This window comes from Centroberyx gerrardi, chromosome 19 (genome assembly GCF_048128805.1).
Source record: "Centroberyx gerrardi isolate f3 chromosome 19, fCenGer3.hap1.cur.20231027, whole genome shotgun sequence".
Classification (NCBI taxonomy): domain Eukaryota; kingdom Metazoa; phylum Chordata; class Actinopteri; order Beryciformes; family Berycidae; genus Centroberyx; species Centroberyx gerrardi.
The window spans coordinates 19485432-19556102 of NC_136015.1; the positions used below are offsets into that span (position 1 = coordinate 19485432).

Consider the following 70671-nt stretch of genomic DNA (forward strand, 5'->3'; position numbering starts at 1 on the left):
CTCTCTTACTACAAAGTCAAACCAAAACTGATTTATTATGTATTTCCCTTGACGGAACATTATGGCTGCTGATTAGCATATACTGGCGGGTGGGAGGTCTGGAACACACACACACACACACACACACACACACACACACATACACACACAAACAAATGCAGACACACACAGATGCACACAGGCATATACACACAAATAACGCATATAGGTGCATATTGCATGTATGCTGTTTATATCCGCTACTTAAAACACATGATATGTAATGTATGCACACAAAACAACGTGAATTATATATGAAGAGTGACACGTACGGCCTGCTCTTTGCTGTGTGTCTTACGATGCACCGTGCTTGAGGTCCTGTCATCCTGTTACTGTGGGAACTCGGTATACGCTGTAAGTTGTCAACTGCTTCTGCACAAATTCTTGTACATCTGTTGTTCTTGGCGAATAAAGTGTTTCTGATTCTCATGACTCTCGCCACACAAACATACCAGCAGCACGTCTCCAACACATGTAAACCTGCTGCTACCACCACCGCCCACACACACACACACACACACACACACACAGAGACACACACACACACACACAAAGTCTGTCTTCTGTCTCCAGCGGCAATTTCCAAGCTGTCTGTCAGAGCAGAGGAACCTTGAGAGAGTAATGGAGGGAGAGAGCGCCTTGAATCTGTGACTGGCAATGGACTTACACACATGAATAGATGACTAGGCCGCGTGTGTGTGTGTGTGTGTGTGTGTGTGTGTGTGTGTGTGTGTGTGTGTGTGTGTGTGTGTGTGTGTGGCCACGGGTCTGTCTGAGCGGCAGTTGCGGGCAGATATCCTGTAGAGAGAGTGTAAACAGCACTCTCGCTCTGAACGTTCACTGTTGCACTGAAGTTTGTTACGTGTTGTAAATGTCAGAGCGATTTTTCATCTGCGCTGAAAATGAATTCTACCGGCCGGGCTGTATGGCAATAAAAGTGAACTTAAACTCTAGATTCCCCCCCCACCCCCCCATCACACATGAGCAGACACAACAACAACAACAAAAAACTGAAAAAAAAAAAAAAGAGATTAGAGATCAAAACTCATTTCACAGCAATAAATAAGTGAGAAAACTCCTACACCTGGCATATCTGAGGAGCAAAAGCACCCCCGAAAACAATACCGTTGCTCTTGATTGCCCGTTATCTACAACGCATTGCCGCAACTTGTTGCTCATGTTGCTCAGAGGTCTGTTTCATATTCAGTGACTGTATTGTCAGCGGTGTATGACAAGGCTGCATGAGGAATGAAGGAGTGGAAACGCAGCAGAGAGAATTTTAACCAATCTGAAATGTATTCCTTTCACCGCATTCCCTGTTTCCTCCCTCTCTTAATTAAATCAATTTCTCTCTTCTCTCTTTCTCTTCGCTTCTCTTTCTTTCCCATCTCTCTCTCTCTCTCTTTTTCTCTCGATCTCTCTCACCCTCTCCCTGCCCTGTGTGACTCCCTGGCTGCAGTTGATTGATGATGAGAGAAATCTCCCAAGGACAGGCGCCTTGTTAAAGACAGGCCAGCGTATTCTGTCCAGGGGGGAGGAGGTGGAGGAGGTGGAGGGGTGAGTTGGAGGGGGGGGGGGGATTACAAAGACAGGAGAACCCCCAAAACGCCCCTGCTCCCCTTTTCCTATCCCTTCTCCCTTCATTTTTCCACACCTCATCTTCCCCTTCTTCTTCTTCTTCTCTCTCCTTTTTCCCTGCTTCTCTTCCACTCCCTCCTCTTACTCCTGCGTCCTGCTCTTCTATATTTTCTTCACCTTCTTTTTCCCCCCTCCTCGTCTTCTTCGTGCTCCTCCTCCTCCTCCTCCTCCTCCTCCTCAGGCTCTTTTTTAGCATCTGCATTGAGGGAGAGCCCTGTCACCAGAGGAACTGCAGGGGGTGGTGACGGCTGTCAGGTGAAGCCGGGTGGGAGAGGAATAGGTGGAGGAGAGGGAGGAGGAAAAAGGGGGCTCCGCGGCGTCAGTTGAGCCCCCTCTGAGGCCCCTCTAGGGGGGCCCGGGGTGTTTTGGACAGGGGGCCATCCCAGAGAGAGACAGGCTGCGGTCTGATTAATGACAGGGAAGCCGCCGTATTCATCACTGCCCCACATCGGCCCTGAGAGAAACGTTGTTTGTTGCCAAGGTTGGTGGGTTTGCAGCCTCCAGATATGTTTTTCTCCTGTTGTAATTTTCCAACAATTAATTTTAAAGCATGATTGATGAGGCAAGCAGATTTAGAATAAATGAAGGTAAATATTTGTTAAATTAAGTATAAGAATGAATTAGATTAAGGAAGAATTAGTTATTTACATCAATGATCCGGCGAGAGACAAAAGGAAAAAAGACTGAAATGAACAGCTGGGGTTGGAAGGAGGAGGATGAAAAGTGAAGAGGGAAGGAACGACGGAAGCAAGGAAGCGTGGAAATAAACACGGTCGGAAGCGAGGAAGACGGGAAGAATCGGAGAGGCAAGAAGAGGTCGTTCCTGTCGACACTTTGTTGGAAACATATCGCCGGATTTACAAACATCTCTTTATCCAAACATAATCCTGGGATTCTCCAAAAACGTTACACTTGCAGGATGAAAAAACGGATACTTGAAAATGCAATTGCCAACCAGCCGATAAGCACCTGAACAAATTGTGATAAATTGATGCCTTCAGTGGTAAAAGCGGAGAGCTCATTGTGAAATCCACGAGCTGCTAGCAAATGTAAATTAATGTAAATAGCTTTGTTTTAATTTACAAGCAGAACTTATTGAGTCTCTGAGTGCCTGATTAAACCTACAGCATACAGTATACATGGTCATGCAAGGCAGATCATTACTTTGATGTCCTCACACACACACAAATACACACACACACACACACACACACAGTAAGGTTTCTGAAGATGGACTGAGAGCATGGTAGTCAGCTCACATCTCGCTCGTTGCAGGAGTCGGAAACTGATCGAAATGAAAATCTCTTTGATTAGAGCAGAGACACTCTCCCCCTCTCGGTCATATCTCAGATGTTTCAGTGTGAGAGCGTCTTCACCAAATGGGGTCAAGACCAGTTAGGAGTCTTTTAATCCCAAACTAACACACACACACACACACACAGAGCCGGAGTCAGAGCATAAGGCAAACTCACGTCCACACACACACAAAAACAGACTAATAGAGACATCAAAGGCAGATTGCGTTTAATGAAGCGTGCTTCCTGGCCTTGAAACTGGGGCTGAGCAGATTTCAGCCCAGTTTCCTCTCTTCTACTGCTGTCGCCTCTGTCTATTCACTAACTTCTTCTCCTGTTTTCTCTTCCTCTTCCTCTCCTCTCCCTCTCCTCTGTCTTCTTCTCCTCTCCCTCTTCCTCTCCTCTTCCTCTCCACTCCTCTCTTCCTCTTCTTCGTCCTCTCCTCTCCCCTCTTCTCCTCTCCCTCTTCCTCTCCTCTTCCTCTCCACTCCTCTCTTCCTCTTCTTCTTCCTCTCCTCTCTTCCTCTCCTATCCTCTTCCTCTTCTTCCACTCCTCTCCTCTCCCCTCTTCCTCTTCCTTTCCTCACCTCTCCTCTCCTCTCCTAACCTCTCCTCTCCTCTCCTTGCCTCTCCTCACCTCGCTTCTCCTCTCCTCGCCTCTCCTCTCCTAACCTCTCCTCTCCTCTCCTAACCTCTCCTCTCTTCCTCTCCTCTCCTCTCCTCTCCTAACCTCTCCTCTCCTAACCTCTCCTCTCTTCCTCTCCTCTCCTCTCCTCTCCTCACCTCTCCTCTCCTCTCTTCCCCTCCTCTCCTCTCCTCTCTTTTGGCCGACCGCAGACTCATCCAACATTTATGACTGTCTGGAACATAGGCTCTGAGCCCGAAACAGAAGGTCACACATTCTTATGCTTACACCAATACTAATGTCTAACACAGCTTATCTAGTATCTGACTGGGAGATTCCCGGGTGTGTGTTTCTATTTCCAGTGGACATCGGTACACTGATGCTTCCGGCGGCATCGCTCTGCTTACAACTTGGACTTTAGCTGGAACAAATTCCGCCTGGAGTCCAAGACAAATTTCCCCGCAGGGACATCAACATAATCTAGTCCATCTTCCCTCCTGCGTGCATGTAAATCAGAAACTCCTTGTCTGCCTTGTATCACTAATGCAGGATAACGCGCGGTCTCGAGGGCGAAGCAACAGTGCGGCGGCGGTGCGATAAGCTTGTAAAAAGTGGGACCTCTACGACGGCTACATCTGTACAGATAAACACACTTAGCTTTTTATTTATTCAGTGGCTCAGCTTGTACCGGGTGATGTTTTCCAGCAACGCCCTGCTTCACATTCACACAGTTACAAACTTTTACACCGGTGGCAGTTGTTGAGAGCATTTTTTCAGTCACTTTCTCCATCCGGATTTTTTTTCCCCCAGACAGTCTTGAGATTCGCATGAGCAGCCTTCCAGGCACAAGCCACTTCTCCACCCTCCAGGCTTTGACCGCCCCACTTGCATCTCTCTCTCCCTCTCAATAGCGATGTTGCTTTACATCTGGCACACAACAACATTTCTACTACATCTTGACTGTACATGTGACCAGGGGCGGCTAAAGTTTCTAAGGCTCATTGCAACGCTCATTAGAAAGTTCACAGTTTTTTTTACAAACTTCACTGCCTGGAAAGGAGTGACTTGGCTATGAAAAGCAATCAGAATAGGAATAGAGCTTTGCATTTCAGTGGTTAGAGGGTAAAATCAAATTACAGTGGAATCACTTATATACACTGCATATGCTGTAGGACCAACTATGGGATGTAGACTTTGGTTTTAAGCAGAATAACAATTCAGAATTGCCTTTGTGAGGCTAAATCTAAAAAAAAAAAAATCAGCAAAGGACTTAGATAAATGCCAGAGGGTTAAAACTGGGAAATGACTTTTAAAAGAATATGAAGCTCTGAAGAACCACTGTGAGCGATAATGAAAAGAAAAAAAAAAAAAAGAAAAAAAAAGCTTCATGAGCATTAATTTGTGTGAGAGAAGGGATGGAGGCAATTCAGAGAACCAATGCAGCAGTGTGGAAAAGATTGAAGTAAATGACTACAATGGGCGATTTTTACAACGGCCATTTTATGGGACCTCACAGTCTTTTTATGCGGTACAGAGCCATAATAGACAGCCATTGAAGTCCTGAGCGAGCGGCTGGCGGAGCAGAAATGGGTTTTAAGGAGATTCCACCAGTTCATATTTCAGATTCTTTGCTTTCACGCTTTTACTCTGCCCATTACTTTCAATCATCCGCGTTAATAATGAAATAGGTGGTTTTCTTTTGTTGCTAATCTATCTTATTTGCTATTCAGCCACTTAAGGCCATTTCACCAGAACTCATATTAGAATACTGGGCCCAATGGGCATTAATATTGGATGAAGTGGGAATATTATAATGCGAGTTCCCCCACTGGAGGCAAACCACTCTCGGTGCCTTTCTCCTGGGCTCTGCGGCAATATGTATGGAGGAATATTAATTACTGTCAAAGCATTATGGTTATTATTACACTTTCTCATTATGCGGCTTCCGGGGGCAATCTGTGGTCTGATGCTAAACAGGTACAAGCCACTTAAGAAGAGGAGGAGAAGGAGGGATAGGGGAAAAAAGAGAGGCATTGCTTTTTATGGTGACCAGTAATTCTGCCTTTCTCTCTCTCTGTAGCTCCCTTCGTCTGTCTCTCTCTCTTTCCCTGCATGTCTCTCTCTCTCTTCCTCTCTCTCTACCCCTCTCTCCCACTTTATCCCTTTTACCTCCTCTCTCCCTCTCTCCTTTTCTTTCCATCTCTTTCCCTCTTTATCCATCTCTCTCTCTCTCTCTCTCTCTCTGCATGTCTCTTTTTCTCTCTCTCTACGTCTCTCTTTCTCTCTCTCTTGCTCTCTCTCTCCCTTTCTCCTCTTTACCTCCTCGCTCCCTCTCTCTTTCCCATTTTCTCTCTCCCTCTCGCTCTCGCTCCCCCCTTCTCCCACTTTCTCCCCTTTACCTCATCTCTCCCTCTCTCCTTTTCATTCCATCTCTTTCCCTCTTTCTCCCTGTCTCTCTCTCTCTCGCTCTGCATGTCTCTCTTTCTGTCTCTCTCTCTTTCCCCTCCTCTTTCTCCTCTTTACCTCCTCGCTCCCTCTCTCTTTCCCATTTTCTCTCTCCCTCTCGCTCTCTCCCCCTTCTCCCACTTTCTCCCCTTTACCTCATCTCTCCCTCTCTCCTTTTCATTCCATCTCTTTCCCTCTTTCTCCCTGTCTCTCTCTCTCTCGCTCTGCATGTCCCTCTTTCTGTCTCTCTCTTTCCCCTCCTCTTTCTCCTCGCTCCCTCTCTCTTTCATTCCCACTTCTCTCCCACTTTCACCTCCTCTTTCTCCCCATCTCTCTCCCATTTTTTCTCTCTCCCTCCCCCCTCATCTCTCCCTCTATTCTCCCCTTCTTTACCTGCTCTCTTTCCTCCCCCCTTCTCTGTCATCTCCCCCTCTTCATCTCTCTCACTCTCACCCTTGGTGTGTGTCTCTCTCTCTCTCTCACTCTCTCTCTCTCTCTCCCTCCCTCCCTCTCTCCCTCCCTCCCTCCACAGGCACAGAGGATCAGGGGGCTTTAGCTGATAAATACCTCGGACCAAGGGCTCACCAGCCACCGATTCCTGCCACTTTACTGTGTCACTTTGTGGCCGAGGCCTCATTAAAAAGGCATTAGCCTCCTCTTGGTCCCATGATGGAGGCCGTGTCTGGCTCAGTCGCTGCCGCAGGGATCTATTTAAAAGTGGCGTCAGCACCGGATAAGGAAGAGAGAGATAGGGGGAGAGAGAGGAAAAGAGAGAGAGAGAGAGAGAGGGAAAGAGAGAGAGAGAGAGAGAGAGAGAGAGAGAGAGAGACAGAGATGTGAATGTGAATCGAAAGGGAAAGAGAAGATTCGGTCGTAGTGGGTGAGAGAGAGAGAGGGAAAGAGAGAGAGAAAGAGAGAGAGAGACAGGGAGAAGGAGAGAGGCATCAATCCCATGTCCGAGGAGTGAGGTCCGGGAGTCCAAGGAGGCGAAGGAGGAGCAGGAGGCAGAGATAACTAGCTAGAGCGAAGCCCGCTTACATGTCCCCGGTGAGTTCAGGTGCTTCCAGAATTTAATTGATACCGGGCCAATTAAAGCCACTCGGTTAACCTTGGGGGGGTCAGGAGAGGTGGAGCCAGGGGTCGGGAAGAGGATGAGGAGGTGCCGGGGGACGAGGAGGCGGTGAGGGGAGAGGTGAGCGGTGGAGAGAGAGTAAGCGTTTGCCGCGGATCATTAGTAAATAAGTAGTCTGGAGGTGAAGACAGAGAGAGGAGGAAACGTGGGGGAGGGGGGGAGGGAGGCAGGAAGGAGAGAGGAGGACGGGGTTGACTTATGAGAGAGAGGCTGCAGGGGAGGGAGGGGGGGGGGGGGGGGGGACTACAGCTATGTTTCCATCCAACTGTCAAGCAACTTTCACGGCAACTTTTGAAGTGTCGCAAAAAATAAAATGCGAATTAGTTGAAGCTAACAAACAGGCTTCCTGAATGTAAAAACAAAAACACTTCCACAAGGAAAATAGAAAGAATCTTCATTGGGTATGTTGTTATTGCTCTTTAGTGTCAGCTAATGGTGGCCATGTTTCATGTTTCATGCTTTCACCCAAATATGTAATGATGCCTTTGTCATTATTTATTCGACAGATGCGTTTCCGTCGCTATTTATCGCATCATTTCTTAATCGACAAACATTTTCCGCTTCTAGCCAGTTTTGGGGAAATTGTATGGAATTTTGCTCTTTCCATTCAGCTTTTCGAATTCAATACATCCTAATTTGCAAAAAACTTGGATACATACTTGGATGGAAAAGTAGCTTATGACAGCGGAGAGACAAAAAAGGAGAGAGAGAGAGAAGTCAAGAAACACAAAGCCAAACAAAGTATGAATAACCCAAGGAAGGATAGAAAGCGGGAGAGCGTTCTGAGAGATGAACTGCTGGCGAGGAGGAAAAACATGACACATCGAACAGGGAAATAAGTAGATGTGCGGCAGACTGCAGGTGAGACAGAGAGAGAGAGAGAGACGGACAAGCCGCCCCCTCATTTATCAACACCACAGATTCCGGCGCAAACTGCCCTCTGCCTCCATCTGCCCGTGATGGAAGGATGTGAAATAAACGAGCGGATAGCTGTCACCGCCACCGCCTGCGTGTCTGCCCGGGCGCTGACAGGTTGAAGAAGTGGATGGCATATGTGTGCAGGCAGGGTCAGCTCAATGAAAGAGGACAGGGTCAGGCGGGCCGAGCAGTAGTAGTACCTCAGGTGGGAGGGGGGGATGGATTAGCTCGTACGGATTTGTGGGTAAAACAGAGGCAGACAGGAGGTTGTTCGGAGGAAACGCGAGGCGCAGGTGAGGATTTTGTCTAGTAGGAGGTTCAGAGGGAAGAGAAGGTATAGGGGGAAGATCTTGCACCGATGCAGATGAAAAGCACGAGGTCAGACAGGCAGGCAGGACTCAGGTGGAAGGCGGCGGATTAGCTAATGTGGATTTTCTCTAGTACAATAGTTACAGACAGGCAGTGGGTTATTTCAGAGAGAATAAAGGCTTTACTCAGGCGCAGAAAGAGATCTCTCTCTAGCGCTGAAGGAGAAAGTCTGAAGCGAGGAGGACCGGGTCAGACGAGCAGGCGGGGGAAGACTCTGACACTCACAGTCAGACGGGCGAGCGGCGCGCTGTGGATAATTCACAAGACAGATAGACAGGCGGGCAGCAAAGTGGAGGGGGGGGATGATGTAACACTGCAGTCAGACAGGCAGGCAGGCAGACGGACAGAGAGATGAAGGGCCTTCACTTTGTAATGATGCAAATCGATATAGCAGACAGACAGACAGAAGCTGCTTAGGTAAATTGTATTTTTTTCTGTCTTTTTTTTTCCCCCTCAGGGCCTGTCTGCTCTGTTCGGCAGTTTGCTTCACTTGTATTTGCTTTGGTTTGTATTATCTTGTTTTTGTATTTTTGGTCACTGAATGGTTCGTCATATGGATTTGCTTCTTATTGTTTTTTTTTCCCGCAGCGGTATCAAGAGGCTGAGACACTTTCACTCCTCTGTATCTTTCCGGACAAACTTTCAAACTTCATCACAGCACCAGCCTTGGGAAAATAACTTTCTGCAAATCGTGTCTATTGTTTATTGAGCAGTATGTACGTGATAAAGGAAGTAAAAAGTTCTATTATTGTGAAAAATTAACTGTAACTATGAATCTTCACACCTTAGCTGCAAATTTTCACACAACTCCCACAATCCTTCTTGTATTCAGAAGGAACTACAGCATCTACTTCCAACACTATTGCTTATCGACCAATAGGTAGGCCTTTTTCATTGCAATTGACAACTCTGTCTGACATGGATTATAGTTGACATTTGGACTTGTACAATGTATTTTCAAATCACTTTTAGCCAGCTAGCCGTATGACTCTTCAAAAACAAGTCAGACAGCAAGACACAGCCCATGTTCTTATAATATCAAAGAACAGGAGTGGTGATCCAGGACCAATTTTAAGCCTCTTCAGTTTGTATGGTAATGTGATAGCTGACTAGTGATCCTACATCAGTTCTTCTGAGCCTTGTAAATATGGACCCATAGGACAAAAACACACAGCTGCACAAGTAGAGGGGAAGATAGTCAGCATACCAAGTGAACTAGTTAGATTATAGAGGACGTACCATAGAGGTTTTGCAGTTGCATCATAAATCTCCTAGCAACCGTGACTGGTGCCATCATGGAGGTGCAGTGCAGAATTGTCTGTGTGCACGACACCTAACAGCTAAATATATAACAACCGGGCTAGAAACTGAAAGATACTTGAAAAAGATTGTTATGGTGCGGGTGTAGGTCAAGTCTACTCCAAAACACTAAGAGTTGTAGGTTGAGACAAGATCAGCTCAGTTAACCTGAACAAATTTCTGTTTTTTGGCTTTGTTGGCTAACTAACAAGCCAGCAGGACAATTTAGCAAAGCAAGTGATTTTAATGTTAATATGTGCCTAGCTTCTATTGATCCGATAGCTATTAGTGTGCACATTAGATCTACAACAACAGAACAACAGGACAGTGGCCAGATACTATGTAGCTAGCTAGCAGACTGACAGTATCTGAACACATTGATCATCATATATCAGTGGCGAAATCAGTTCGCAGCCATAAACAGCATCTTTTCAATTCTGTTACACAATCAGCTGTTCACAGCCACTGTTGACCAAGAGCTGTGGGCCTCCAAAATGGCCGCCAGAGGGTGTGTTAAATCACCAGATCCCTACATCCAAACAGTTAAATCCCTACATGAAACAGTCAGCTCTCTAAAGACAGACAGAGCAGCCAGACACTAACCAGTCAGACAGACATGAGAAGAGAACGATAGCAGTTTTTAGTTGAGGGCGATGCCACGATGAATTATAGCCCAGAGAGACACGGGTGGAGCTAATATAGCAGTCAGTCAGACGGACAGACGGTGCAGAGGAAACGCCTGGCTCAATGAGGTAGATGGATGGATTGCTTGCTCAGCAGGTTTAACAAAGACAACAGCAGGCACACCTACTGTAGCAGGTGTACTTTGAGTGTGTGTGTGTGTGTGTGTGTGTGTGTGTGTGTGTGTGTGTGTGTGTGAGTGTGTGAGATGGGAAACCTGAGTGAGATGTCCAAAGAGAAGAACCAGCCATAGCTGCCTTCTTTCCCCACTCCCTCACCCATCAATCAGGGCCTGAGGGTGGGTTAGGGCAGGCAGGAGACGAGGGCCTCGGCAGAGTCTGGCCTCGGATGAAGATGTAATAGGAGGTTAAATAAGATGATGTGGTGCAGCCCAGGTTTTTGCACTCTTCTTCACTACCACAGGCAGATATACCTTTATTTATCCGGGGAAAGTCAGCTGAGCATGTCTGCTGTTTTCCAGCAACGCTCTACTTCACAATCACAGTCCGCTGGGGGTTCAGTGCCTTGCTCAAGGGCAGTTCGATGGTAGTTGTTGAGGGAGGGCAGAGCGTTACTCCATTCACTTTCCTCACCCACATTTTCCCAACAGCTCCAGGGATTCAAACCAGCGACCTTCTCATCACCAGCTCACTTCTCTAACCTCCAGGCCAGTGGTTCTCAACGTAGGGTCCGGGGACCACCAGGGGTCCTTGAGAAGGCAAATTGATGAATTGTTAAACTTCAGCATTTTAGCATTATTTAGTTTACCAGAAGTTAACACAGTCAGAGAATGTAGTACAATGACTATTTTGATTATAGTTCACTGTTATCTCTCTGCCTACAATACAGATAGTCATGGAATTCTGGCTGTGTTCACACATAGCGTTTTTTTGCGTGGAAAAAGCGCTGCCTGGACCGCTTTCTGTGAGGAGAAATAAAAAGCGGATCATGATGACGTCACCTGACGTTAGCTGAGCAGCTGCTAGCTCACTAACCAGCTGGTTCACTTCTAGCAGACAATACAGTGTTGTGCAACAAGCAAAGGCTTACCAGATATTTCCAATACATGTCCAGTATAATCCATACTGCCTTTATGATCGCTGTTGCGGTAAGGAAAATTCACTTAGCCTATTACAACGTCAAATTTCTCCACCGGCACTTTCACTTTCTCCATTGTTGCTATGGGAAACGGCCAGCATCTCCCTCATCGCGATTGGTTGGCTGAGAAAAAAGCGGTTCACGTCACCTGGTGCTTTTCTGAAAAGTTTAATATTTCTCAACTTTTGAAATCTTCCGCTCTGATGAAAAAAACACTGCAGCGCTTTTCCGGGAGCGGCCGCCTGTTGTGTGCCTTGCGGCCGCTTCCCATTACTTTTGATGAGAAAAGGGCGCTGGCAGTTGTGGAAAAAAAAATTCTGTTGTTTTTTCTGTTGTTTTATTCTCAGATTTTGGTTCGAGAGACAAAATCTCATCAAATGGGGGTCTATGGCTCTAATGTGGACTAAATTAGGGGTCCTTGATATGAAAAAGGTTGAGAATCACTGCTCTAGGCTACTGTTGCCCCTTCATTCTTTTTTTTTTTCATGTCAAAGTTTCCAACTTTGAATCCCAATTTGTCCAGACATTTCATGCTTAGGTGGTACAGATGGTTTATGACGTGTGTGTGTGTGTGTGTGTGTGTGTGTGTGTGTGTAGGTGTGTAGGTGTGTGTGCTGGCGGTATCACATAGCATGAATATCCTTTTGGGAATAACTAACTTACACACACATACATACACACACCCACAACCATCTGCTGTCTACCACCTATGCATGATACACCTAGGAAAATTATGATTCATACTTGGATGCACACTTGCAAGTCACTTGTTATCGTTGGTGCATTAAATAACCATTGAAGGGAGCCTAACAGTGTTTGGACATTGTTTTCACTCTCAAACTTGGAAACTTTGACAGGAATCTTATATTCTCAAGTTATTCTGACCGGTCATTATTTAATGTTTTCCAAGACACCGGTGCTGCAGTAAAGCAATTCCAGTAGTAAACAACACATCACTATACTGTAGCATAACCGCCAGGGAGCTGACAACAGCAAAACAGATCTGATGAAACACAATGTAAACAAATCTTTAACAGCCAACATGACACAACATGTTTTAATGTACGTTTTGTTGCATCTGACTGGTTCCTCATTGCAGGCAAAGTCACTAACTTATAGTTTGGTTTCCAGAAGGCTAAATTCATCAGATGGACAATAGGAACAAGTGCTACCAGAGTCAGTGTTGCATCCTGCACATGTGCAACCACTCCAAATAGGAACTTTAATAGATATGTGTATGCCAGAATAGGGAATTTGTGCAGTCGACCTAACCTTGTCTTCACTTGGCTGTATGCAGTTCCACTGGACCCGCAGCAGAATCTATTAAACTATGGGCCAGAAATCTTAACAGCTTTCCAGTGGATCCCCCAAATGACAAGAGACTGGTGTGTTTTCAGCCTGAGGTCCCTTAGTGCCTTTGAATTTATTCACTGAAAAAAAAAAAAAAAAAAAAAGAAAGTTTGAGATCTCTGAAAAAGTTTAAGAACCCTTGGCATAACTTGTTCTTGTTTAGGTGAAATGCATCTGTAATCTTCTCTTGTAAACTTTGGACAGTTAAAGAACAGGATGGGAACTCCCACCATCTGGAGGAATTTGCTGAAATAGCTGGACGGTAATGAGACGACGGGAACGCAGACATTTTGCTGACGCCCGTAGAACTCCCCAATCCAATTAATAATAAAATCCCCCACATCCCTCCATCCCTCCCATATCCCCCTTTCCTCCTCGTGATGAAACTGTATAGTTAATTCATGCTCGCAGGGCATTGAGTTCTCATGACGGGGCTCCTAAAGCCCAAAAAAATAAGGGTCAAAGAGAGGTGAAAGGCCGTCAGCACCAACCTTATTCACTCACAGATGATTTACTGCCTATGTTTGCATGCGGCCACTACTCCAGGGATTTTTGGGAGGTGGACTGGGACAGGGAGGGAAAGTAACATGTCAACAGGGTCAGGTTTGTAGTCTATTAATGTGATATATGGCCTGGGAGGGGGGGAAAGGGCCTCTGGTATCGGGGTCAATGATTGGAGGTATTGATGGAAAATCTATATAACAAATAAGAGACTTTGACGTGGGACACAGGTTCAGTTAGAGCGAGTGTGTTCATTTATGTTTGCATGTAGGCGTATGTGTCTGTGCATGCGTGTGTGTCTGTGTACTTATTTGCAAGTGAGAGTATTTCTGTGTGTGTGTGTGTGTTGGGCAGGGGGGGGTATTGATGGGATTGATGAAAGAGTCTCTAAATTAGGGGTCACTGAGAGTATAAGTGGTTTACAGACCAGGGTTGGGTCCAATTCAACTGAGGAATTGGAATTGGAATTTGGAATTTGGAAAAAATCTACACGAAACAGAATTGGAATTGAGTTGGAATTTCAGGAAGTTTCATTTAATTCAATGGGATTCTGTGAAATTCCACGTTTTTTGCCTTTGTTTTTTCTTACCACAATATCTGAGATTACACATTTTACAAGTGGAATTTCACGGAACTTAATGGAATTCAATTCTGTTTCCCGTCATTCCAATTCAATTCCAGTTCTGTTCCCTTAGAGCTGGGTGACGTTCCAATTCCAATTCCAACTCCAGGAATTCACCATGCATTCTCAATTCAACACTCTGGAGGAAATAGATGCACACAAATTATCAAGGTGCCTGCAGGTTACAAAACACTCACTAACGTTGCTATCAGTCTCTATTTATGCCTGTTTATGTTGCAAAGCTATTAAATTCTTATCATTTTTATAGTCTGTTGACAGCAGACAGAGGCAGACAAGGTGCACTAAAAGTACACCAACAGTCTAAAAATGCAGTTCGGATGGCACTCTATAAACGGGGGGAGCGTTTTTTTTCCCTTAGTCTGCCTCTTCCTCTGCATCTATTGGAACAAGTTACTTTCCTAGCCAGCATTTTGTCCCTACTTATGTTACAGACTGTCCATAATAATACCTAAATTGAATTTTTCCCATTTGCCAATTCCCATACCTATCTGTAGCCTAGATAAGTTGCTCATGTATCATCAGCTTAATGGTGGACAAGGGGAAAGGATGGGAGAGTGGAAGCTCTCTGACACAGGGGTCGTTGAACGGTGTATGTGTGTGTGTGTGTGTGTGTAGGTGGGTGGGCGTGTGTGTGTGTGGCCTATTTACTGTACAGGCATTTAGAAGGACGGACGGGAATGGCTGAAAGGGGTTGTAACATGAGGGGTGAGGAGAGGTTATACGGCCTAGTGGGCAGTAGGTTTGACTAATGGACGGTGAACTGGGTTAGGTCAAAGGTCACTAGCGCCGGGCAGAGTAACCTCTAACCTGTTCTCTGGCAGATTTGTGGGTTTGCAGTAAAGGCAGTAAAGGCCCGCCCCGACAAAAACCTCTAATACCTGCTGCCTCACGGAGTCAGACGTATGATGGATTGGGACAGCGCAGAGGTGGTGACTGCCATCTGGGAGACTGTGATACTGAGGCTGGTGATTGACTGGGATTTAGTGGAAACGAACCTGACTGTGGAGCCTGACAGGGACTGATAGCCTCACTATCATCATTCTGGGTCACAGCAGGGGCGGTCTGCTCTCTCTGGGAGGTCAGAGAGGAAGGACAGCAGCGGTATAGTTGAAGGTATAGACAGCTATACCGAGTCTGCCCTCCTCTTTGTCTGGGGAATATAAAGCACTGGGCAATTTGTTCATATTTAAAAGGAGGAAGTAAAGTTTTCCCTCAACTTTACCTCATTTCTACAGTCAATTAGGGACATGCGTTTTATGACTTGTGTTAACAAGAGGCCGTATCTTCTCATTCTCCCTCAAATGACCCTCTGTTACACACCGAGGGAAGACTTTTATTCTAAAATGAGATATCTGCCAACAGAAAAATGTGAAACATACCCCTGCAAAATAATTACTGGCATGGCAAAATGGATTGTGCAAAACAGGGTGCAACTCAATGCTATAAAAGTGTTTGTTTTTGTTTACATTTATAGTCATTTAGCAAATGTAGGCAAATATGTTTCATAAAAAACAATCTCATTAGTCGCTTATCATTTACCATATCCGTTTTAGATAAATGAATAAAAAAGCCTGGTAATGTTATTTGTTTACAACCCAATTAGTGCAATTAAGCCCAGTGTGCAATTAAAAACTGTAAGTAGTGTGGTTATGTAATAAAAATCCACACTCCATCATCACTTAAACCTTCTTTGTGAGTCTCCTGTCCATATGGCTTCTGCCTCTCTGCAACACTGATTTACAGCTTCGCCTTTTCTTTTCATCTCAGATGATAATCCATTTGTAACAATCCTCTTCATCAACAATGATAACAATGGGCATTTGCTGTAGCCTATGCTGCCATGGGGATAACCAATCCCTATTGTTATTCCTCTGTATGAATCTCTCTCTTTCTCTCTCTCCCCCTATCTCTCTCTTTCTCTCTCTCGCGCGATCTCTTTCTCTGTATCTCCTCCTCTCCTTCCCCCTCTCTCTTTCCTTCTTTCTCTCTAATCTCTATCTCCCTGTCTCTATTCCTCTCTCTCTCTCTCTCTCTCTCTCTCTATCTCTCTTTATCTCTCTCTCTTTCCCTCTCTCGCTCCACATCTCTTTCTCTGTATCTCCTCCTCTGCTTTCCCCCCTCTCTCTTTCTCTTTCTTCTTCTTCCTCTTTTGTCTCTCTTTCCTTCTCTCCCTCCAATCTCAATCTCACTCGCTCCCTCTCTCTCTCTCTCTCTCTCTCTCCCTCTCTCTCCCTATTTCCTCCTCTCCCCTTTCCTTTCCCCTCTGTCTTCCCCCCCTCTCTCTTTCTCTCTCTCTCCCTCTCTCTGTCTCTCTCCCTCTCCCACCTTTTCTCCATCTTTCTTCCCCTCTACCTCCCTCCCTCTCCTACTCCTTGACTCCCCCTCTTCCCCCCTCCTCACCCTGTAAAGCCAATAAATCACATGGTGATAGATTGGCCCCGTTGGGAATGTCTCAACCCGAGGCTCGGAGCAAGGGTAGTTCAGCAGATACGGCTCTTCTTTGTTCTGAAGGCGCGTCACCGGGGGATATTTACATGAAGGGCACACATCCCAGTCATTCTGGCTTGAAGGAGGGGAAGAGAGGGCTATATTCATGGAAATAGTCCAAGGACGGAAAAAAAGGCTAAGATAACAGATATTTTCCAGGGACCAAATTGCAGGTTATATTCGGACCGAGACCTCTGGTGGGACTGAATACTACGATAGTCTCTATTTATATTGCGGCGTTGCGACTACGCTGAGACCCGACCGTCGAGCTAAACTGTGTGTTTGAGTTCAAGAGGCGTAACCTAGAAACTGAAGCATGGTGCCGTTGTGTGTAGAAGAAGAACATCACTGTTATTCCCTTCCTGCGGCCTGAATCTTTGATGAGAGGTTTATACCATAACGCCGAGGCATTCTAGGCGTTTTTTCCGTTGACATTGTAATGTTGACAAGAGTTCAGTTTAACTCGTGTTTCACACAGTATATTAGACACTTCAGCTTCAAAATGACCTTCATCCCAACATGCCGCCGCGCCGCTTCCTCACGCCAGCGAGCCACCATGGAAAGCTCGTGAAAAAGCCACGCTGCGAGGGGCTCTCACTATCCATCACGCCTCGCGGGCGACGCCGAGGTGGCTGTCACACAATCCTAGACGCTCGTTTCGCTTTAATTTATTTATCTTTTCTCCACGAATGCCTAAGCCAACAAGGTCACCCGGCGCCATCGCGATTTGCCAAAAGCCCCTTCTGCCGTAAGTTCCTCGTCCCAGAGTTTTAACCCCGGGCATCTTTCACAGCAGTATTACATATTTATGCAACACAGCTAGGGATCACAGTTGTACCAGCAGGAGTAGCACTGTTTAACACACTGCCTGGCTGAGTTTTATCACCTTATTGTTAATGACTATAGGCACTATAGACACTGTAGGCTACACAGAGGCCACCCAGGTGCTGGGAGTTTAAAGACTGTCTCTGAAACGCTGCCAGACTTTCTTTATGCCTATTAACATTAAAAATAGTCTTTTTACAGTTTTTTGACACTAGAGATGTTAAGGCTCATTCACATCTATAACGATAACTATAAAAATAACTATAACTAACTATAACAACTCGGGATGGGGCGATATATCGAAATTCAATACATAGCAATAAACAATGTGACAATATGTATTGTGGGGCAGAAAAATGAATTTTACATTTTATTTTGCTGCAGTAATCACAAACGAGACGGCTTGAGTTTCACAAGCTCTCCAACAAAATTATATTATATGAACTTTGTAATGACATTTCTAATTCCGCTTACTACTTTAACTTTTATTTATTACATCATACCGTATCCAATCGTGAACATATCGCGTATCGCGTATTGAATCGTATCGTGAGATAAACATATCGTCCCATCCCTAATAGCAACACATTGTTGCTCAAACATTCACGCTGCAACGATATCTGTGATCAGTTCCTCAGCAAAAAGTGAGCTACCGAAATCGCCCTCCCCTTTCTCTCGTAGAACTTCAATTTGATTGGTTGAAATCCCAAAAATCGCTGTGCTGTGAGGTCAAACCAAAAATATAGTTATAGTTATCGTTTTGGATGTTTTTATAGTTATCGTTGTAGTGGGAATGCAAATATTCTATTTACTTGAAATGATTTAAATCTTTTTACAGTTATAGTTATCTTTATGGTTATCTTTCTAGATGTGAATGGGCCTTTTTCAAGTTGCCATGGTTAACATCATGAAAGGCGAAAAAATACAAAGTTTAGATTTGGTTCACAGATAAAAACTAACAAAACATATGTCTGAGTTTATCTATAAGCTATGGTTGGCTGTAAAATGTATAATATATGTGGATGAGCATGACCAGTGGAAGCCTACAGGTCAAAAAGGCACCATAGATTATCTGTCTTCTGACAAATCAACAGGCTGACCACTAGCTTACAACAGAACAAATTTGCATTGCACAAAGATGCTTTGCAGAAACCTACCAAATGTGTCAAAACAGTCAGTGGAACTACGAATTAGAAAGTGCTTATTCAGACCTATCCTTGGCAATATGCATTAGTCTTTCAGGACTTTGGGGCTTCTTTCACAAATATAAAGAAAATAAAAACTCTGTAATTGCTTTTCATTATTAACCGGTCAGATCTAAGACCTGAAACCTGAAGTTTCATTCTTCCGTTTTTTCAGTGCCTGCCATGCATTAGCCTCACCTGCTCCGTGGGAGATGATTCCCTCCTAGAAATCTGGCGCAATAATGTACAATGCACAATGACAAGGAATAAGCCTTTTTAATAAATGAGAATAAGAAGAAAATCCTTCCAGGAGACAGGACCTGGAACCTTTTGCGAGCTGCCTGTTGAAAGTGTCTTGGTCTATATTATACTGTGGAGTTTTTTTTTTGCTTCAGATAAGGGTAAATAAAGCCTTTTATTGCTTTGATTCCTCCAAAGATAGACTCAGCTGTGTAATATAGCCACCAAGATATCAGGGGATTGGAGACAAACAAGGAAGGGAGCAAGGTAAGGAACATATCATAATGAAGAAAATGTTTCTTTTTAACTTTGTCTAGTGATGAGACGCCGAAGCAAAGACATGGAAGAATAACTTGCAAGCAATATAAAAAATATAGTTCTTTATCACCCAAAGGCCAAGACATCATCAGAAATGACAAATTGCTTTTAACTGACCTGTCTGTTTAAATAAAGGTTTAATAAATACATGAGTGAACAAAACAAGATTAAAACCTGTCTGATTTCCGCTGATAAGATTATATCTTTATATATTATCACCACATTAAAAACGTATTTAACCTTATGATAAAGGTGTATTTTGTGTGTAAACGTTCCTTCGCCCAAGGCTGTGCTATAGTTAATGGTTAGACCTTGACTATTTATATATATATATAACAGTGACTGTAACCTGTGGGCATGCTGACCTATCTAAACTGCTTTCTCGCAAAAATTCAGCCTGGTAATAAGGTCATATCTGACACAAAACAGTTTCCTTTTATTACCCACATGTGACACTTAATGTGTCAATTCACATACCGCAGCCTTGACAAGTATTGATCCAGTATTACTACTGCTATAGGGCTCAGCCTCAAATCAATACACAAATACTTACCACCTCATGGAAAATTCCTTTTCTGTAAAGTCAAGTCCTCAAGTGGTTTAAGTAATTTGTGTCGGCACAGTTGAATGCTCCCCGAAATTACTTTTTTATTTGTGTCTTATTAGCAGTTATGTGATAATATGACAATGATTTATTTCTCAACTTGGCCTTTTTACTTGTTCACATTTTCTAATGTAGTGCTTTCATGCAGCAAGTGGAACCACCTGTCACTCTCAACAAGGTCACGGAAAAGTTAATCTCAGCATCAATTTTTTGGACTTTTTTCCCTCTCCTCCAAATCATACAGGCTGGGATTCAGCTCCTTCCACTCCTGTCAATCCAAGCCAGAAATGCCAATACCAATCTCTCTCTCTCTCTCTCTCTCTCTCTCTCTCTCTCTCTTTTCTCTCTCTACACACACACACACCACCCCCCACCCCCAAAGTCACAAGCCCGATCCATGTTGTATATCTGTTGTTGTTTCAGAGCAGCAGGGAGTAATACTGGTTCCTGTTTTTTGGCTCAGGACCAACATGGCTGCCCTTGGTGTGTCGGCTGAAATCGGTTTCCCTGGCGCGAAGGCGGGGAGCGAGGCACCGGGCCGGCAGATGGTGTGAGAGATGGAGGTGATGCTGGGAGGCCGGCGGGGCTGTTAGCTGCGTCCCGAGCCTCGGACCACAAGCCCCTCTGTCTCCAGGTTGAAGCCGGTCAGCCGTCTGTTGTCCCTACAACGGCTTGAATAAAAACTCTCCTCACTCATAACAGACTACACTAACATAACAGAGCTCAAAACTACTATATGCAACTTTTTTGACATAAAAATAACTAGGATGCATTATAAAATAAATAGGATATATTATGTATTACCAGTCCACGTCTGTGTAAATTTCCTAAATCCCCCCGTTTGCTTGAAATTGGCTTTTCAGTGATGAAAGGGCATAGCAACAACAAGCAGCAGACAAAACTCGTTCAAAAATACGGGTGAAAATTGGTGTGGCTTTTATTTTTTTTAAATTGCCCATCGCCTGCACTCTCTCCATCTGCTTCTTCAGCGCCTGTTGGGGCCGTACGGATGGCGGTGACCTCAGCCCCAGGCTAGACGGCGTTTCAAAGTGTTGGGGCGTGAACCTGCCGCAGCTGAGGGGGAGGAGAGCGGGACCAACAATCGAGGTGAAAAGTTGCATATTGTAGCTTTAAACACTATGAAACAGCAGCCAAAAAGAAGCCAAAATGTTTCGGATTCTGCCATGTTTTTGGACATGAGAGAGGGACAGACAGACAGACAGACAGACAGACAGATTGTTTATTGCATTGATAAAGTTACTTATTTATTGGATGATGTCATCACAGACAGCTATATGACGCCGCATATGGCTGCACATGAGTCTCATTCTCCTTTTGTTTGAAAAGTGTGCATTTGCGTGTATGCATTCATCTCCAACAAGCTAATATAGATAGTTGAAACTGTATTTTTTTAACCACAATGCATGCACTATCAGTCATTGGTTGTACAGTGAGACTACAGGAGAATGGAGAGCACATTAAAATAGACATAAGTAGACACTGTGCTATAAAATATAGTCAGTGGTAGCAGTAGTATTAATATTTACTTAAGCAGAGGGGTGAACGGTCTCGCAGCAGCAGACACCTGAGACACCACACTATCCTCAGTCAGTCCATTTAAATCACATCAGTGTCCTACAGAACCCGTCTCTCCAAAAAGTAATTGGAAAAAATGACTGGGAAAAAAAAAAGATTTTTTTTTTCCAACTGACATCCATGCATTTTAACATTTTACTCTACATTCTCATTCACTTGGTTTGGTGCCAAGGGTTATGAAACCTGTTTTACATATGACAGAGCATGTCAGCTGTCAATTCTGGTGAAAAAGAAAAAAAGAAAAAAAGTGGCTTAAATGGAGATGGAGTCTTTCTGCAGGATACTGACAGCGAGCGGTGTTCAGCCCGCTGCGCTCCCCTACTGAAGGTGTTGGCAGGTGCAACAACACTGAAGCCTCGCTCAGTCAGTTTGAATAAGCTTTGTGTAGCTATGATCACCGTGAAACTCGAGATTAGAGGAACTCGCACGGGAATGCTGATTCCGCTCTCTGTCATTGGAATGTCAATAGAAAACCGATGATCATGCAAATGAGAAACATGTTTTTGCAACCTTGGAATCTATTTTAGTCGTATTGTAGAGACAAGGGGCCAATGTTGCAGAAGGGAAACCTTGCACTTCTCAGAGCAACCCAGCATGCATTTAATGTCTGGTAACATGTGGGAGGCGGCCAAGTTCAACATCAAATCACAAAATTTTCACAATATTATGTTATGGCGTAGCATAAATTCTCATTAAAACAGCTTTGAAAACTGTTTTGAACTGATATCATAAAGTTATTTAGGTCCCTATATTTCACAAAAACATCAAAACATCAAAATATTTACTAGAAGGAGTAAGTCTTAAATTCACTGGTTTCATTCATTCATTCATTCAGATCCCCACAATCTGTTGCATCCACAGTGATGCTGCTTTTTAGATACCACAAAAGAAGAAAATGCTAAATCCTAACCCATCACTGATTATCTAATGTACAGTCTTTGATTGCGTACATCAAAAACATTAGATGATAAAAACAAGAACTCAACAATTCATCGACTGACCAGGCATGATTTGAAGGCTTCCTCTGTGGAACCTGACTGTTGTGTTGCGTGTGAGAAAACAGGCGAGGTAACGGGCGTCTGACGGAGAGAGCGAGGCCCAAGCACTTAAAAACACTTTGCACGTTTTTTGCGGCTGACCAGTCGGGCGCTGCGGGGTCTGAGGGCTGACAGCTCCCTGATGCATGACAGTGGAACAGGGTTTTCCGCTAACGGTACGCCGGAGTTGCTTACAGCGAGGTCAGCACTTTACTCACTTCAACCTACACACACTTCTCTGCTCCGGCTTTCTAACTGCAAGACCAGAGAGACAGATCCACCAGACTGATGGGCTGATGGGTCTTCAGTCAAGTGTGTGTGTGTGTGTGTGTGTGTAGGTCTATTAGTGCTATTGTCCATATGCCTATGTGTCTAACTTGTGCACTTGGTACATATGCCCAAAGTATTTTTGTGTGTTAAGTGGAAGTGTGTAAATGGAAGCAGAGCGATGCTGTTTACGACAATTTCTCCTGACCTTCTCTCTCTCTCTCTCTCTCTCTCTCTCTCTCTCTCTCGCTCTCCCTCTCTTTTGTGCAGCCCATGCAGAGACAACAGTTAAGGAGGGAAAGGCTGAATCAATAAGTGCACTATTTTCAGTTGAAAACTCCCAAAGTCAAACATCTCCTCACTTCACGGGGGGAAGATTTATTGACCGATGACTTGTACCGTAAAACTACTTTCGTAAGAACATAAAAAAGTATTCAAAGTTGCCTGAGACGGTCCTTCAAGAGCAGAGCCGCTGTCACCCATCCTTTACCTCGGCTATGACGCATCAGCATTTTGATCTCTCTCTCTGCAGGGCGACGGTGTAATGAAAAGGCTCCGATGTTCCCCGGTGACTCAGTCTACTGTTACACATACCATGTATTCTCAATTACGTGGGATTAGATCCTGGCTCACACGGTGCTTTAATATCTCTCCCTACTTACTGACTTCCTCTCTGTCTCTTCTCTGCATGTGTCATAAAAAACAAAACCATGGACATCTTTAAAAGGAAAGAAAGTTTTATAAGCATTTGAAATTGAAAGGCCAAGTTCCAAACATCAATGACGATGTTTCAACTATTTCAAATGAAACCGGCTACGAATATTAATAAGCCTAGCGTTATTTCAAATATTCACTTATATGACACTTTCAATGATAAAAAAAATATTCATTACTGACTAGATATTTCATTCTCCCCTCTAAAAACAGACTATTGTTGTTTCCAGTGCCGAAATGTATGCTGCTGAAATGTGTTTGTGCGTGTGTGTGTGTGTGTGTGTGTGTGTGTGTGTGTGTGTGTGTGGGAGGAGGGGGAGCAGCTTTCGAAGCAGACCCCCAAATCATATCACTCACCACTGCATCTAATAAAAAGAGCGGCTGGAAATGAAGACAAATTGATCCTCCAACCTATTTTATCATATAACTTTGCAGACGAGAATCCAAGAGAGACAGGTGTTTCTCAAATGATCCAAGAGGCGGTGTGTGTGTTGCATGCATGTGTGTGTGTGTGTGTGTGTGTGTGTGTGTGTGTGTGATCAATGTCTCACGGGACCAATATAATCACAGCTAACCTCATCTCTGCATTGTGTTGTGTCCAGAATCGCAAATGCACACCTGGAGAAGAGCTGCCACAGCGCCGCATGTGAAGGCAGCGAGCAAACAAGCCGCAAAATATATTCCATGTTGAAGTGATTTTTTTTTTTTTAACCGACTACCTTGTGCAGCAGCTAGTTTTAATACCAGTTGTCTGTGGTGCGGAGAGCATTAAGCACACCATATACCACATATGGGAAATATAGTTGGGGCGTATATTTACTTATGCCCCATGAAATCATACTGTAAGACTGGAGGCTGGGTAAGGGAGCAATTCCTGCAAAACCATACCTGAACCAATAATATCAAGGTCTATCTGACTGCAGCACCATCAGATAATCACAACTTTCAGCAAAACGTCTGCATTGGGAAGAAACCAATGGACAAAAGTGTTAGATGAAAAAGAAATGTCTGAACTTTCCCCCTGCATTGAAGTTGAAAACCTGTTCAGCAGAGAATATCAGCTTGGTTTCTTTTCTTATGCCATCTCTTGTTCCACAACTTCCACAGAAGTTATTTCCCAAAACAGTTTCAGAAACTTGCCAGCCTGTCGCTGGAAATACCACTGTGTTCCCCCGAAATCTCAATGAGAAACAGTCAGCTTGGATTTTCTTCTGGTTTTCTGACACTCTACAAAAACTATTTCCCTCAAAAAACCAGGAAACCCATTGACTACAGACAGCCTGACTATTTACTGAATAAACACCAGTGTTTTGTTTTGGGGTTTTTTTTTGTCTTCTTTTTTGAGTGGACTATTATCAGAAAAATACCCTCACCATGTAAGATTTTAATTTAAAAAAAAAACATCCATCTTATCAGCCTAAGTCAAGACACTTGGACACAAGAAGTGAAAAATTGAAACTTAAGAGCAAAATACAAAACTGTCAGCAAGTGAGTGCTCCGTCCAGAGAAAACTGGACTCACCAACTTCAGATCTTTTTCCTCTCTCGTCCCTGTGGTTTCCTTTGGTATAAAGTGATTTCTCTTTTCAGTTGCCCCTCCACAGGCGGGTCAAAGTGCAGGTCAGCCTCAGAGCAGCAGCCCCGTAGCGGGACACATCAAGGACACTCCAGCAGGGCGGAGGCGTGCCGACATGGAGGTCTGAACCCGGGTCCTCCAGTTGAAGGACGCTCTCCCTTAATCACTTGGCCAACCAGCCACCCATATTGTCTCACCTGTTAACACCAGCAGCATGGTAGCTCAGAATGCCATGCACTGCTTGTCACCACAGTCAAACCTTTTATTTCCAATTTTTCTTTGTCTTTTTTTGCAGGATTATGTGTCATCTGAAAACCTACAGACAGTGCATGCAATTCGAATTCAACTGAGGGATGTCTTCCATTAATTTCACTATAATCTGTAATTCCATATACAGTATAAGATAAGCAGTAAGTGAAAAGAGCAGACAAAGGAGATGTCTTCCCTCAATTTCATCATAACTTTATAGTTAACAGCAATGGGAAAAATTTAGTATTGACAAGAAAGATGCCATTCCCTCTCATTCCGACTCGAATCACGCATGACTGCAACCTTTAATTCCAGATACTGTTATCACATATAAAGCATGAAAAGTGAAAACGTCAGATGAAGGGATGTCTTCTCTCCGTTTCATCACAGTTAGGTAGTTAAAAAGGAAGGTGACATATTTTGCCTTGATAAGAGAGATGCTATTCCCTCTCGCCCATGACTCCATCCTTTAATTCCCTAAACTATATCACACATATAAGCCATAATAAGTGAAAAGCTCAGTCTCCAAAAACACCCTGTGACAAGGTTAGAGTGAGGCATTTGAGCTTAAAGTGGGATTTTCTATTGGAGGACAGAAACGCCAGACCCTTTGTCTCCTTCCCAGACTCCTAATGAATTGGTTTTAGCCTGTTTTGGAGCAAATTACCTTTCCCTCTCCTCCTAATTTTCCAATTTGCTGTGTCATTTATACCTAATTGTGGACTGCACTGGGCTGTATTACTCTCACAAATAGGGTGATATAGTTTATTGAAGGTCTGCTTTATACAGAGAGGCTGGTAAACCAAACATCAATTGTGGACCATACAGAAGATGGGGATTTTTCCCAGAGGTTGGGGAGTATTGCAAAGAAGCTTTAATTATTTCTCAAAGGCAATCCTGGCCATTGCTCCACCACCCATTATATGGTCACTTTCCTTTTTTTTTTCTTTGATGGATGTAATGAATGGGGTGAGAATTCACTTTATTTTATCCCCGCTGTGTCGCCCCTCCTAGTATTTGCATCTCATATTCGTCTAACCAAATAAGAAAAGCTTGTTTTCAGCGCAGCCAGGCCGGGTCCAGCATAGGAATGAATGAAGTCGTGAAGCCTGGGTTAGCGCCTCTGGTATTAGAGCCTTCCACATCACAAGCCTGTGCATGCAGGCTGCGTTTCTTCCTGTTAGGAAAGTGCAACTTTGTGCCCTTGACTCTCAAACTGTTCACAGTCAGAAAATGGCTGACGATGGGAGTTTTATTTATTTATAAAATCAGACACGCTGCTCCTGGATACATAGGTGCAGGGCCAGATTATAAAACATCCGTCCTCCACGTCCAATTAACTTTGGGGAAACAAAAGACAAGGATGTGCTGTTACACTACATAGCACCCTTTCACAACAGACTGATGACCCAGGAAATACGTGGGCCAACTGACGGTGCGAGAGGGTCAACCTGGGTATGTTGATCCTGCAAACTGCTTACAGAGCTGGCCGAGGTCCAAAACAGACTTCTCCTCATTTACCAACTACCAACCAACCACACCAACTATGGATTTTCTGACTCTTTCCAGTCTGTGACTCTACATTCTACACGAGCTGTTTGGACTTCCGTAACTTTGAACACAAAGGTTCGCTGATTATCATTTTTGTAAGAAATCATAGGCTAACTAAGTGTTTTCTTCAAAGCGGTTGAGCGGTTGTCATTGTTTATTACCGGAGAGTTTCCCCTACCTGTCACTGCCTGTTCTGTCGGGTCTGTGGTGTGTCATGTTTCACTCTTGAAACGGTTAGCCAATCAGAACAGAGGGGTTGTTAATATTAATGAGCCTTAAAGGCACAGCAACAGAAACAGCCTGTTCTTGGTAAGGCTCAGAGAGATGCTGGAAAATGAACGTGTTTAATATGGATTGAGAGTGTTTTTGGTACATGACACCACACAAACAGCTTTGAATGCACCTCAAGACATAAAATAAAACACTGGAAAGTGTAGAATATGGGACTTTAAAGCTCCTGCAGCCTTTCAAAGTCTATGCAGCAGCAAATTCTTATAGAGAGGCATCTTATTGGCATGTTTTTGGCATGTTGGTTTCCCCATGAATAAGTGTAATCTGAGCAAACCTGAGAGTTACACAAATCCAGTAATTTAACACACACATAACCCTAAGAAAGTATGTACTTTCTCAATTTTAACGAGAATAATATTTGCACTATTTCACATCTGCATCTTCAGCACTTGGATATTTAATTTTTTTTCCTCTATACAAGTAAAAAATATAACTATATTACAACTTTCGCAGACAAATTTCTGAGTTTCAGAGGCACCAAGGGGCCTCTCAAGTGAAGGTTTGTCTCCATGCAATCAGCGAATGGCATTAACCTCCCGCCTCTCCTCAGAGCGGCCCGTTATTTTCAGGGCCTGATTTTCACAGGATTCTTTTGGCAGCAGATGTTCCTCTCCTCCCCGCCCATCGTCAAGGGTGCCTGAGCGACAGAGGGGCCGCCCATCAAAACGCCATCAGGACCCCGCCGGCCGCCAGACGAACACATGCCCGGAATGCATCATGTGGGGGCCGCGCAATCCCATTTTACCACTTCCTCCCTTCTGCCACCTCTCTTTACCGTCAGCCCGTGTCCTCGCACCTCTCCATCACCAAACTGCCTTGGTAGACAGAACAAAGCACTCGGTGACGTGGGTTTCTTTTGTTTGCGCCGACAACAGCAGACAAAACAACTTAGCAACAGACGAGTCTCGACCCTTGGCCGGCTCGCTATGAATTGAGTGAGAGACAGTGGCAGACGGAGGTGTGTGCATGTGAATAAATCGATTAGAGGAGCACTTGACGGATGGGGTTTATAGGGGGGCACGACGCACCGGAGAATTAATTTGGCTAGGAGAACATGCCTCCGCCAGGTCCATTCGTCTTGGCTGAAAATTTGGCAATTTCCCCAGGTCTCGGGGCTCAATTAACGAACGTTTCCAGCAGTTTGGGGAGGGAAAAGCTGCGTTGACGGATACACTGCGTTCCTGTGTCAGACACGTGTGTTAATGATAATAGATTTTAGGAATACAAAATGAGAGAGAGGGATAGAGACAGTATGGAGGGGTGCAGTTTAGGGGGCGAAAGAGGGGCTTAGGGTGGGAAGGGGTTAGGGAGTGAGAGATAGGATGGGTGAGGCTAGCTGAGAGACAGAAAGGTAGGTTGGACAGGGGGACAAGAGCTCATGGAAGTAAAAGGCAGCAGCTGAAACAAGGCTTCACTAAACCAGAATCATTTTACACAAACCACTCAGTGTATAACAGAACTGAACCAGTCACTTAGCCGTGCTTTGGCTGTTTAAAATCCCTCTTTCTCTTAGGATTGCCATTAAGCAGGTGCTTGTAAAACTGCAAATGGAACGTACATTACAAACACTACAAATAACAGAGTTGCCTGCTAAATGTCGAAGCGCAGTCTATGTGCCGTGTCTCTCCCTCCCGCCGTCTCAGCTTCCAGTCCCTCATCCTGAACGTCTCAGCGGATGATTTATGTAGCAGCATTGCTCTGTGACCTCAAAATCCGCCCCATCCATACCGCACCTGTCACCGCACCACTGCCTTCCGCGCTTACTGAAAACCAAGCCATCCGTGCAAAATGGCAATTTTCCACCCACCTAGAGAATAAAAAAAGGATCCGATCCATTCGGCAGCGAAACTAGCAAAATTCGATGATAAGTAGAGCAGGTGCGCGAGGGCTCGGCGTTCCGCTAACGAGGGAGCTGAACTGCACGCACCGCTGACCACAACATCTGTCGCTCTGGGGATGCAGAGTTTGGTTTTACCTCTGGAACACAGTTTGCACAGCGAGAGACAGCAGATGATGAAGCGTTTAAGAGGGATACACATGGAAGGGACCGGGGCCCGGTTTCGGGTGGGGGCACAGAGTCCCCGTACTGCGGGTTGGTAGCATATGATGAGGGGGAGTCCAGCGGGAATAGGAGAGAGCTATGGCTGTCTGTCTAGGCCCAAGGTGAGACCCGGTCTGACCCGGTCCCCATCCCAGGTGGAAACCCTAATGAGCTCATCACGCTTAACGAAGCTTAACGAGTGCCTAATTGGCAGCGTTATGATGTCCCCGAAGGTCAGAGTGCAGTTTCCTCTGCCAGCGGCGGGGCGGGGCGCCACTTCCTGCCAACTCCACATCACATGACTCACCGCGGTCCCTCTGTGCAAACAAAGTCGCGGAAGGACATGGGGAAGTTCTTACACAAGCAAAACCAGAGCAGTTTGGCAGCTTGTGGAGGAACATTACAAACAAAGCCGAACTGCTTTGGTGGCAAAACTGAAGTCCCAGTTTTTGGATATTGTAAAAGAGATTTATAACAACCAATCTGTCCCCAGTCTGAATAAACATGAACATCAAATCAAGTCCAGTATAGTGTAACAAAACATTGATTTATCATTTGCATGTGTATAGCTTGCCTTATTCAGTAATGAAAGTCAGTGGCACACATCTAAATATTCAACAAGGTATTCAACTGCATGAATAGTGTTAAAAGTACTTAAAGCCAGATGTCTTGACAATGTTATTTCTCTTGTCTTTAGTGGAAAGAGCAATATCTTAAACTATACTACGCGTTTGCTTCATTTTTGGTCTGTATAGAAGAATTTGTTTCATCTTAACCATCAGCCATCACAGTGCAGAGGACAGTTCAGTGTGAAAAAGGAAAGCAGAGCAGTCAGTGACAGCAAAGGTTGCTCTGACTAGTCAAGATAACTAAACTATGTTGCAATGCTGCCACCTACTGGGTATAATGACGAGGTGCATCTGGGAACGTTCTGATTTGTTTTAATACATAAATATGTTGTCTAGTAATTTCTCATCAGGCAATATAGCACATGATTACATATACAGGTGTAACATTACTGCAGTAGTATAGCCATCTTCAGTGGATTCTGGCTACTCCACCAAACTTTTATTAAATGGACAAGTTTTAATGTCAATTAAACGATCTCACACAAATATAGAGTTGGTCTCAAAATCCTTTATCAGTTTTACATAAACATGTTGTGTTCAAGTGATTACTGGAAAAGGCAGTAATATATTGTTACAACCCGGCTCAAGGAAGTAACAATGAGGAGAGACATACGCCAAAGTAAAAGTTGAAATGACAAATAATGAGGCTTGTAGAGTAACTAACACCAAGATTTTACAAGTCTGACAGGCCAACAGGACAAAAAGAGGACAGAGTGGATTTAGTACGGAATTGAGGTAACAGACATATCAGGCGGATTTCCCCCAAACATGGATTAAGCCTAATCCTAGAACAAGACTGCAGAAAATAGCCATATGGAAATCCAGGAGTCCTGGAGCTTGTGAGGCTCATCACAAGACATGACAAAAGTAAGCAAGAGGATCTAAAACAACTGAAGGTTTTCACCCCACTTTCACCACATTTACACATATGACAGCTTTCATTCATTCATTGAATCCCAGTGAACGTGTTGCATCTCACAAAACAAAAAGCTATGTACAGTAAAATGCAAAACCATGACCACGTTATCAAAAGGAGACATTTAGGTTATCTCTCAAAATCAAAACACCATATCAATGGAAAAGATAAGACATATCCATGAAACCAGAAACAGCTATATTCTTAAAAAAAAAAAACAAGCCATAAAATATGTATATAACACAGGAAATGAAGTTTTAAAATAAAGATAAAAATTCTAAAAAAGTATTGTACAAATCAACAACAGACCAACAGGTCGGTTGGGTCACTTTGACGATCCACACAGCGTTGTGAGGCGATTCTGTCAAGGAGGAAAAACAAAGATGAGAATAAATGTAAAAGGCAAATATGTCATACCTGGAACTAGACTAAAACTTGAGCCAAAACAGGTTTATTCCCTGTATTTTTTCACCCAAGCATGACACATAGATGTCAAAAAACAATCAAAGATGTTTCCTCTGTAGTGACGCTAGTGAAATGTTGATCTACAGTATTGATCGATATACCTGCAGCAGCCGAATGCTCTTCAGGGCGTTCTCATCCAGTGATGACAGATCCACTGAGTCCATCTCACTGGCCAGCAGCTGAATGCTCTGGATCAACACAACATAACACAAATGGAGTTAGACTGTGAAATTATCATCTAATCTACCAGCCACTACAGCAGATTACCAGCCTATTCTAAAAGTTTCCTTCCCATTAGTCAATAGGCTTATAGTCCATCTGGAATACATACCGGTCACATGCCAACATAAACACTGGCCTGCTCATAACCACATACAGAAATAACACTAATGTGCCATCCTCAATTTCAGAGAATGATAGCAGCTGTACTTTATTACATTATAATGCTGAGAAATTAAAATCAACCCCACGCCACCAGCTGCTCCATATCGTCGTAGCTTTCCCATGTCAATATCGGGTTCCCACTCTTTCTAGCAACTGTTTAACAGAATATCATCAAATTTTGCTATGAAGATTCAGAATTACATGCAAAAAATGGTTTTATTCTAATCCCAAACCCCTGTCCTTAAAGATGCCTTTTCTTTCTCCGCAATCTGTCAGTGTAAATAAGAATCTGTCCTTTACTGACCTGCCTGCTTAAAATAAAACTTAATGTAATACTTAAATAAATTAGTATCTAGAAGGATCCAGAACCGTCATCTCACCTCTCCGTTGCCGACAGGGACGTTGATGACGATGTCCTCGTTGCCCGCTGTGATGGGAGAGCCGTTCACCGAAATGCTGTAGACTCTCTCTTTGTGGCGGGGGATTCTCACCGCAGGGGTCTTGGGAAGCCTGAGGAAAAGAAGCAGAGAATGGTGAGCATTGTTGTTGTATCCTCACTGCACAAATGCGTAATGTCCCCCATATAAAAAAGGAAAACACACACAACATAAATCTCCCCAAGAACTTAGAAAGTATAGGACCAGTTGTCCCATTACAGCATTTCAAGTTAGTGAGGAGAAAATCTTTCCAGTGCAGCCACATTTACACAGGTAAAGATGCCAAATCCACTTGGTGCCATGAAAGCTAAGGAGCTACTGCTTTAAAGATCAACTTAAAATATTAAACAATAGTTTGAGGTGTTGTTGGTTAATATCACGGCTTTCCCTAGCTTTATAGAGTTTTCGGAGAATCAGGATCACTGTAACGGCCAACTTGCATAAATGTACATGGTGCAGCGTTATACCAACAAGGGAAAGAAACTATTGGAGGCCATTCAATCAAGAAATGGATACAAGATGTATTGGGGTATTGGAGGCATTGATTAATAATTCAGATTTCCACTGGAGTGACCAAAAAAAAAAAAACACACTTAGATGAAACTCATGTAACGTGCATCAGTGAACTGCACACAGCTCCCTCCTGTTTACCAATCCGGTCGGTCTGTAATCTCTTTATACCAAAGAGACGAGAGAGGAAAAGATCTAATGTTGGAGAGTCCAGCTTTCTCTGGACGGAGCGCTGCTTGCTGCTGTTTAGGAGAGTAGACAGTTTGTATTTCGCTCTTAAGTTTCGGTTTGTCACTACTCACTTCCTGTGCATGGATCACTTTTCTGGCAAGTGCCCATACCCAACAACACCAGAATTTCATTTTGGCAAACAGGGTGAATATACTGCGTCTCAATTAGTGGGAATGGGACACTCTTCTCTACTGCAGAAGACTAGTAGTACAACTAGTATTTTTACACGAAAATCTGGCCTAGGGCAGCGGTAACTATCATGCTTACCTTGGGTCGAATCTTGGGGTGACGAGGGGAGTGGGGCCCATCAACAAAGAAGAGTCCAGCACACTCCTGGCAGGAGTGACCAAAGGCTTCCTGTTCGATCTGAATCCAGACAGTGGCGTGTTAGTATAGCAGCAACACACCAGAAAGTCTGTTCTGTACTGATGACTACAGGTCTAATATTTCTGTGGCTAGATAGAAGGCATTCACACAGATGTAGATAAGAATGAAAACAAGGGCCAATAAGATCAGTCAGCTGGAATCAGCTGCTGTGTAACATCCTTTAATGTATAATTACACATTTTTAACACGAAATACAATCAGTAGATTTGGGTCTCTTCCAGCTTCCTTGTAAGAAATGTGATTAAGAGGAAATAAAACAAAATAAATGACAATAGGAACTTGTATCGGCAATTCATCTATCTACATTTCTTATCATTGGGAGCATTAAAGATTGTGCTTCAAAAATAGAACAAAACAACAATCCAATCCACTAATAAAAGTTAAAGATTAACCCCCAAATTTCCTCCAACCTGTATTTGTTAGATACAAATATAAATGTCTTACCTTCCGATAGAGGTGTTCTGCTTGCTGACTGACAGAGCCTTAGCTCTTTTTGATGTGGTTGGTGGCTTCTTTGAAGTTTTCCCCTGAATTAAGAAGTTACAGTTAAACAGCTGCTTTCCAGCAAAAGGACATCAACTATATCGCACAGCAACCATCCACTGCCCATCTTTCTTTTTGACCAGTAAATGTTAGGCAAGTGGGGTTCTCAAACTCTGTTTTGCAAGTGTGTTTATTGAAAGCAGTAACTACCTTCTTCACTGTGTTCTGGTTCAGGGTGTTCTCATCTTCTGAACTTGATTTGGCTCCAGCCTGTTTCTTTGATTCTGTGAATTGGAGACAAAATCAACAGGATTACATCCCTTCTTTCAATCCCACTTCCTTTTTTTCCTTTAGAAACAAGGTTCCTAAACATTTACCATTTCAAAATTCTGTACCTTTTGCAGACCATGATTTCTTGGCTGGATATGAAAATTTTGGACATGTTCAGTGATGATACATGCGATAGTGACTGGGCAATATGACTGTCAGCTAGCCTGTACTGCATAGGCTGACATTACATGAAATTAATGTATCAGGACTGAACAACATTTTTCATACTTTTTGAATTTTGTATAATTTGCAAACTTTTTAAAAACTGGAAAAGCAGGGTTCCTACCTGCAAATTTATTGATAAACTTTGTGTTTAATTTAAGAAAACTTGGAAGGGAAACACAAAAGCTGGTGTTAACGTACTTTTCTTTACTGATTTAGTAAGGACTGCATGGTCCTCCGCCAGGACACTCTCAACCTTAGCAGCTTCCTCTTCTCTCTGTTAACAGACAGACAGACAGAAAGGCAAAATGACATCACAGCAAGTGAGTGATTTCCTGACTAGGTAGAGATGAGAGCGTTTGGTTATACAGTATATCAAAAATTATCAAAATGTTATGGAAGCGACTAGGGCTGAAACGATTCCTCGAGAAACTCGAGTAACTCGATTACTAAAAATCATCGATGCAAATTCTTTGCATCGAAGCTTCGTTTAATCCATATAACTATATACACACTCAGTGTTTCGCACGGATGATTATTACTGTTGCACAACGCGCTGGAGAAAGAGAGAGAAAATAGCGAGGGGCGAAGAGAAGAGACAGGCCAGAGAAAACGACAGAAAGTGTCCAAAGTTTCGGATCCAGTGTTGCCAACTTGGCGACTTTGTCGCTAGACTTAGCGACTTTTCAGACCCCCCTGGCGACTTTATTTCTCAAAAGCGACTAGCGACAAATCTGCCGACTTTTTCTGACCATGGGAAGCAATGTTAATGTGTTGAATCCCAAAGCATTTGGCAATAAATTGGTTCGGCTGATGCCGGTTTTCTCTACTTGCTTGTCTAATCCAGAGAGGTCTGACGGTCACAGCGCTTCCCACACACAGTGTAGCCCCCCTCCCTCCGCTGAGAGCAGGGACTGTAGGATAGGGTCCACTTGTAATTTCTAACGGCGTACGCCGAAACTGGCCCGGGTGGGCGGAGTCAGCACTTAATATTAAAACGGGATGAGATGAAGGCTAGTAAAGAATGCACGTTAATTATGGCTATATGTAATGGCTAGTTAAGAACGTAAATCAATATGGTGGCTAGTTATGATGTCCCTAAGTTAGCTAAGTTTTGCTCAAGAAAATAACCACAGAAAATAAAATGCTGCAGTCAATTTGTGAAAGCCTGAGCTTCATTCATGTTATTATTATGATAGTCACACACACACACACACACACACACACACACACACACACACACACACACACACACACACACACACACACACACACACCTACTCCCCTCACAGTGATGCATAAAATACCCCAGAAAATTTCAGGTGGTGTAAGTAGCAATTGGAGCCTAAAATGCACCAGTCCAATACAGCAGGTATATTCAGTTTAGTTTGATTGCAGTGAGTAGGGTCAGCAGGTGTAGGGCAACCCTTCAACAGAGCAAATAAATGTACCGTACATTAGCCAGTCTTATGAACTTGTATGATATTTAGGCCTAGTAATAAATATCAATAATAATTATTATTTCACCTCGTTTTCAGTAAATCACAGTGTCGTATGGACAGCTTCGTGCGGACAGCTTTTCTCTTTTGTATATTTACTATTGCTCTTTAATAAAGCAAAAGTATTTCTTATCCGATTACTCGATTAATCGATGGAATAATCGGTAGAATACTCGATTACTAAAATAATCGATAGCTGCAGCCCTAGAAGCGACTGAACGCTTAACACAACAGACTGTGCTCGCACGAGCCACAGAGAATCTGAAACCGGTGGCGTAGGCTGTGATCCAAGGTACATGATATGAGACAGATAATCAACTCACCTTTGAGTGATCCACTTCAGGCGACTTGGGTTTCTCTGACCCTAAAGAGAGAGGAGGGGTAGACACTTTTCACTTTGCTGTTGTAACAGACACAACCCAAATGCTGCTTTTTAATGTTTAAGATTGGTCAAAACTTGAGAGCAAATCGCAACTGAATCGATGCGGGCGTTTCTGTATGGGTAAAGCCCCATATGACGCGTATCTCATAAAATATTATTGTAGCAGGCTACTGAATTAATTTAGTTTCGCACGGTGTGTTTCTCTCTCTCCCTATCTAGGCTTGTCTGTCTCTGCCTGTCAGTATGTGAGCAGGGAGGCGGCTCCTCTCGTCCCTCACTCAGGCAGAGAGAAACCTTTTCCCTCATTGTTGTCGAACTGAGAATCCGAAATATCAGAGAATGTGAAACGACAGAGAAAAACAAATATATAATGCACCACCAAATGTCTTTTAACTCCAAGTGTGCCCACTTAAATAAGAAAGGCAGACAACAGTGTGGCAGTTTGCAGAAGCTGCTGAGCAGCCGTGAAACACAGAGGCAGTGCTACAAATCTTGTGACCCAGACCAAACCACACCACGGAGCTGCTGTTGGATAAAGTGTAGCCTACCTGCTTCACCCTCTTCATCTGCAGGTAGTTCCAGTAATATTAGCGCTATTATCATAACAGAAACGTATTTGAAAAATGTAGAGTGGTATATCGTTTGCAATGGAATTACAAATTACCGCAGGTGGTCCTAAAATAGCCCACTCCCTTGCCTAGAAGATCTGCACAGTGGTTTACATTGCCCAAGCATAAAGATTAGCAGTCCGCTTTATTAATTTTTTAAGCAATTATACAGTACATGTTTACACTGTTTTAGTGTATGTAACACTGCAGCAATGCATTATCAATAAACACCATGGCCAGTTTGAAAGTATTATGCGGCCTGAGTTGACCGATTTTCACATTTTTCACAAAGTAGATTCCAAGTAGGATGTCATCAGGTCATTTAAAGGAACCATTTCCAGGGATGCAAACTCATGGATAGTGAAAAAGGTGACAGATACCAGGGCAGACACAAAACCACTCAGAAATCCTTCACTTAAGTGTCCTATTTTGGGATGAAAAAGGTGACTGTCACCTAAAGGTGACTAGTTTGCATCCCTGATTTCAATGTAAATCTTTCTCTCTCCTGTAACTGGATTCTGTTGATTTAAGCCTTCCTACTAGATTTCTTATTGCAATCAGTGAACCTTTTCTATTATATTGAATCGCATCGTATCTTATTGCATTCATATTGTATCGCATCTAAATGGGGCTGAATGGAATCGAAGGCTGCTTACAATGTACCTTACATGAATCGGATCGTTGATCACGTATCGAATCGTGTCAGACGGATAGATACACACCCCTACAAGATACACATATGCTCCTTTTTTCAAATATCTAGGTGGAATGTATTTATTTTTATAAGCATTTTACTGTTGCTGAACAAAAATCATGTATGTGTTAAATTAAAGTGATTCAAGAATGAAACAAAGAAAGGGGGGCTTACTTTCTCATTTAGGCCAATGCAATTTTAAGATTATACATCGAGGTTATAACGTGTCTTAAGGATCAAGAAACTCATTCAACACATAAATGGCCATGTAAACTTTTAGCTCATGTAAGAAAAATGCCAGAATTGCAGTTATGTTTTTGTTTTTTTCATGACGAAAATGATGTGCTACTAAAGTGATAGTACTGTAGAGTACTGATACCTCAGTGTCATAAATTCATTGCATCTTCAAAACAATTCAACTTCACAAGATTGTGATAGTTCAGGTTTCACAAGACTAATATGAGGGTTTTTATGTCAACTTACTGTAATAGTCCAACCAGTTCATGGTCCTGACAGCCTTGGGGAGCTTGATGAGAGCCATGTTGTAGCTGTTGTCAGCACTTTTCAAAAGGTGGTTTCTCTTCTCCTTCAGTTGCCCGACTCTGGTCTTCACTGTGAAAAAAATAACAAGTGTTAGTAGTGGATTTGTAATTGACGATACTGAAACACCAATTCTGTGTGAAATATACAGTAGGGCAGGAAACTAGGCAAGGCAGGAAGTTTTTGTTCACTGGCCACAGTGGCTACTGCTTCCCAGTCACAACCTTCAGTCACATTCACTGTTTCCCCAGTCAGGTAGATTTTTTTAATAGAACATGACTTCCAACTGATGGTTGGTTACCCACCAAAGTAGCATACACCTTCACATTTACCTGTAACTATTGGACTTGTGGTCAATGTTAATTAACAACCCCGGTTCTCTAGGCCAGCACGCTGAATAAATTTTAATAATGTCATGCTGTTACAGTGCATCGTAGCCATGGGTGGATTTCCCTGACCCCAAAATCTAAGCAACACATTTGGATATATATATTTAGATATATATAGTCAGTTACCCTCGCTGTCGAAATCCTCCAGCAAGGCTTCCAGCTTGGCCACCTTGGGGTTGTTTTTACGTTGCTTGGTTGCCCTTTTCCTCGGAGCCATGTCTGAATGGATAGATAGAGAAAGTTAAATGAAATTGCTGGCTGACAACACAAAACAATAACGCTCATAAATAAGGTAAGCGATATAAAGTGAAATTGGCAAAAATGCGGCTGGCTAGCAAACTAACGCTAACATTACGAGTGCTACGACCAAAATTACTAGTTTGACTAGTTGGCTGACTTGCTTTGTTGTCGATTTCACTCATCCAAACAAGCAGGTAAAACAGCAACACACTATGTACACATTTTGATACATATTTTGTAAACATTTTTTTACCTGATTATGTTTTCCTCGCTTACTACCTAACTGTCTTCGGCTACTCGGTGCTCCCTCCACAAAGCAGTTATTTCAAATTCCGCGCAGGGAGGAGCCAATATGTGTTAGATCAGCCAATTAGAACGCTTCCTTGCCTTACGTCAGGACAAAATCCATCTCGACCTATCATGTCGCAGAACGTCAATGTTTACATCACGAGACCGGAAAAGGAGTTCAGCAATATGGTAGAAACGTGATTTGATAGCCGCGAAGGTAGCCTGATTTTAACAGCGTAGCGGCCGCCTCGTGTATGTTTGTTGCCTCGCTTTTGGAAGGAAGCCGTTATTCCCACAACCGACACAAAATTCTAAATATAAGCTTCATTTATTGTACCTACATGACGTTATCTCACGGCTTTCCTCTTGGGTGAACTGATGTCTGAATGTGCCAGTTGAAATGTCCAAGGAATTGAGGAAAAGCTTCCAAAGTCTGGAAAATAATCAGAAACTATGGCAATCTGTGCTGGTTGAGTGCAGCCCTCTGATTGTGTCTCTGGGAAATTTAGCAGAGCAGCTGAGAGCGCTTTCCAACGTCCAGATCTCCAACACACCGCTCAGCGCCTTCCCTGACCTGCAGGAACGACTGCATTTCAAGCTCATACAAGCAACGGACACAGTTCTGGGGAAACTAAATGAGAAAATGTAAGCACAAAATACAAAATGCTTACAAAATGTGTGTGTGGTTTACTGCATTACTTGCAACCTAGTGGATACAGTGACATCCACTAGGTTCTGCACTTAGTTTATTGCCTCTAAATCCCTTTAGTGCCATGTTGTTGTATAATGTCTGACTAAATATTTGTTCATATTTTAATTGTAATTGTCTAATTCTGTAAAATTGCATCGTTCATATTTGCCTGTTTAGGATGGTCGGTGTCTCCATTTGTTCATCTTTTCTCTCTTACTAGTGCAGTGCCCGTTCGCGCCGCTGCTGCACAGAGCGCTGTTCGCTTGTTTATTCAAAGTTTATTAATATTGAACGTGTCGCGTGTCCAAATTGCACCAAATCCGACACTGCACGTCCTTGGGTCCCCAGCAATACACCTGCCAAGTGTGAAGTAGATCGGACAAACGGTTCTCGAGATATGCGAAGGACAGACAGGCAGACAGACAGAGTTCCTTGCTTTATAGTAGCCTATGATAAATGCATAATCTAAGTTTGTTCTTCTGTATATTAATTGTTATTGTGATCGATTGTTTTTGAAAATTAAATGCTATTAAATAGGCTATGTCTCATTATCATAAAAAAAAATGAAAATTAAAATAACGGGTAATAATAGATTATGACGGAATTTTTACGACCCTGTCCGTCAAAATGACGGACAACGAGAAAGTCTAACGCAACCACTGGCCCCCATATGTCTCACAATATGTACTAGCAACAAAAAGTGCAATAACTGATTTACAACCATGGGACTAGGTAAGAGATAACAGAGACAACTGCAACAGTGCAACTCAGTGACTGAGATATACATCAGAGTAGGATGAAAGTGTATTTTCAGCAAGATAAAAGAATGGACCATAAATCATATTTACAAAGTACAGGCACAGATGGTTCAATCTGAAATAATCTTACAAATAATGAGGCTTGTAGAGTAACTAACACCAAGGTTTTACAAGTCTGACAGGCCAACAGGACAAAAAGAGGACAGAGTGGATTTAGTACGGAATTGAGATAACAGACATATCAGGCGGATTTCCCCCAAACATGGATTAAGCCTAATCCTAGAACAAGACTGCAGAAAATAGCCATATGGAAATCCAGGAGTCCTGGAGCTTGTGAGGCTCATCACAAGACATGACAAAAGTAAGCAAGAGGATCTAAAACAACTGAAGGTTTTCACCCCACTTTCACCACATTTACACATATGACAGCTTTCATTTATTCACTGAATCCCAGTGAACGTGTTGCATCTCACAAAACAAAAAGCTATGTACAGTAAAATGCAAAACCATGACTTGTGTTATCAAAAGGAGACATTTAGGTTATCTCTCAAAATCAAAACACCATATCAATGGAAAAGATAAGACACATCCATGAAACCAGAAACAGCTATATATAAAAAAATTCTAAAAAAGTATTGTACAAATCAACAACAGACCAACAGGTCGGTTGGGTCACTTTGACGATCCACACAGCGTTGTGAGGCGATTCTGTCAAGGAGGAAAAACAAAGATGAGAATAAATGTAAAAGGCAAATATGTCATACCTGGAACTAGACTAAAACTTGAGCCAAAACAGGTTTATTCCCTGTATTTTTTCACCCAAGCATGACACATAGATGTCAAAAAACAATCAAAGATGTTTCCTCTGTAGTGACGCGTGAAAAGTGAAATGTTGATCTACAGTATTGATCGATATACCTGCAGCAGCCGAATGCTCTTCAGGGCGTTCTCATCCAGTGATGACAGATCCACTGAGTCCATCTCACTGGCCAGCAGCTGAATGCTCTGGATCAACACAACATAACACAAATGGAGTTAGACTGTGAAATTATCATCTAATCTACCAGCCACTACAGCAGATTACCAGCCTATTCTAAAAGTTTCCTTCCCATTAGTCAATAGGCTTATAGTCCATCTGGAATACATACCGGTCACATGCCAACATAAACACTGGCCTGCTCATAACCACATACAGAAATAACACTAATGTGCCATCCTCAATTTCAGAGAATGATAGCAGCTGTACTTTATTACATTATAATGCTGAGAAATTAAAGTCAACCCCACGCCACCAGCTGCTCCATATCGTCGTAACTTTCCCATGTCAATATCGGGTTCCCACTCTTTCTAGCAACTGTTTAACAGAATATCATCAAATTTTGCTATGAAGATTCAGAATTACATGCAAAAAATGGTTTTATTCTAATCCCAAACCGCTGTCCTTAAAGATGCCTTTTCTTTCTCCGCAATCTGTCAGTGTAAATAAGAATCTGTCCTTTACTGACCTGCCTGCTTAAAATAAAACTTAATGTAATACTTAAATAAATTAGTATCTAGAAGGATCCAGAACCGTCATCTCACCTCTCCGTTGCCGACAGGGACGTTGATGACGATGTCCTCGTTGCCCGCTGCGATGGGAGAGCCGTTCACCGAAATGCTGTAGACTCTCTCTTTGTGGCGGGGGATTCTCACCGCAGGGGTCTTGGGAAGCCTGAGGAAAAGAAGCAGAGAATGGTGAGCATTGTTGTTGTATCCTCACTGCACAAATGCATAATGTCCCCCATATAAAAAAGGAAAACACACAACATAAATCTCCACAAGAACTTAGAAAGTAAATAGGACCAGTTGTCCCATTACAGCATTTCAAGTTAGTGAGGAGAAAATGTTTCCAGTGCAGCCACATTTACACAGGTAAAGATGCCAAATCCACTTGGTGCCATGAAAGCTAAGGAGCTACTGCTTTAAAGATCAACTTAAAATATTAAACAATAGTTTGAGGTGTTGTTGGTTAATATCAAGGCTTTTAATATCAGGAGGGGGAAGAAGAGGAAGAAATATGCAGAGAACTTAGTACAACACACGAAGCGGACGGACTCCCTCATGATTGTCAACTTAACGGAGAAGGACCTTGACCCTCTATGTGAGTCTGCCCTCAAGAAGGGTTTATCTTTTGTCCCAACTACTTCTTGTAATCCTTTTGAAACCTATATAGACTTTCAGAAATTCTTCCGAACATTGAGGCTAAAAGAATTCTTTGCCAACATGGTAGAAAACGACACTACAGGTGTTGAAATAAATGAACACACCGTGAATAGAACGAATTTCAGAAGTAAATCTAATTTCATTCCTAAGAATAGAAATGCATTCTTAGAAACATTCATTAGACTGGTGGAAAAATATGTCCAGGGAGTAATAGACATTGAGAGCCTATATAGTAATGTTCCTCATGAGGGAGCACTGGAGGCTATCAAATGGTACCTGGACCAGAGGGAACAAGGTGCGATACCCACAACCGCCTGCATCACAGGATTAGCAGAGTTGGTCTTGAAGAATAACTACATGATGTTCAAATCAGACTTTTTCCTACAGACGAAAGGCTGTAGCATGGGCTCTACGGCCTCACCAGCCATTGCAAATCTCTATGTGGGACTATTTGAACATGATTTTGTTCTAAACCAAGACCAGAATCCCTTCTTACCTCAAATTAAACTGTGGCGGAGATATATTGATGACGTAATCTGCTTCTGGTCAGGAGATGAGGAGTCTTTACTAGAATTCTATCAACTACTAAACTCAAAGAACCAACACCTAAAATTTACTATGGAACATGACAAAAACGAAATTAACTTCTTGGACATAACCATTAAGAAAGATCACAGAGACATCCACACGGATATTTACAAGAAACCTACAGCTAAAAACTCCTTATTGAGAGCAGACAGTTTCCACCCATCTGCACTAAAAAACGGTCTCCCCATAAGCCAATTTCACAGGGTAAGGCGCATCCGTAGCTCAGAAGAATCATACAAGGAACAGAGCACACAGCTAAAGAAAAGATTAAGAGATCGTGGATACAAAGAAACTGTTATTAACAAAGCAGTTATTAAACTGTTATTAAAAAACACTGGCACATCTTGAATGCGGACCCATCTTTGGGTAACACCTTTAGATCCCCTCCACGGATGATCTATAGACGAGCCTCCAACATAGGCAATATGGTAGTTCACTCAGACCTGGCACCAAAAAGACCCCACACTTTCTTGGACAACCTACAAGGCAACTTCAGATGTAACTCATGTATGCAATGTCATTCTGCTAATGAGAAACACCTGAACCTGTTTGATTCATTACAAAAAACCTACCTGACGAAGAGCCCGTGAGGGCTCGAAACGTTGTACTTTTTAGTGTAGAATAAAATAAGCAAAATATTGGGAGCTGCCACAGTGTTGCAAGTCTTTTTGAATTTGCATCAAGGAACCATTTCGACTCAGCACCTGGAAAAGAGATGTGCGTGTGTTCACTCTGACTTCTTAATATCAAGGCTTTCCCTAGCTTTAGAGAGTTTTCGGAGAATCAGGATCACTGTAACGGCCAACTTGCATAAATGTACATGGTGCAGCGTTACACCAACAATGGAAAGAAACTACTGGAGGCCATTCAATCAAGAAATGGATACAAGATGTATTGGGGTATTGGAGGCAATGGCATTGATTAATAATTCAGATTTCCACTGGAGTGACCAAAAAAAATAAATACACTTAGATGTGCCAACTAAACTTAAAGCGGCACTAGGTAACTTCACACGCTGGTAGCGCCAAATGGCAAAGAGTTAGAAACCTGAAACTTGAACCTGAACTGAAATCATGTAACGTGCATCAGTGAACTGCACACAGCTCCCTCCTGTTTACCAATCCGGTCGGTCTGTAATCTCTTTATACCAAAGAGACGAGAGAGGAAAAGATCTAATGTTGGAGAGTCCAGCTTTCTCTGGACGGAGCGCTGCTTGCTGCTGTTTAGGAGAGTAGACAGTTTGTATTTCGCTCTTAAGTTTCGGTTTGTCACTACTCACTTCCTGTGCATGGATCACTTTTCTGGCAAGTGCCCATACCCAACAACACCAGAATTTCATTTTGGCAAACAGGGTGAATATACTGCGTCTCAATTAGTGGGAATGGGACACTCTTCTCTACTGCAGAAGACTAGTAGTACAACTAGTATTTTTACACGAAAATCTGGCCTAGGGCAGCGGTAACTATCATGCTTACCTTGGGTCAAATCTTGGGGTGACGAGGGGAGTGGGGCCCATCAACAAAGAAGAGTCCAGCACACTCCTGGCAGGAGTGACCAAAGGCTTCCTGTTCGATCTGAATCCAGACAGAGGCGTGTTAGTATAGCAGCAACACACCAGAAAGTCTGTTCTGTACTGATGACTACAGGTCTAATATTTCTGTGGCTAGGTAGAAGGCATTCACACAGATGTAGATAAGAATGAAAACAAGGGCCAATAAGATCAGTCAGCTGGAATCAGCTGCTGTGTAATATCCTTTAATGTATAATTACACATTTTTAACACGAAATACAATCAGTAGATTTGGGTCTCTTCCAGCTTCCTTGTAAGAAATGTGATTAAGAGGAAATAAAACGAAATAAAAGACAATAGAAACTTGTATCGGCAATTCATCTATCTCCATTTCTTATCATTGGGAGCATTGCATCTACAGATGTCACTCGTTTCAATTGACCTGATTACCGGTATTAACTGCTGCCACGGTATTACCGCGGTATTACCGCGGCAGCAGTTAAGGGTGTGAAATTATTTATCCAGAGTAGTTGCAGTGCGCACCAACAACCACCATGTGGCACATGTGAGCAGTCCAGATGCAGTCTCTCACATTTGTGTTATGATATTTAAACCAACTACACGTCAACACAGTTTAGACTTATCTATCAGACACAGTTTTAATAATCAATATTAATAAAGTTGAAAGTGAACTATTATAAGAGTCTGGCCGCCAGAATGTTATGTTAAAAAATGAAGTGTTGTTTAGTGTTTATCTTTTGAATGGAAAGCATTTCTTTATCATATTCCAGAAACAACATTTAATCTGATTTATTGACATTTAATTGAAAGAAACGGTTGAAAACTTGGGAGTGATACACTTGAGTTTAATCTGTTATGTCTCCACTCCGTTATGAAACTGCAGTGCTGTGTGATCAGATCAGTCCGTCTGAGATTCTGTCCTTTTTTCAGTTTGTGGATTTGGGCGACAACTCAAGAGTTTCATGACAGAGCAACAGTGATGCTCAAACCTATCTTTAAATCATCTCAAAAACTTCTATTTGTATTATTTTTCATTCAACTCCTAAAGATTAAGGTTTGGATTGATTACAGAACATTCTTATTAGCTAACTAAGCCCAACTGTCAGGCGGCAGAAGCAAGGGGCGGTGAAAAAAGCTGAGATGGACTGTTACAGAGCTTAATTTAAACTATACCTCTGTCATGTATGGTGTAAGATGCCTTCCAAACAAAAATAACTGTACCATAGTGTGTGTTAAACTGTGAGCATTCAAGATCTGTTGCAGACAGCCTGTTTCTAGCCATCATGTAATTGTGATACAAATGTGTACAAGAGAGATTAATTTACATGAAACATTATGGGAGGCGGGCGCACTAGCAATGAGGCTAAAACCCATGGGTGATAGAGTCTGGGAGGTGTCGAGGAGTGAGGTTTACTCACTGCACAGCACTGTACCCGCTGGCTACTGTTACATACGCATCCACATTTTGCGTAAATTATGGCATTCAAACTTTAGAGGAGAAGAGAGGGAAGCCGCAAGATAAACACTAAACAACACTTAATTGATGTCAAACAGTAACTTAACGTTACATATCTTACTTTTGTTTATTTAACTTAGTTCACAGAAGAGCTGTTTAAGGTCAATATCAGCCGAAATGAAAGTCTCTCTTTACCGCCCACCTTTACCGCCGCGTCAGCACCGTAGTAACGCGGCGGTAAAGCAGACAAACGAAGCGAGTGACATCTGTACAAAGATTGTGCTTCAAAAATAGAACAAAACAACAATCCAATCCACTAATAAAAATTAAAGGTTAACCCCCAGATTTCCTCCAACCTGTACTTGTTAGATACAAATATAAATGTCTTACTTTCCGATAGAGGTGTTCTGCTTGCTGATTGACAGAGCCTTAGCTCTTTTTGATGTGGTTGGTGGCTTCTTTGAAGTTTTCCCCTGAATCAAGAAGTTACAGTTAAACAGCTGCTTTCCAGCAAAAGGACATCAACTATATCACACAGCAACCATCCACTGCCCATCTTTCTTTTTGACCAGTAAATGTTAGGCAAGTGGGGTTCTCAAACTCTATGTTTTGCTTCTGTAATAAGTGTGTTTATTGAAAGCAGCAACTACCTTCTTCACTGTGTTCTGGTTCAGGGTGTTCTCATCTTCTGAACTTGATTTGGCTCCAGCCTGTTTCTTTGATTCTGTGAATTGGAGACAAAATCAACAGGATTACATCCCTTCTTTCAATCCCACTTCCTTTTTTTCTTTAGAAACAAGGTTCCTAAACATTTACCATTTCAAAATTCTGTACCTTTGGCAGACCAAAGTTCAGTGATGATACATGCGATAGTGACTGGGCAATATGACTGTCAGCTAGCCTGTACTGCATAGGCTGACATTATATGAAATGACGTCTTTACGAAATTGGTAGTCATAGATGTATCAGGACTGAACAACATTTTTCATACTTTTTGAATTTTGTATAATTTGCTAACTTTTTAAAAACTGGAAAAGCAGGGTTCCTACCTGCAAGTTTATTGATAAACTTGTGCGTTTAATTTAAGAAAACTTGGAAGGGAAACACAAAAGCTGGTGTTAACATACTTTTCTTTACTGATTTAGTAAGGACTGCATGGTCCTCCGCCAGGACACTCTCAACCTTAGCAGCTTCCTCTTCTCTCTGTTAACAGACAGACAGACAGAAAGGCAAAATGACATCACAGCAAGTGAGTGATTTCCTGACTAGGTAGAGATGAGAGCGTTTGGTTATACAGTATATCAAAAATTATCAAAATGCTATGGAAGCGACTGAACGCTTAACACAACAGACTGTGCTCGCACGAGCCACAGAGAATCTGAAACCGGTGGCGTAGGCTGTGATCCAAGGTACGTGATATGAGACAGATAATCAACTCACCTTTGAGTGATCCACTTCAGGCGACTTGGGTTTCTCTGACCCTAAAGAGAGAGGAGGGGTAGACACTTTTCACTTTGCTGTTGTAACAGACGCAACCCAAATGCTGCTCCTCATTTTACAAAATGTACACAGTGCTCCATGGTAACAGGAGCAGATGTGTTCCTAAATTCCTGCAGAAGACAATTTTGGAACCTTATCTGGGAAACCTGAACATTCCCATCCTTACTTTGCCAAGATATTAGGGGTATAACAATTCACCGATTCTAATCGATGCACCGATTTTAATGTTTAAGATCGGTCAAAACTTGAGAGCAAATCGCAACTGAATCGATGCGGGCGTTTCTGTATGGATTCTGTTGATTTAAGCCTGCCAACTAGATTTCTTATTGCAATCAGTGTAAACTTTTAGCTCATGTAAGAAAAATGCCAGAATTGCAGTTATGTTTTGTTTTTTTCATGACGAAAATGATGTGCTACTAAAGTGATAGTACTGTAGAGTACTGATTCCTCAGTGTCATAAATTCATTGCGTCTTCAAACAATTCAAGTTCACAAGATTGTGATATGTTCAGGTTTCACAAGACTAATATGAGGGTTTTTATGTCAACTTACTGTAATAGTCCAACCAGTTCATGGTCCTGACAGCCTTGGGGAGCTTGATGAGAGCCATGTTGTAGCTGTTGTCAGCACTTTTCAAAAGGTGGTTTCTCTTCTCCTTCAGTTGCCCGACTCTGGTCTTCACTGTGAAAAAAATAACAAGTGTTAGTAGTGGATTTGTAATTGACGATACTGAAACACCAGTCCTGTGTGAAATGTACAGTAGGGCAGGAAACTAGGCAAGGTTTTTGTTCACTGGCCATAGTGGCTACTGCTTCCCAGTCACAACCTTCAGTCACATTCACTGTTTCTCCAGTCAAGTAGATTTTTTTAATAGAACAGGGACATGTTAAGTTACCCACCATAGTAGCATACACCTTCACATTTACCTGTATTGGACTTGGCCATGGGTGGATTTCCCTGACTCTAAAGTCTAAGCAACACATTTGGATATATATATTTAGATATATATAGTCAGTTACCCTCGCTGTCGAAATCCTCCAGCAAGGCTTCCAGCTTGGCCACCTTGGGGTTGTTTTTACGTTGCTTGGTTGCCCTTTTCCTCGGAGCCATGTCTGAATGGATAGATAGAGAAAGTTAAATGAAGTTGCTGGCTGACAACACAGAACAATAACCCTCATAAATAAGGTAAGCGATATAAAGTGAAATTGGCAAAAATGCGGCTGGCTAGCAAGCTAACGCTAACGTTACGAGTGCTACGACCAAAATGACTAGCTAGTTTGGCTAGTTGGCTGACTTGCTTTGTTGTCGATTTCACTCATCCAAACAAGCAGGTAAAACAGCAACACACTATGTACACATTTTGATACATATTTTGTAAACATTTTTTACCTGATTATGTTTTCCTCGCTTACTACCTAACTGTCTTCGGCTACTCGGTGCTCCCTCCACACAGCAGTTAATTCAAATCTCCGCGCAGGGAGGAGCCATGTTAGATCCAAGGAGGTTCTATATTAGATCAGCCATTTAGAACGCTTCCTTGCCTTACGTCAGGACAAAATCCATCTCGACCTATCATGTCGCAGAACGTCAATGTTTACATCACGAGACCGGAAAAGGAGTTCAGCAATATGGTAGAAACGTGATTTGATAGCCGCGAAGGTAGCTTGATTTTAACAGCGTAGCGGCCGCCTCGTGTATGTTTTTTGCCTCGCTTTTGGAAGGAAGCCGTTATTCCCACAACCGACACAAAATTCTAAATATAAGCTTCATTTATTGTACCTACATGACGTTATCTCACGGCTTTCCTCTTGGGTGAACTGATGTCTGAATGTGCCAGTTGAAATGTCCAAGCCTGCATTGCTGTCACTTCAACAAGCATTGAGGAAAAGCTTCCAAAGTCTGGAAAATAATCAGAAACTATGGCAGTCTGTGCTGGCTGAGTGCAGCCCTCTGATGATGTCTCTGGGAAATTTAGCAGAGCAGCTGAGAGCGCTTTCCAACGTCCAGATCTCCAACACACCGCTCAGCACCTTCCCTGACCTGCAGGAACGACTGCACTTCAAGCTCATACAAGCAACGGACACCGTTCTGGGGAAACTAAATGAGAAAATGTAAGCACAAAATGTGTGGTTTGCTGCATTACTTGCAACCTAGTAGATACAGTCACATCCACTAGGTTCTGCACTTACTTTATTGCCTCTAAATCCCTTAAGTGCAATGTTGTTGTATAATGTCTGACTATCCAGCTGAGACCTTGCTCCCCTTTTATCCTCTCTCTCTCTCTCTCTCTCTCTCTCTCTCTCTCTCTCTCTCTCTCTCTCTCTCTCTCTCTCTGTCTCTCGCTCCCCCCCACCCCCACCCCCCCCTCTCTCTCTCTCTCTCTCTCTCTCAGGTCGTCTCTCCAGTCTGTCAGAGATGCCGTCAGTAACCAGGTGTCTGGAGTATTCCAGCTGTACGAGCAGAACACAGACAGTCTGGATCTGCTCACCCTGACTGAGCGGTCAGCCTCCGCCCCATCAGTCGCCGACATGCTGGAGTGGCTTCAGGATGCGGAGCGTCACTATCGGCAACAGTATCCTCTCTGTTCAGCTCTGGACTGGTGTTTGTGTTAAAATCTGGGCTGTGAGTCCAGTTCAGGGCTGTGACATACTTTTTAGGACCTGGAGATAAATGTTTTCCTGCTCTTTTCCTGTTTTTGATACTGATCCCTGATGAATAGCATTGAAAATAGGAGAAAACAGTTTTTCCTGTGGGTGTACTGATGTGTATTTTTATATCTAAAAAGGTCCACAAGAAAATTATAGTTACTTTTGAGGACCTTTTATAGGACCTCATTTGGAAAAGTGATATTTTTAGGATTATGGTTTCAAAAGTTGAAGTTAGAGTTAAGTTTTGGGGAATTAATGTAAATTACCGGAATTTCCTCACAACAACTCAAGAATATGTGTGTTAATGGGACGGAGAGAAAGAGAGAGCGGTTGTTTTCCTCAGCCATGTGTTGAGATATCTGAGGAGGAAGACTCTGCTTCAGACCCTGAGAGCGGACGACCTCTCCCTCCTGGAATCTGCTCCCAAGAGATGGGAGTCCCTACAGTCGCCCAGTGGAGAGGACAGCATCACAGGTAAAACCCCTCCATATAATGTTGTTGTGTACATATTTGCAATGTTGCTGTGTCAAGATATCAATTACTTAATCCTATGAGAAGGGTTTCGTTCCAAAGTGAGATGCAGTTTGAAAAAGGTGGTGCATACTGTTACAAAATGTTTGCTAACATGAAATCAATATGAAATTCAACATAAAAGAGGCAGAGGTACCAATTTCTCCACCGACAGTAAGGGGCACGGCTGCAATCAAAGACACGTACAACCCACAGTTGAATGATCACACTTTCAAGCTATTTATTTGCCTATATGACCACCTTTTATTGAAAGCAACAACTTGAGGCTCGTTCTCTGGAGGTTGACAAAAGTCATTCTGGGAAATGTAGGAAATCCCTAACTGAGTTTGAAGTAAATGAGACAGGTTGAAGGAATGTGGGTACACTAAAAATGTAAATTACAACACTTCATCACAAAATAACTTCAGCAATGTATTGAACATCACAATGTATAATATTTATGATATATGATGTTAACGTTAGATTTGTAGGTTGACTAATCACTTCTGTTCCATTTCAGATACACTTTTCAAAGTGTCTTTCTTTATGGAGTCCCAGTGAAGAGAGTAAAAGGACATGGGTGAGAAACTCTCCAGTTTGACAGTCCATCTGACAGTCTTTCTGTGAAGAGGCTGAAGAGAAAAGACAGACAGACAAAAACCGACAAAATGTACATCTACGTGTATACATTGGATGTATGTATTGCATTTGGATTTATTTGACATATTGCCCGAGGATGAGGATGAGGACTGGATTTGTATTTGGCCAGGTAAAATGCCAATAGATCTGATGATGGGTACAAAATGTCTGTATTCACTGTATATTTAAAGAGAGGTGATCTGATGCTGTAGATCAGAAAATGTCTCTCGCTACAGAAACAACATTGTGAAGTCATTTCATAGTTTAATGTTGATGCTGTTTATTGTATTCTCTGTGATGACCCAAATGGCCCAAACCAAAGTGTATTTGTGAGAAAAATCCAGAACACACAAGGAAAAAGAGGGTCACGATGTAATTATTAAAACACTCTTTAAGAAACTGGTTTTATTTCACAATTTTGATTTATCCAAACTCAGTCAAGGTTTTATGTGACAAATTTGAGAGGTAATGACATCGCCACAGAAGAACTGTTGAAGAAATCACTGCAATCCTCAAAACACAAGCAAACAGAACAGTGATACGTGTAAAGTGTTTGTTGAATAGTTGTTGAAAGTGTTTTTCTTGACTTTTCACGAATCATTGCTTCCTCCAGGCACTACTATAAATCACAGTGCAGCAAAGGTCAAATTTCAAACAAATATTATATAAAAGTTATTAAGTATTGAAGACAATTTCAACATTAGGAAGAGATAAATATACAAAATAAGCAAAATTATTGATTGAATACATAAATATATAAATATAGGAATCTCCAATTCATAAGTCATAACTTGAAATTCACAGGTTTAAAACTTAGAACAGGTAAATGCAGAAAAGAATCAAAGTTAACAGTTTTTAACACAAATCTTAACTTCCACCCCACTCATCACTGATGTTCTTTCCTGTCTTTATCTACGTTCTCATTGGACTCTTGCTGCTTCACATTCTCTTTCTCTCCCTATACATACTCCTTCAAGGGGACACTGTTGGATGTGATCGGTTTTGGGGGATCTGGCGGTAAGACGGGTGAATTAGCGAAGCTGCGGCCTATGTAGCCCCTGCGGTAGCCGCCGCCCCGCTCCATGTGGGGGCAGGTGCTGCTCAGCACCGCTCCGCTGATCATGAGGATCACCGCAGCCGCCCAGCCCAGGTAAATCGCCTGCCCCAGCTCTCGCTTGTGCATTATGGGTACGTTGGGGTTGTAGAAATCCCGGACGACGGTGTTGGCGGTCCAGGAAACCGGAACCAGCACGCACAGGCCGGTCAGAATGAAGAGCACGCCGCCGGAGAGCGCGATGCCCGCCTTGGCCCGGCGGTCATCCCCGGCGCAGGTGGTGCACTTCATGCCGCAGCAGGACACGGTGCAGGAGAGCCAGCCCATGAAGATGGCCACGCACATGAGGGCCCGGGCCGCCTGGATGTCTGGAGGCAAGGCCAGCATGGAGTCGTAGGTCTTGCACTGCATGTGACCGGTGGTCTGGTAGATGCAGTTCATCCAGATCCCTTCCCACTTGATCTCCGAGGTCAGTATGTTGCTGCCGATGAAGGCGGAGACCTTCCACTGAGGCAAGGCCGTCACTGCGATCGCCATGATCCAGCCAGTCACCGCACAGGTGAAGCTGATCAGCTGCATGCCAGTGTTCACCATGATGACACTTTCTCTGTAGACCTGCAGCTTTTCCCCAGTGATTATCGGTTTCTCTTTTCACTTGATCCTCCTCTTTGTCTGCTACAGTTGTTTGTTGAACAAGAACTACAATTACAATGGAATCACAATTTTTATTGACTTCACTTGATCTACAAAGTCCACTCCCTCTGTGTACTTGTCCCCTTCCTGCCTGCCCTCTTCCAGCTTCTTCCAGTCCTTGCCCTGACGTCTCAGTGAAGGTCACTATGTCAACAGCCACTTCTTTTTTCTCTTTGTTTTTCTGTTCAGCATCTGGTCAAACGTTTTCACTTCCACGCATTTTCCATTCCCCGTCTTTCTCTGTTTTCCAGAAGTAATCGTCCGCTTCCTCTCCACCTTTGTCATCCACCTTTTGAAAGGATCAGCGCCTCGCACACTTTCTCCCTCTTTTCATTCCTGAGTTTGAGCCAATTAATTATTGAGCAGCTGATAGCTGTGCAGCCACTTGTGGCAGCGCACCGATGCTGGATCGATCGAGCGCGGTCTCAGCCTTGTGGATGAAATGGATCTCAGCCAGCTTTTTTCAGCACCAGTGTAAGTGGTCCTTTGCCTTTAACTTGGCTCAAACCCAGCAGGCCCAGGGATGATTATTGAGTTCCAGAGTATTTCAGTGTCTATTACTCTCCTGGTTCGGTGTTGCCTTACCTAGATGGGTCAGACCGATATAACCTGATACTTCGATTCAAGGCCACCGCTGCTGCTGTGGATGTATCCTGTCACAGCGATGTTGAAAATGGTGATGCTTGATTACACAAAATACACAAAGTAATGGATGTTTATATCTTTTAGTTGAGAAAAACACACACAATCCAAAATTTAACCCTCAAAGACTGAATAAAACAGAGGTCCGCTTGAGATGAACAAAACGTGAACACAGATGATTCAATCAGCTTTTAAAAGCAGTCGAGGAAAAGAGGATATCCCAGTCACTTGTTTGATCCGGTCTTTCCAAAAATCACATCAAACTTCCGCTGATTTACTGGATTGGATTTTAGCTGAGCACAATGTCAGTCAGTGTCTCTACGTCAGAAAGAAAAGCCCAGGCTTCCAGAGAAAAAAGCAAGCAGACCTAATCATCAGGCACTGCTGCTGTTGCCAGCTGAAGTGTCTTCTCGTTAACAATAAGCGCACCGGGGTCCAAGCCTTGACGAGGCCACTTCAGACTCGGCTGCCGCTCGCCCTGCTCCCCCCCCCCCTACAACCCCGCTCTGAACACAGCACCGCCCAAATGGGTCAGTCCGGTCCCAGTTAGGGTATAAATAACAAGCTGGGCCGCTTGGACAGACTTCTGGGTAAGTAGAGCATCAGTTCTCTCTCTCCCATCTTCAGCACCGCTGTGGACCAACGTCAAACCTGTGAGAGCAACAACACTGTGGCTGGAAAAAAGAGAGAGACAGAGGGGATGGAGAGGGAGGGAGAGAGGGAGGGGAGGGAGTGAAAGAGGGCGAGACAACAAAGGAGGGAGGGAGGGATGGATGGAGACAGAGCGAGGTCTGTAGGTGGATCAATTAACACAAAGACAATCTGAGGGGGGCCTCTACAATGGGGCTTACACGCTCCATACCACACACACACACACACACACACACTTTAAATGAGCTTTCACAAAAAACAGCTTTCACTCGCCCCCTTTTTGTCCGACACTGCAGTGAAAGGGAGAAACAGCTTTAAAAAAAGGGGGGGGGGGGGGGGGGGGGGGGGGGGGGGCACAGGTTGAGTGTTTTGTGACAATGATGAGCAAGGCTGCAATGCTGAAAAGCCACAGGAGAAATACACAGGTCGCAGGTAGAGAGTCACACTCTATTGTGTAATGGGGAGCAGTGGCATCTGGACAAAGAGGAAATTATAAAACCCTGAATTCTGACACTTTACCCAACATTGCATTTTTAGTTAAATCTTGTTTTGTTTTGTTTACATTTTCAGTTTAATTTCACTTAATTTCCCCTATCAGTTGGAAAATAGCAAATGCACAAAACTGAATATGAAACAATAAATAGTACATAAGGTGATTTTTCTCATATTTATGGTCAATATATGTTGTTAAATAGCAAGTCGCTGGCACAACAAATCATATTCTGTATGTTACAGATGGATTTGAGAGCAATTCTTTGTCTTGCTTTTCAGAAATTTCTCTTCTACCCGTGAAGGCTCTCCCTCCATCTGTATTACATTGAACCTTGGTGTGCCAATGTGTTGATGAATTAAATATTATGGCAACAAGATCTGTGGTTCAGGTTTCCTTTCTTGTGTAGCCTCCGCTCTCCTTGGCAACGGTGGTCATGACAACAAGCCGGGACACAGGAAATGGGAGAGGAGCGGGGATGATACACAAAGGGAGACAGAAAAGGGGAAGGTGACACATACCAATGATGGCTATCCAGAGCGAATGAATAAACAGGCAGATGTAGGATGTGTATTTGCTGATAGCAGCACAAGTCCAATACAGGATAGCAGTGAAGTGACACTACACTTAACATCTTATATATACAGACAGAATATAAATATAAACAGACAGAATTAAACAGAAATATTTGATATTTTCAGTTGGAGTAGTTTTTATGCGTTAACGTCATCAAATGGGGGAAAGGCTGGCTGAGGTTGGACCCTCTTTGAGAACACTGAACCTAACACACACACACGCAAAAATAGTGAATTTTTAACCACCAAAGTCAACAACCCTGATTTAGTGTATTTGTCCCAGAGAGCTGGTATCAGCTGACTGAGTGACCTGGTTTTGGCTGAGGCTCCAGGAAGGGAAACGCTGTCGTCGCCGGCCACAGGAGAGGATCCAAACAGGCAGGGCTGCCCAGTCACCCAGGTACAGGTGCAACATTTAGTGAAAACAAATAAGCTTTTAAATGTTTGGATAATGACAGATCTGTCAAAATGAGTAAAACTAATCTAATTTCCTATCTAATTTGAGTACTGGGTAGTCATATGATTGTTATCTGTCTTTGTGAGATAAAACACCCAAGTTATTTCATTATTTTTGTTAATAACCTCCACTATAGCCGATGAAATTATGCCACAAAACACAAAACGTTGTCAGTGTTAATAACACTTAATAATATTGATCATTAATCAAATTATGCTTAATAAACAGTCCAGAGCTGCTAACCATGAAATGCTTATTTCTAGCTAATGCTTGCAAGGGCTTCTGTTTTTGTTTTGGGGTTTTTTCAGATGTTTTATGCTTTCACTGTAATCCTTTTGTTTTATCCATATTTATTTTTTTGCTGTTTTATACCTCTTTGTTCTTTCTGTGTTAGTGATCTTTGCCATTGTTAACTTTTACTTTATTTATATTATTATATTTTTTCCTGGTTGTGAAATATACTTTGTAACTTAGTGCTATATAAATAAAGATGAATATTATGTATTCATCAGTGTTCTACTTTAATGTTGTCATGTTTTGTATGCGGCCTTGTTTTTTTTTTTTTTTATCCCATCTTGTTTAAAGTACTGCTACTCTTTTCCTGCCTCAGTCAAAAGTTTCTCACATCTCCAGCCAGGATTTTAACTGTTGCCACACAAAGAGACTATACAGTATTCGTTTTAGCTGGTTGACAAATTTAGAATTCATTTTAGGATTTTGCTGATCACATTGAAAGCTCTGGCCCCGAGCTACATGTCAGACCTTTTAGTGTCCTGTGTGCCGCAGCGCAGCCTGACTGTCCCATCTGACCAGTCTAAACCAGTGGTTCTCAACGTGGGGTCCGGGGACCATCAGGGGTCCTTGAGGGGGTTCCAGGGGGTCCCCAGCAAACTGATGAATTGTTAAACTTCACCATTATTTCATTTACAAGAAGTTAATACAATTAGAGAATGTAGAAGAATGACTGTTTTGATCATAGTTTCACTGTTAACTCTCTGCCTACATTACAGATAGTCATGGAATTCTGACAAAATCATATCTAACAATAAAAATATTCTCAGATGGGGGTCTGTGGCCCCAATGTATATGAAATTAGGGGTCCTTAATATGGAAAAGGTTGAGAGTCACTGGTCTAAACACTAAAGGTAATTGGGCTTTTGCCAGCAGGACCGAGGCCTGTGAAACACCCTGCTTCACTAGCCAATGCACTACCAGCTTTTAAATCCCCCTAAAACACACTTTTATACATGTGCTTTTATGTAATGTTTTTGATCCCACTTTTTGACCGTTGTTTTGATTTTTTCTTTTGATTACATTTGTTCTTATCTCCTTTTCAATACATGTTAATATTCTTGTTTTTATGCATTTTTGTAAGACATTTCATAAACTAAGCTTGGAATTATCTTTTTTTTTTTTTTTGGTTTGTTTATTTTGGTTCTTTATTTTAGCTTGTGGTGTTAATTTTATTTATTTATTTTAAAGAACTGTCAAATCTTTGATGCTCAATATCTCAGCACTCTCTACCCTGATTGAACTTTAAAATTCTAAGCTCATGAACTGCTAGGCATGTAAATAAAGTTTAATATTATTGTAGGCGGTGGCTCAGTGGTAAGCACTGTCACCTCACAGCAAATAGGAATAAGTGAAATGTGAATGAAAGAGTTATTCTTGGCTTGGGCTCACTTGAAAAAGATGCCGATATGATATATGCATCTACACTGCTTAACGAAACAAACACACAAAAACAAGGATATCCAATCTGTAACTACAGATTTGTGACAATATGAAACATTTTAAAAAACACTATCAATACAGTGGGCAAGACAGGAGCTTTGAGACGTCCATGTCTCATTCAGTTGTTCTTATATGACCAACAAGGAGAGGGAATGGCTGTGTCAGTGTCCTTAGTAATCAAGTGAGCCCATTTCCTCTGGTAAAGAATGCCATCTAGTGACACAAAACATGTAGAGGCCATGGTGTTAATTGGTGGACTAGGTATTTATGTGTATTGGGCATAAGAGCTTCTCAATTACTTCTTTCCAATAATATAAAAAGGCATCAATAGTCAATGAAGAGAACATACACCAGCTATGTTATAGGCATAAAATACCAATTTATTACTTTGCACATTAACACAAGTAATTCCCTGCAGGCTAAAAAAAAAAACAAACAAAAGAAGTATTTTAACATGTCACATAATAGCAATAACAGCGAGTGATTGGGCACCCTGGTGGGCGGGGCCAGGTGAAGCCCCGCCCCTCCAACAGGTCAGAAAGGGTTCTGTTCCATTCACAGAATTAGAATGTTCCAATTCTATGGTTCTATTGCTATTGGACAATCACACACAGCTCAGAGACCACTAGCAGAAAAAAGAAACAGAGCAGAGCTATAACAAACCCGAATAAGGAACCAAAAAAGAAACAAAAACAAAAACAAAAAAAGAATAAAATTAAATTACACAATACACAATGTCAAATTACAAATCCGTTAAGATATAACAATATATCAAAGTGAGAGGAATTTAAAAATAAATCATGCTCTCTTTCTATTGGGGCACAGAAAGAATTATGGATCTTTTTTTAAAAAGGTTAAAAAGAGGTAATCCTGCTCCGTGGATGCCATGGGGTTTCGCCAAACCGCCTCACAAAGAGGAAGTGCATTTGCGAGGGGTCGGCAGAGAGGGGCCATGGAGTCAGGAGAGCCCCGAGAGGCGTGGCCACGGGCACAAACCAGGAACGAGGAGACAAAATGGACGCTCGCTACGCTAGCCTGGCCAGAGGAGAGGGGTTAGGTCTTTAACGGGTCCACGTTTGAAGAAAGTACCTCGTTTGAATTTGGACACGACGCAAAGATCAGGCCCCCCTCGCCTCAGATAACAGCTTGTACCTCCCAAATTACTGACATTTGTGTAGGAATCTTTAAAATACATCTGAGAGAGACTGGACAAATATTGCTAGCCTAAAACAGTCTCACTAAATTGATAAACATTTACCAAAAAAAAAGCCTTTATATTTTTTTCTGTCTCATAATAAATATGATTCTAAAGAGGTTTTTTCTTCTTTTTAAAAGGACAATACTCTGGCATGCAGGCGAGCAAAGTCTACATTTTATTACTTAAAAAAAAAAGTTTTTAGAGCCTAAAGAGCTATTCCACCGAATGCACATTCCCACTGATTGATACAAGCAAAAAAAAGTACAGAGACACAATAGCGAGAGTAGACCAACAGCCACAACGAGAAGAATTATAGCTTTGATTTTCCGCATTTGAAAACTAGATTTTGGGTTAATATTGCTTTGCAATGTTATGTTAAAAACAGGGAGTGATCGCTGATCCTACTGTAGATCGCCTCACGTGAACGTCCTGGAGTTTAACCACCATCACGTATTCTGAGGGTTTTAAAACATCGAATCGACCCCCTTTAGAGATGCCAGATGAATATTCGACCGCAGCCCACTTGGCTCGGTAAAACTAGTGCACATTTTAAAAACAGATCTGCCCCCCTTTAAACGAAGAAGAAAACTTATTGCATGCAATGCCTGGACAACACCCTCCCATCCCCCACCGGCCCCTGCCCTCTCCGTTTCCTGCTTCCCTCCCCTTGGCCAACGCCAGCGCCCACGCCCTCAACAGGCAGGCGCTCAAACTCATTCATAGCAAACCTGCTGCTTTACGGGTGGTTTATTACAAAAGGGTTTTCACTGAGCCGTCCCCCCTGACGAGGCGTGTGCGCCGACTATTCCAAAACCCGTCTAACCCCTCTGTCCTGCATCGACACCGTCTTTATCCGTTCACAACACCAGGGGGCTCCACTGGTACAACTGTCACCATGGCACTTGTCACTAGCTGGTATCCATGACAATAGCTTGCCAAGTGTTAGTACAGGGGGTCCATGGGCAGTGCTTATGCTTATTGTCAATTCATTTAATCCGGTGTTAAAAATGCATAAAAATATGTAACAAACACCATAAGTAGTAGAGACTTTTAGATGGGTATACTTGTTCAAATACACACAAACAGTAATAGAAGCCATTTTTTAAAAGTCTAAAAATTCAACTCTTTGCCTATGGCAAACCTCTTTTCAACAAACTCTCTTAATCCAAATTCACTCTGATTACAATCCCTGATTGTCTCCATCTATCTGATCAAAACCAAGACCAATACCGACTGAGTTCATCTGATAAACACAGCGGCAAATCTGTTTCACCAGTCAGAGTGCTACACAATACCTCAAAACAGCCCCTAACCTTGACTAATATCAGAAACTACAAAGGGAGCATGAATTAACCGTCCCGGGGCCTACTTTCTCTCGCCATTGGCCAGAATGCTACAAAATATTTTCCAACCCAAAGCTCTACCCCTTAACCTGCGGCTCCACAACTTAAGTCTATTCCTGAAGTCACACTAGTAACTACACAACTGGCTTTGCTGCCGGCCTTAAAATTGAATCACAATAGTAACAACATTAACAACAACAACAATAAGAACAACAACAACATCCATGGTAAACTACTAATCTAAACAACAGTTTTTAAGATAACCACAAAACATCTTATATTAAACTCTTACAAATCTGCTTTGTTGATTCTTATGTATAAATGCATAAAGGTAAGAGAGATTGAGAGTGCCCTCTGTTGCTTGCCTAGCGTCCCGGGTCAGTGCAATGAATTGGCCAGTATTAGCAAAGGAGACCTCAAAAAACTAAGTTTGTGTTTCCGGCCCTTGAAAAAAAAAACATAAAAATAAAAAAAGGCTACTAGCGCCTTGTTTAAAAAGAAAAAAAAAAAAAAAATCCATGTGACATCCAGCAGTATCATTATATAACCTTTCAGATAATCAGGTCCAGGGATAAAAAAGATCCCGCTTTTCACACAGACAGCAAGGCCGATAAACCCACGCTCTGTGTTTAATGCCTTCAGCCGTTCAACAGGTCCCAATGCCGAGCCAGAGTCACAGGCTAGACCACGGTTACTACTGCTACACGTCAGACCTGGGTTCACTTACTACCTGAAATGGATTCAGTTACTTCTCTGGGATTCAGTGATCTTGCGAGGCACAGAGGAACAGCTGGCTCCAAAAAGTGCAAATCCCACCCACCTTGCGCTAAAGCACAAGTTCAAAGTAACTGAGAGGATTTCATTTAATAACTGACCCAGGACTGCTACAAATACCCACACCAGCCTCTGTGAGGCCTGTATAAGTCATATGTCTCAAAGTTGCTCTATAGATGTAAATATATGTTATATATGTACTGTATGTGTGAATATAAAAACAACAAATCTGAGGCATTTACAGCAGTTATCTCCTTGATTTCCCTTTACAATTCAGTGGCCTGCCATGAAACACACATGCACACACAAACACACACATACAGCAGTACATGTATATACAGAAACACACGCGCTCACACACACGCACACACACACACACACACACACACACACAGACTTGAGCACTTATTCTTCGATGGGAGGAAAGTAGTAATGGGCATGGACACCCAGGTCACCTCGCTTGTAAAAGACCGTAAAGGAGAAAAAGTTAAAACACACGCTCATAAAAAGGAAAAATATATATATATCATTCTCAAAAGGTCAACTCCCCTCCGCCTCTTTTCATGCAGAGTTCCCTCCCCACCACCCAAAAAACCCAAGACCTTGTGACAGATTTTGCCCAAAGGGGCTTTGAGGTAAAAGTAGATAAGAGTCCTGCTTAGCTGGGAGAGCTAAAGAGCTGCGCTGACACAGATGGTGCCAGTCCACTCCCTTGCTCAGTGTATCTTACAAAAACAAGAATACAGACATTCAAATTGAAAAAAAACAAAAACAAACTCAAAATAATGGCTCAACTTGTAGTATGTGTGTGTATGGTTTGTTTTTGTTTTTTTTGTTTTTTTTCTTTTGTGCATTGGAAACCACCTCAGGTCTCTCAGTGCTGGATTGCTGGTTAGAAAGGCGGCTTGATTGGAATCGCCGACTGGAGTTTGTTCCGCGAAACAAAACTGGCCAGACGGTGGGACACGGCAGATTCCCCTGGCTTAGAGCCGCTTTGGTGCAGATTCAGAAAAATGATTGAGTGTGAGAAAGACAGAGACAGACGATGAGAGGAGAGAGGAAGATACAGGAGAAGAGAGAGACTGGCAAACAAAAAGATAGACAGAGAAAGGAAGGGAGTTGGTGGGCTGGCTGGCTGGCAGGCAGGCGCGCTCGCTAGCTCAGGCGAAGTACATGGTGTGCTGGGTATCATAATGGATCTGAACTGCCTTGGCCAACGCCTGGGGGTCCCGGCCGTTACTCTGGCCCGACACGTGGCTGCCTTCCGCACTGCAAGACAGAGAAAGTTTGAATTAGACTTGGTCAGGAATATGATTATAACAACACAAAGGGCAGGAAATAAAAGGGAAGGAGGCAGGAAAAAGTGGATTCTATATTATCAGTGATCAGGAGCTGTGTGCCTAGAGACAGGCGAGTGGAACCACGTGTGCGCCCCTACTGGCCTGGGATCAGATCCAAACAGAGCTTTCTCTCCTGTGTCTTGCCCTACTGTGATTGCCTCTCTGATTACGGTGTTAAAAATACTAAAATAATGTGAGTCGAAGTCCTCATCTCATTTTCAAAAATCACTGAAAGCTGCATGTCATGCATAGAGGAAAATATAATGTGATAATATAATGTCATAATGTGATATGATGACATGTGACTGAAAGACAGGCGGGTCAAAGGCACAAAAACATGATTTAAAAGGCAACAAGTAAACACGTCGTCCCCCACGAAAGATGCAGGCCCCCCTCGGGCCAATCAGTAACGGGATACATGATCTCTCCAAGTGTCATCAAAATTGGACCGGTGCTGTAGCAGCTATAGCCTTTCAAATTTTGACCTTTAATTACCTCCGCCAAGGAGGTTATGTTTTCGGTGCCGTTTGTTTGTTTGTTTGTCTGTTTGTTTGTCTGTTAGCAGGATTACGGAAAAACTACTGGCCCGATTTTCATGAAACTTCGTGGAAGGGTGTAGCATGGGCCAAGGAAGAACCCATTAAATTTTGGAGCGGATCCGGATCCGACTCACAAACAAGCAATAATAGCACGAGTGCCCTTCTAGTTATTATAGCAACACATCAAACTAAACTTTAAACACTGCAACACAGTGTGAAGACGCAAACCATCCAGGTTTCGTCAAAATCAGACCAGTGGTGTATGAGATTTCATGTTTGATGGACAGAGGTACACAACCCACTCCCATCCCCCCCCCCCCCCCAATATGTAAACAAAATAACGAAAAAAATATATCCAAGCCTCTTCTCCTCCTTGAACTAGAACCATACAAAGGGTCCTGTATTGGCCATGCTGCAGTCTGCCTCACCTGTCGTGGTCTTTGTCCACCAGGTGGTAGCGGGCGCGGAAGGCCACCAGCCTGGCGTAGTAGGCCGGCGCTGGGATGGAGACGGAGCGCGTGCAGCGGACGTAGGTGTGGCACAGCTGGTAGGTGAGGAGCTGCAGCTCGTCGGCCGTGAAACAGTTGTCATCCCACAGGACGTGGTAGTGGGAGGGACGGCTGGTGCCCTGAGGGGAGACGAGCGTGTGATGGGCTACATCTGCCAATACTGCACTGATGCTTTTATGTCACACCATGCAAAATGTAAAGTCATGCTGTTTTGTGTAGTTTATGATCATGTTCGCTGTTATTTCCATGGGAAAAAAAAAAGTAGATGTTGATCTTTCAGTATTAGATCCCTGTTGCCATTCTTGGCAAATATAGTAAGTGATCAAATGTTGTTTATGTAACAGGTAGTTTCAGCCAATCAATCTGAAGGCTCAAAGAAGCATTCCAACCATGTTGATAATTCCCATAAAGCATGGCTAGCTAACTCTTGTGGTGACCAGGGAGCTAATTAGCGATCTTTCTTGTTCTCTCCAAGTTCATGTTTGAAAATAAGTCAGTTTGCATGTATTGGTAACACTGTCTGAAAACCATAATACCCTTAAAGAAAGCAAACATGGGTCGTACCCATTATCATGGTAAAGAATGCTCTCTTCTTGGGTATTATTGCTATAGTACATAATTTGGTATTTTAACTAAACTGTGCCAAATGCCTACACATTTCCAAGCTGAGAAAATATAGAATTTGAGTGATTTGCGTGAGCCAAGTTTTACTGTTGTACTTATGTAATTTTGGTGCGTTTTATGCAAGCTGGTCCCAGTTTAAAAGTTACATTGGATTTCTTCACAAATTGAAACATTCAATTTACCACGCAGCTTATCTATGAAGATCATGTGTACAACTGAGCGTGTTGTAGCCCTCACCTGAATCCCAGCGTGGCTGCACAGGTAGAAGTCGAACTCAGAGGGGTGTGTGATGGTGCTGTCCACTGTGGTGCCAGCTGGGACGTTACCACTCTTCCCAACCTGCAGGGGGCGATCAGTCAGATGATACTTTAGACTCTCACAGTTATGGCACAAGTTTTGGAGGTTACTGAAATAGAAATTGCCCTTTTTTTCCACACACAATGATATGTTTCTACCTAGCACTGGCCTTGTTGCAGCACTCCCTGGCTTTAAATACTGTGGTGTACAATGGAAATCCACACAAAATCACACATCTCAAGGCAGAGTGAACTCCTACTGACCCTCTCAGCTTTGTCAGAGCAGAAGAGACGTGTGTGATGGCGTTTCTGGACAACGATGTAGGTGATGCCCGGCCTGTAGTCCTCCTCCAGACTAATACATGCTTTCCGGATGGCTATCAGCTCCGGCCACGCTACCTGAAAACACACACAGGCACATTTGAAAAAAGAGCAACCTCTCAAACTTCTGTAACATTTCCCCTAATGAGCTGCCTTCCATTAGTATTGTTTGGCATTTCGCATCATAAAATAATTCCGAAAATACTTGGTGTGACATCTGAGTAAAAATGCATTTCTATGACAAATACAGAAGGTGAGGAGCGCTGCAGTGGGTCCTCAGGGTCCTTTTTCTTTTTGGGATTCCCTTTTGATTATCGTTCATTGCATGCTCTGAGGATTTCCCCCAATTTTTGTTGTTTCCTATGCATTTCTATGACTTTGAACACAGCTGACATGAGCAGTGGAGAACCCAGTGAGCCAAAAATGGGGTGTGTCTTTGAAGTCATGAACGAACGAGGAAATGTTGCAATAGTGGCCAGACCCAACACACACTCATGTAAATCCAATGCCAGATAAAAGTTCAAATTAGTAAGTTAAACACCAAGGTTGTAATTTTAATTAAGTTAGGCTATAATTTACAGATGTAATCCTATTTGGGATTCAACATGTCATAGTCTCCAATAATCTAATTGAATCTCATCCAATTAAACAAAATCAGGCAGCAAACCATAATTTACTGGTTTTTGCTGGCACACCGCCCTCTTGGACCGAGGCAGCTGGGATCGACTCGTGTTAATATGCTCATTTCTGATTAGCAGAGTCAACTCCAGGCCCTTGGGACTCGCACACCCAAAATACCACCAATGTGGCAGGAACAAGCTATAGTGGAAAGGCTGCAGGAACACGTAGTAGCTGTGAAGACCGAAAGCTGCACCTTCTCCTTAATATTCAGCGGAACAGACTGGCTAATAACTGGTAAAACCCACACCGCCAATGTCTCACCTGTTTCATCTGTCCCTCAGACACTCCGCCACGGTAATAGATGATGCGTGTGGGCTTGAAGCGCGTGGACTTGTAGAACTGGATGAGCAGCTCCCGTACCATGTTGGTCAAGTCCTGGATGACCTCCTGGCTGAAGAGTTGCTCCTAGAAAGACAATAATGTGATTAAGACCCAAAAAAGACGAGGCAATACTGGACAAAAATGCAGGAAATTGCAGTTTAACATTTAATTTAATTGAGGTGTCCATAAAACTGGGGAGGAAAAAACACAACAAATCGAATCCTCTGCAATAGTAAACTGAATTTAAAACCAAACAAATTACTAATCATGAGTTTAATAATTGTAGTACTGAGCAGGCTGGATCATGCCAAAATAATCAGTTTAAACCGGATAGAAACCTCCTTCAAATATAACCAGAGATTCATTTGAAAGGGAATAGTTACTCAGTAGTAAAGTTCCCTGAAATGTTTTTCCAATAAGGTGAGAAATGTGCAACCTGACATTTTTAATATTTCAGCAATATAAAATGTATGTTTATAAAATAATCAGCTTAGCAATAGGATCTGAAAATCCAAAAGGCAAGTAGTAACAAGTTAAAAACCTAAAGTGCAGGTACCTGGGACAGGTCTTGTCGAGACGTCTGGACTCGCACCGTGGCGCAGTAACGGCTCGGGTGTCCGTCCATGCTGCCCACCACCGCCGCGATGGACGGCTTCTTCCCGTCGCCGGCCGGAGGATGCGTGACGTCGGCACCCAGGAAGATGACAGGCTGCTGGAACACAGAGGGCCTGGACAGACAGCGGGACACACGGGGGACAGATGAAGGAGAAAGGGAAAAGGAAAAAGACTCAGTTATTCATAGTGTGTCACAAACCTGTACATCATACACTCACACTTCATTAGGTACATCTGTTCAACTGCTTGTTAACACAAATATCTAATCACCCAATCACATGGCAGCAACTCAATGCATTTAGGCATGTAGACATGGTCAAGACGATCTGCTGAAGTTCAAACCAAGCATCAGAATGGGGAAGAAAGGTGATTTAAGTGACTTTGAACGTGGCATGGTTGTTGGTGCCAGACGGGCTGGTTTGAGTAATTCAGAAACTGCTGATCTACTGGGATTTTCTCACACAACCATCTCTAGGGTTTACAGAGAATGGTCCGAAAAAGAGAAAATATCCAGTGAGCGGCAGTTCTCTGGGCGAAAATGCCTTGTTGATGGCAGAGGTCAGAGGAGAATGGCCAGACTGGTTGGAGCTGATGGAAAGGCAACAGTAACTCAGATAACCTCTTTACAACTGTGGTGAGCAGAAAAGCATCCCAGAATGCAACACGTCGAACCTTGAGGCAGATGTCACTTTGGTAGCCGGTTGACACTGAGCTGAAAGCTGATACCTACCCAGTATTAGTAAGGTGTACCTAATGAAGTGGCCGGTGAGTGTATATTTGATTCTAAGAACAAGAACAGCACTCTGATGTAGAATATCATGTGGGGAAAAAAAAGGCACTCATCAGTTAAAAAGCCTTATTCTTTATTTAGTAAGTTAAAAACTGCACCCAGACAAACAGACTGACTAGCTTAAAAATGACTAGCCAAATAGAATAAAGGCATATTAACGTGATAATCCTCATGATCCTCCCGTTTATTTTTTTTGTTTTTTTATTTTGGCAGTGTCTTTGGTGTCATGCACTCATTGCTGTGGTGTTTTTGCACTGCCCATTATTCTTCTATTTATTGCAAACAACTGCTGTTGCTGCTGCTTGAAACGCATCACTTTCACGGCCTGGGTTAGGTTGAATTACTATTGCATTACATGTACTGCCAATGCCGAGTAACAAAACTGACATTTATTTATATGGAAAATGTTGCTTTCCACATGATTACCACAGGACCGTTTTTTATCCAAAAAGCACCAAACCAACCTTCAAAACCAACAACCAAAACCTCCAATCTACACTCCAATGAAGGAATTACAAATATACACACAGTCTAGCATAGCCAATTTCCATTTAAAATTCACATAAATTGAATCACATGCCATGCTGACAGCTCACCTCTGATGAGGCACCAGGACGTTGTTGATGCCCCCCAGCTTGGCGTTGATTTTGAGGCAGAGGTTGGAGAGGGTCTGAGGGGACGTCTTCACTACGTTCTTCACCTGGACACACTGGGTGGCCATGCCCAGCAGGGTGTCTCCCACCCGCTTCACCTCAGCTGTAGAGAGGGAGGGGAAGAGAGCCAACCAAGTTTAATATCGCTCAAATGATTTTCTGTTTAAATACTGACCATCTACCAGTAGAAACCAAAAAGACGTTGTGACTAGAACACCACAAAACAGGTGGGAAAACTTTCAAGGCAAGCAGAAAAATAGTCCTACAGTAGAAATAAATGGAAGTTCTGTATCCAAAAAGAACTTAAATGCAGCGATACTGCATTTCCATGTAATATTCCGTCTTCCCTTATTCTATCCCCATACCTAAAAAGGCTTTTACCTTTTCCTCATTCAACAAAATGCACATCAAAAGCAAGAAATCATGAATTTCTTACCATAGACTGGTGTTTTTCCCGGCAGGATGACGACGATGAGCTGCAGACCTACGTAGGACATCTTGAGGTGTTTGAACATGGGCTCCACGCTGTCGGCTCCCTGGGCGTATTTACAGAAGCACGGCTGGCCCTGGATGGGCATCCCAGCATCCTTAGAGATCTTCCGAAGCTGGTCAGTGAAGCTCCTATTGGAAAGCATTGCACAACCCATCAGAAACCAGCAGTATACTTATAAGACTTTTTCTAGGAAGACCACAGCATTTAAAAAAAGCAAATCATTGAATAAAGGCTCGTCAGGATTTGCCTTTTTCCCCTCCACTTTCTCGTCTTTATCCAGTAAATTTCTGAGACCAGCTTTAGTGTAAAGTCACAGAATACAGCAGCGAAGGCCGTGACTCACTTGAGCAGGTCCTCTCGACACTGTTTCTGTGGGGCGAAGCAGGCCACGGCCCAGACCTTGATCTCGATGCCAGCGTAGAACTGCTTCCCTCTCATGTCCCACACGCCCTGGTTGGGCGTGGCCACGGTCTTATTCTGCGGAGAGAGTCCCTACTCTCTTAGTCAACCCCCCGATAAGATGAGCCAATACAGCAGACAGTACTACAGCCCAACCCACAGCTATATATATTCCCTCCTTATACAGGCAAACATAATGCATTAACTGCCCACCCAACTGTACTTCTCAAATGTATGTGGCCTGCATTCAGCATAATCACACAGATCAAAGTATTCTACATACACTGAAAGGCTTCAGACCCGTTTGATATATTCATATTCGTACGCTGCTGTATAGATGCATTAAATAGATTGAATTATGAAACTGGTCTGAAGTATTTCAGTGTGCGTTGGAATATTTTTACCCGTGTGTGGACTATTGTTCCTGCCCTGCTGCGGTGCACAAGGCATCCACAATTTATTCTACGCATCGTTAGGCTTGTTTAGAAGAGAGAGAAACGTTCAGGACAGACTCAAGTGGACAGAAATGATTGCAGATAACATCCTGTTTTTGTAGCTTCTTAAATCAGTCCTGACACCAAACAGCGAACATGAGTGCTGCATTTATTCAAAAAGACAATCATCTGATGCTTGATGAGTGCTCTTACTTTGAGAGGGTTTGGGAATATGGATCCACACAAATTTAACACATTCTGATGCCTTCTATAGTATAATGTATAGGGCGTTCGTCCTGAATGTTCCTCTCTGTAGCACAAAGCCATTAATATTAATATTCCACTATACAACAACACTGCAGGCCACTACCAGCACCGTGGTTAGGATTAGGCACCATGGGCTGTTAAATCATTACCATAAAATCATTAATTTCCCTTGTCAGATCATCATAGTCATGAGTGATTAAGATGCAGCGATCAGGGCACTGTTAACAAGATTTACAAAAGGCCATTAAGAGTTTATGTTCTCTAAAGTAAGTGGCCAAAAGGAACTATTTGATGGTAGCATGCCAGGAAAACTGAAGCGTTTCTCCACCTGTATCCAAAAAGGTTGAACTTCAATGCATTTCCATCAACCAAATTCAGTAAATTTAAATTTAGTGAAAGATTAGTGGTTATTATCAGTGATCTCCCCATTCAATCAGAGAATCAAATCACAGTGCATGTGGAGTTACAGAGGAAATAAGACTGCTGCCTTTCCCATCTCAAATGTTACATCTCATACAGTCACTTCAGTATTCATCTTCGTTTCTGTGAATACTTTGATGCAACTATATGTCATGCAACATCAGCATACAGTGGTAAAGAGACAAGTGTGTGTTTTTCGTTCATACCAAGTGATCACAGCAATGGGAAAAGCAGTCAGTCTACATTTAACAGTATTTCACTGGAAGGCGATTAGACTCAATATCCCAGCAGGCACGGGGCCAAGCCATTCAGAAAGAGACTGCTGTAACAGGTCCTGGGTAGATGAATGAGCATGTAGTTCAGCCAGCCAATAGCGGGATTAAGCTTGGCATTGGCACGCGAGATAAATTTTATCAAGCAACAATCTGTTTTTATACTATGAAGGAACAATTGTAAATTAGGTACAGAGAATCAGAGAATGAGAGAAAGCTGGCCGGAGGCTTCTGCATTCATTTCAAACCCCAGCAGAATAAATTTCCCCCACAGGGATCATTAAAATTTCTTAGAAGAACCATTGAACGCTGCCTCTGAATGGGCGGTTACATTCCAAGAAGTTATTTATAGTAAGTATTTTACAGACTTTGGGAAAAGTGCATCTTTCCAACTGATTGTACTTCAATGCTGGGTGGCAAAGAGTCTGATCGTCCTCCAGTTAGTAACACATTCATTTTCCCTCCTTACACACACACACAATCCCTGAATCCCAATTCAGCCTCTAATCCCTTAACCACTAGGCAATAATGTCTCAAAGGAGTAGACAGGTGTAAATAATAATATACACAGGTTGACTTTTGGGCCAGATAAAATGCTCCCAGTTGCATCTTCTATTCACAAACTGGGGACAGTTTTTAGCCAACATTACCTCTCCTTTTTCCACTTCTCTTCTGTGTGCACCATCTAATCTCAATGCATAATGGCTAGGGACTATTCAATGGCTGATATGAGATTCAATGGGTGAATCTCAACAATCTACAGTGACTTCCTCCTCACCTCCTTTCCTCCACCTGCACAGACACCAGCGAATGCAACAGATGAAACTGACATCCTCGTCTATGAGCATCATGATACTTCAGCCCACCTGGTATACTTAAGAGCTGTGCCAGTGGAGGGAAAGACCATTTGGAAGGAGAAACGCACCTAACAGACTGCTGAGATTCACCACAGGATTATAACATAGGGCAAGTTCCAGG

General features: G+C 42.9%; 5 protein-coding genes across 9 annotated transcripts in view; 1 reads left to right on the top strand and 4 right to left on the bottom strand.

Annotated features, from left to right (window-relative positions):
* Positions 1 to 30409: 30409 nt before the first annotated feature.
* cdca8 (cell division cycle associated 8) lies at positions 30410 to 38624 on the bottom strand. Its single transcript, XM_071899365.2, has 11 exons — positions 38552 to 38624; positions 38185 to 38277; positions 37613 to 37741; positions 35769 to 35809; positions 34148 to 34223; positions 33665 to 33738; positions 33416 to 33498; positions 32852 to 32950; positions 31787 to 31916; positions 31124 to 31210; positions 30410 to 30918 (listed from the first exon to the last, which is right to left on the bottom strand). The coding sequence occupies exons 2-11, from the start codon at positions 38273 to 38275 to the stop codon at positions 30883 to 30885; spliced, it is 846 nt and encodes a 281-aa protein (XP_071755466.1). The 5' UTR covers positions 38276 to 38277; positions 38552 to 38624; the 3' UTR covers positions 30410 to 30882.
* Positions 38625 to 38759: 135 nt separating this feature from the next.
* airim (AFG2 interacting ribosome maturation factor) lies at positions 38760 to 51490 on the top strand. 3 transcript variants are annotated; one of them, XM_078290321.1, is made up of 6 exons: positions 41634 to 41769; positions 42069 to 42175; positions 49287 to 49422; positions 49704 to 49883; positions 50315 to 50433; positions 50990 to 51490. In XM_078290321.1, the coding sequence occupies exons 2-6, from the start codon at positions 42136 to 42138 to the stop codon at positions 51028 to 51030; spliced, it is 516 nt and encodes a 171-aa protein (XP_078146447.1). In that variant the 5' UTR covers positions 41634 to 41769; positions 42069 to 42135; the 3' UTR covers positions 51031 to 51490. The 3 variants fall into 3 exon arrangements, with proteins under 3 accessions (XP_078146446.1, XP_078146447.1, XP_071755468.2); XM_078290320.1 differs by lacking the exons at positions 41634 to 41769; positions 42069 to 42175; positions 49287 to 49422 and adding an exon at positions 38760 to 39231; XM_071899367.2 differs by lacking the exons at positions 41634 to 41769; positions 42069 to 42175 and having other exon boundaries at positions 48785 to 49422.
* Positions 40645 to 48773, bottom strand: LOC139911756 (borealin). The gene is made up of 11 exons (XM_071899366.2): positions 48701 to 48773; positions 48331 to 48423; positions 47864 to 47992; positions 47253 to 47293; positions 46940 to 47015; positions 46463 to 46536; positions 46203 to 46285; positions 44301 to 44399; positions 41617 to 41746; positions 40954 to 41040; positions 40645 to 40743 (listed from the first exon to the last, which is right to left on the bottom strand). The coding sequence occupies exons 2-11, from the start codon at positions 48419 to 48421 to the stop codon at positions 40708 to 40710; spliced, it is 846 nt and encodes a 281-aa protein (XP_071755467.2). The 5' UTR covers positions 48422 to 48423; positions 48701 to 48773; the 3' UTR covers positions 40645 to 40707.
* A 576-nt stretch (positions 51491 to 52066) lies between the features above and the next one.
* On the bottom strand, positions 52067 to 52756 carry cldn35 (claudin 35). The gene has a single exon (XM_071899355.2). The coding sequence runs from the start codon at positions 52754 to 52756 to the stop codon at positions 52067 to 52069; it is 690 nt and encodes a 229-aa protein (XP_071755456.1).
* A 5003-nt stretch (positions 52757 to 57759) lies between these two features.
* Positions 57760 to 70671, bottom strand: part of ago4 (argonaute RISC component 4) — a 27037-nt gene continuing 14125 nt past the window's right edge. For 2 of the 3 annotated variants that reach the window (XM_071899347.2, XM_071899345.2), the window contains 9 exons: positions 68245 to 68393; positions 67845 to 68029; positions 67352 to 67511; positions 65907 to 66078; positions 65291 to 65434; positions 64292 to 64426; positions 63969 to 64070; positions 63027 to 63226; positions 57760 to 61988 (listed from right to left, as the gene is read on the bottom strand). In XM_071899347.2, coding sequence (XP_071755448.1) covers positions 61880 to 61988; positions 63027 to 63226; positions 63969 to 64070; positions 64292 to 64426; positions 65291 to 65434; positions 65907 to 66078; positions 67352 to 67511; positions 67845 to 68029; positions 68245 to 68393 — 1356 coding nt within the window. In that variant the 3' untranslated portion in view covers positions 57760 to 61879. The remainder of the gene's footprint in view (positions 61989 to 63026; positions 63227 to 63968; positions 64071 to 64291; positions 64427 to 65290; positions 65435 to 65906; positions 66079 to 67351; positions 67512 to 67844; positions 68030 to 68244; positions 68394 to 70671) is intronic. The other variant, XM_071899346.2, reaches the window with a different exon arrangement.

What these genes read in the sequence shown, in the direction of transcription:
- cdca8 (XM_071899365.2), bottom strand. Translation starts at nt 38,275, where the DNA reads ATGGCTCCGAGGAAAAGGGCAACCAAGCAACGTAAAAACAACCCCAAG. An exon ending in TACTAAATCAGTAAAGAAAA is followed by an intron (nt 33,739 to 34,147) that starts GTACGTTAACAC and finishes TCCAATTCACAG; the next exon opens with AATCAAAGAAACAGGCTGGA. An exon ending in TCCCTGTCGGCAACGGAGAG is followed by an intron (nt 31,211 to 31,786) that starts GTGAGATGACGG and finishes GTGTTGATCCAG; the next exon opens with AGCATTCAGCTGCTGGCCAG.
- cldn35 (XM_071899355.2), bottom strand. Translation starts at nt 52,756, where the DNA reads ATGGTGAACACTGGCATGCAGCTGATCAGCTTCACCTGTGCGGTGACT.
- airim (XM_071899367.2), top strand. Translation starts at nt 49,154, where the DNA reads ATGTCCAAGCCTGCATTGCTGTCACTTCAACAAGCATTGAGGAAAAGC. An exon ending in GGGAAACTAAATGAGAAAAT is followed by an intron (nt 49,423 to 49,703) that starts GTAAGCACAAAA and finishes TCTCTCTCTCAG; the next exon opens with GTCGTCTCTCCAGTCTGTCA. An exon ending in GAGCGTCACTATCGGCAACA is followed by an intron (nt 49,884 to 50,314) that starts GTATCCTCTCTG and finishes CCATGTGTTGAG; the next exon opens with ATATCTGAGGAGGAAGACTC.
- LOC139911756 (XM_071899366.2), bottom strand. Translation starts at nt 48,421, where the DNA reads ATGGCTCCGAGGAAAAGGGCAACCAAGCAACGTAAAAACAACCCCAAG. An exon ending in GAACTGGTTGGACTATTACA is followed by an intron (nt 47,294 to 47,863) that starts GTAAGTTGACAT and finishes CTCTCTCTTTAG; the next exon opens with GGTCAGAGAAACCCAAGTCG. An exon ending in TCCCTGTCGGCAACGGAGAG is followed by an intron (nt 41,041 to 41,616) that starts GTGAGATGACGG and finishes GTGTTGATCCAG; the next exon opens with AGCATTCAGCTGCTGGCCAG.